A 66,482-nucleotide genomic window follows, 5' to 3' on the forward strand; every position below is an offset into this window, starting at 1 on the left:
TTGTTGCGGTGTAGGTATCACCTTTCGAACTTGTAACCGATGTCCCGCGACATATACAGAGGACGGGAGTTCTCGGCTGTCAAAAGTTAAACGAGCCACATTGCAAGGGTAACGTCTCCGCCCCCGGGCAGGAAGGACATAAGTGTCTACTTTGAGGATTGGGAGATCCTGGAGTTCCAGCTGTTCAAAAATGTCATTGCCACATGACTGGAAATTCTGTTGGACTATGGTATGGGGCAGAATGACAGTACCACTACAAGAATTGAGAGAAAGATGTTTTTCAATAGTGATAGGAGTAGTATCGATATTCGAAAGGAGAGAAAGATCATGAGCTTGGGTAGCATTCTGGACAGTGATGATGCGCGTACCGCTCTTGAGAGCATGAAATGAAATATCTCTACCAACATGACGCAGGAGCGCTTTGCCAATACTATGGTCAGAAAGGTAGGCAGAAGAAGAAGTCGGTCTTAAAGTAAAGAATTTAGTCCATTGTGTGGTCCGAAACTGAGCATGGAGAGGGAGTGCTTGACGTGTCGGTCTTTTCCGAGTAGAATGGGAAGGTAACGAAGGAGCATCATCAGGAGATCGACGTTTAGGAGTAGGACCGGAGTTGGTCCAGCGTGAAATGGGCGGGCGATTCGAAAATTGCCGTACCGTAGAGGGAGAAGCCGGAAGCATAGTCAAAGGAGAGCGGAGTTCAGACAAATCGAAGGAGTCAGTCGAAGCCCCGGTACCTGAAGCGGGTGAGGAAGCAGCACCAGCAAGAGGTACAGGGGCATCAGGAGTGTCCGAAGAGTGGTCTAAACACAAGGCAGGGTCAGAATGGGGTGCGGTATCAAGAAGGGGCCCGGGGGTAGTGGGTTCATGGATTGGGTTCTCCATGGTTAGGTTACTCCTTTGCTTTTTGTTTTTAAGAAAAAAAAAGAATAAAAAAAGGGGGGAGCGGGGAGGAATGAAAGGGCCGGAAATCTCCCTCCGCGCCCAAGAGGACCTCAGCACCGCTAGTAGTGCAGATGCAGCATGGAACCCGTGCCATACCCTACCCTTCATGCCAGTAAACCAGCAATCCGGGATAGCAACCTCACATCTGCCGAGCTACCTCGGTGGACAAAAGAGAGGGCGGCCGGATATCCGCCACAAAGCATACCTCCTTCGGCCACCACCCCCGGAATCCGAAAGGTGGCTTCCAGAGATACACCTGTCGCCCGAAAGACACCCAAAGCTACTCCGGGATACCGGAGAGGGATCGGGACATCCCCAGGCAATCCAGATTCCACGGCAAACTACGCCACCGCCAAGAACCTCAACGGAATGGGATGGACCCCGGTGTCCTTTCCCCTACCTAGGAACTAGTGCGCCTGTGGGAGAAATCCCAAAGGCCAAAAAGAGGAAGGGCAAATGGGAGGGGTGGGGAGGAGGAATGGAAAAAGGGGAGGATGGGATAGGGGAGGGGAGAATGGGGGGTAATTAGGTTCGGTCTGAGGAAGAAGACCGACAGGGCTAATTCCTCAGACCAAGAACCTCTTCACCACGCCAAGGAGCCCCCCTTGAAGAGGTCCGGATTTCACAGCAAACACCACCATCAAGGACTTCAACAGAATGGGGCGGACAGTGATGCTCTTTCCTCGACCAAGGAGTTACAATATCCAAGGGAAGATCCCCTGAGACTGAACATAGGTAAGGGAGGAATGGGGGCATTTGGGTTTGGTCCAAGGAAGAAGACTAAAAGGTCCAATTCCTTAAATCAAGATCCTCTTCACCACAGCAAGGAACTCCCTATTGAAGAAGTACAATAATTTAAATAATTGGTTCTTGTACTCTGCTGTAATTACAGCCAGTCAGCCTTCTTGATAATTTACTTCTTTAAAAAATACAGTATGTTCTTTAAATTAGTAAAAATATATATGCTAACCTTGTCTATATCTATTATTCCCAAACAATTCTGAATGGGGCAGCACATTTTCAGTTACTTGCAGTTTCTTTTGCTTCCAATAATAATAATAATGGCCACCCTGCCTTGGTGGGATGCGACCAGTTATATACTGTGTCTACAAATGTCTGAAAGTTCACTTGCATGTGCTACAGTGGTAATAAAACCAGAGTGTGTAAGTAAACAGGTTTATTGGTAAGCTACAGATTAAATGAACATGGAACAGGTCACACTGCCATACAGCGCTATGTACCTCACCTCGGTGTACAAAAGGAGTCCAAACACAAGGCATGAGCGGCTTCACGCACACAGTGGACCGCGCTTGTATCAAAGTAAGAAAATGTAGAAAAATCTTGGTGACTACCCATTCACAAAATTTCCACACAACATTAAAAAACATATTTAAATATTTTTCATGTTATTTTATAAAACATAAAAATGTATAAGGGCAACAAAAATTAAAACTAAGTCTAGGTGGCCAGTGGGGTGTTGACTCGGTGCTCCACGGGACCAACTGTGACGCCACAACCACTAAACGAGGCGAACCATCACAATTTTAACCAGCCATGGAGACGGAAACCCCACCAGTTAAGCCACAGTTACTCCATACTTACAAAAATTAGAAAATGCTTCACCAAACACGCATAAAAATCCATATAGTTACAAAAAGTTAGGTGTTGTCCATGGTGGAGAAATAACAAGAACTAAGTTAAAAACAGCAAAATTTGCTATAAAACTGGCTAGTTTCACGACGACCAGAAAATAACTATCGTCGTAATCGTAATCATCTTGCTCATTGCTGCACATGTGTCGCCTGCCAATCGGAGATATAATAACCGGGTGAGTAACCCTGGCAAGAGCTGGGGGGACTACGGGCAGGCATTATCACACCACCTAGGTAGTGCCTTCCCTATGGTCCTCTTGGCCTGCCAGTCTTGGGGAAGGCTATACATCACAATATAGCATTTTATACTTTGTTTTATATAATCACAGAACAATAGATAAATACCAATGACGAGATGGTAAATCCATTCATAAGTTAATATCTAATATTTAAATTAAAAAATGAAAGACAATCAGCGGTGAATGTTGCAGAGGTCATTAATCTTTGTCTGTGAAACAATGTGCTTCAACCCTCTAAGCTGGCAGGCCGGCAGTGGCTGTAGGATTGGGCACACTAGCAGCAGTAGCAGCTGTAATAGTAGTATTAATTGTAGTAATGATAATAGTAGCAATCATTGTGTACTATTGGGGATGCTCCACCATGTCTCTTGCCAGCTTCCGCCTACCACTGACACGAGTCGGGAGTGTATCCCTACTGACACCCCTAGTACCCAAGATTATTATGTATATATTCATATATTATATTCTTTGTATACCAGCTTCTCATATACATACATGATAATTTATTAAAATGACTACATGGGTTATCTGGGTTGTCAATAGAGAGAGACAGCCCTTTACTAGGATTCTAGTGTTCAATGCACAAAAATAATCCCAAACAAAAATAATGTTACAATATTTCTATCAGTAAACAACAAACATTGCCTCCTCCTTTATACATGCATGGGAACATAAAACATTCAATTTTGATATTACATAAGTCTTTGTCCAGGGAAGTATACAGCATAATATTATAAATTTTTTGCTTTACAGTTTGCAAATGTTGCAAAGGTTCACACCATTCTTGTACCTGAGCATATAACAACTTGTTGCTTAAGAACTGACATCAGATTTGATGAAATTCTATAAAAAGTTATAACAATTTTAATTTCTGTGCAGACAATAAAAATTGTCAGTTACTACTAATGTGTTATTAAATAAGAATATAAAAAATGGCCAATAGATGATCCACCATCGGTCATGGTGAGTCTCACTGAAGGGTGTGTTAGTTATCACACAATTTACAGGTTTTGGGCACTTTGCATCCATCATTGACTCCCACAAGTCTGTTTGTGGCAACATACAGGACACTCGCCTCTAGAATGAGGCGTCTGCGCCATCACGGTAGCTACTGTACATTGTAGACACTCTTACAAAAAGGAGATTAGCAAAAATCTCTACTATATCATAAAAAGCAGAAAAACGATGTTAAAATTGTCAAACCATTACAGCACAGCTGCAGGCCCTGGCATTCCTCAAGTACATTATTTGCAACAGCTAATCAACGAGTGTTTGATAGAGGATGGATCAACATGTAAGGAACATTATCGTATTAAAACTTTTCTATACCATCCAGGGTCTCTCTATTATTGTGCTCACAAGCAAGCGTTGCAGGTAGACTTAGCGACTCAAAATGCAAATAATACTAACCTTCCCATACCCTATAAGACTAGTGAATTCTTTAAGCTTTTCACCCCTTCAATAATCATCATCTAAGTTATGGTATTATCATCATCAATACTATTACAAAAAGTTGCAAAACATATACAACAACTTTGGTTACAAGATAACACTAAGTATAAATTAGAAAAAATTAAAAAAATATCTATAAAAGCAAAAACAATTGTAAAACATGACTACTTTTAACAATCACATACATGGAAACGGGACCTAGACAAGGGTATAGGTAAGTGATCTCCTTGTTTCACACTTTTGTTACAGTGACACTGCATGTCTTGCACATATATGAACACACAATCCTCAGCATTATAATCTATTTCAAAGACCAACTTCAAAAAGGCTAATTTGTTAGAACTTAGTACTGTTACAGTAGATATTAAAACCATCTTACATGTAGTAAAGCTAGTGGTGATTGATAGATTACAACACTCAGCATTGCGTATTAATATTTTCATGGCATACAGCAATTTCTCACCCAAACACAATTATAGGCAGGCACTAGTTATGCTTATATTAAATGAGGTGATGCCACTAAAATGGCATAAACGAGGATCTTCATTTTATAATTGTACATTTCTAAAAAAAAAAAAAAAACACTTGCAAATTCAACGAGAGCAAACTCCCATGCCTCACACCATAACACTCTATAACACTCACTCTTAAGCTCAGCTCACGTCCACCGGTTATATAATCCTGGACTAAACAGTGACTATCATTTAGGAAAAGACAGGTCCATATCAAAAGATATTTAATATTTGAAATGCTACTAGCAATAATGAATGCAACTGCTGCATTTTTGGATATTAAATTAAAATTATCATCATTCATTAAAGCTAGTGTTTTCACACTTTAAATACAAACATAATTTGATCTAAATTTTAAATGATACAAATACAAATATCTACTAGTTACCAAAATATACAATTCTGGCATTTCTGGAAAAATAAAAAATATTTATACCTTACTAATATAACATTCATTCATAGTCTTCCCTTATACCACAGGAATCAGTATTGCAATGGAACCTTTTAATAAAAACTATGAGGACAATAATAAATATATAAAATCTGGAGAATAAGAAATTAATTTCTTAATTATGCAAGGAAATGTGTAAATACAAAAGTAATAAGTAAACTACAAATAACATACTCTATGAGATGTTCCAGTTAAAGCTGATGCAAGACATGCTCGGAAGAGGTAATGTGACACAAACACTGACTCTCACCCTAGGATATACCAACTTAAAATGGCAATAAATTATTCATCTGAGAATTAAATAAGTAACTTACTGTTCACTTAACATCGTGAAGCATATCAACGCATGTGTTTTTTATACGAACTTTGAGTAAAAATCGGCTATTAGTTCCGTACCGGAAATACAAAAGCCAGCTACTGGTGCGCTTCCTCAGGCTTCGACCCAGTGCCCCTGTCACACATAAATATTAACACCATAAGACTCGTGAAAATCAGCACCAGGAGCTAATGGCCAATTGCACAATTATTGCAGCCTCTAGCAAAAAGCAGGAAAGAGGTACTTAAAGATTTCTTTTCAGCTAACAATATAAAGGACAAAAGAGTGAATAAATGATTAGGAATGGAAAAGGAGGGAATTTCTTAGTGCCTGCCTATTAATGATGTCTAAGACTTACGGAAAAGTCAGTCAACAGTGAAATTTGCTACTTGTCAGCCTACAGTTCAGAAAAGTGGGCACTGCGACATGTACTACTCACAGTGATTCAGGTGAAACCAAAAAAATAACATTAGAGTGTACTATTTTAGAATAAAATTTAAATTTGGGATGTCATACTAATTTTGGAAAGGTAGATAGATAAGCAACAGAAAACATTCCCTGGGAAGAGATGGCTGAATTCTTATACAAGATGAGAAGCTCTGACACTATGGCCTTTTCCTAGTCTTCTGCTAACACATTATTTACTAAATGTCTATTATTTTTTTAAATTACCGGCTCCCTAAATTTGTAAAAAAATATAAATTTGCTCTTTGTATAAATACCAATAATATCTCCATTATTTTCCAAGCAATAAATTAACACCCAAAAGTATCAGAATTTTATTCTAATAAGTGAGGGTGGGAGTAGAGATTTATTCATTTTTAGTAATATTTAGTAGGATGCAGGGAAGTTTTCAACATCTGAAAAATAATTCACTCATTCATGTGAAGCACATTACACAAGTTAACAGGCCAAACACTTACAACTGGTTCTAAAGAAATTCGATCAAGAGTCTGCAACAGAGAGCCAACAAGCGGAGGAACAAAGCTGCAGGTATTCTCACCACTGATTCATTTAGCATCTTGAAAGATGAATCCTAAACTGCAGTAAGGTATAAAGAGGGCTTTGAGATCCAATGCAGAGTGTTAGTTACTGAGATCGTGCGACAAACTCAAAGCCCTCTTAGCATTGGACAACAACTATTCACAGTTACACCAATAATGCTGACTAGACACCTCCAAGGAGACTACATATATATATATAAACAACTCAGTTACAAATATTATGAATCACACCAAGCCTTGAATGGGTTCTAAGACTGGTTAAATCCACCCCTGGGATTTATCTTGAGAGACTGGACAGGCCAGCACATTTTGACTGTTTGCTGCCCATGCCACATCTTTGTCCTCAGTGTGGGCTTGTCTTTACTGCTGCCACACTCACCATCTGCTCACCAACAGCCATCTCTTCCATGAAAAAACTAAGGGAGGGCAAGAAACCCTGTAAATTCTGATTGTTTAACCTAACCCAGTTCTGACTATTTTAGATTTAAGGAAAAAGATTAAAGTACATGTTTAATATTCCTACCTAATTCTGAGTGTAGCATTTCACTCATATGAAAAAAGCTTATGAATGCATTCATATTTACTATTCATAGTGAGAAAGCAATAGTATATAAAGTTTTCAGAAAGTCCCCAAGTCAAACCTCTAGAAAAGTGTGTAAAAATTTTTTTAACATATTTTCACATTTTTCTAAAATAGAAATGGACATGCCATCCGACCCCACTATTGCTCTTTTACGAGACTTCCATGGGCATTCATGTACACTACCACCTCCCCATCTTCCACCCCAGTCCCAAATTCTCATATTGAGCAGGTAGAGTCTCTTCCATAGACGGTTCAGTAAAAAAATAGTATATACAAATATCAAAAAGTTCACCTCAGCTATATACTGTACATCCATCAATTAAAAGCCAGCAAAAGACATAACATTTCAGTAATATAAAAATCATGCATTTCCATTAAGAAAGGATACACAAGAAAATGACAACAGAAAAATATAACTGCCTATGCTTTCTTTGAAATTAAAATATCATAATGATAAAAATACATGGAAATCTACACTCACTAATGACACAATGCAATCATGTATTCAAATGGGTATGAAATGGGGGATGAGTCTATGTACAGTGTTACCCTGCCTCTAAGAAACGAGGCGAACGCAAACTTATCAAATTCCGCCATAATGCAGACAAGGTCCTCGGGGAGGTGACTGAATGCCCCTAGAATCTCACCGTGATAAAATCTGGGTCAGGATATGTTGTCTCCACACTTAGCCAATGTTGTGTGCTTCTTTGGTTATTCATAAAAAAGGAGATCAAGTCAATATGACAAGCCAGTTAATTCGACAAGAGCAAACGGTCATGCTATAAATGTATAACATGCAGAACTTTTTTTGTGATCCCCCTTAATGAGACAAGGCTAACTGAGCCTTTTAATTAAAAAAAAAGAGAGACGAAGTTACTGGCTCGCCAATCTGATGACTGGCGAAGTTTTACCCACTTCACATGTAAGGATTCTCCCGCTGAGTACATGGCATTCTATATCCTCCTCCTGTGTTAAACTTCGCAAGCAGGCTATGTGTGAAACTGTAATATAGACCTCATTACAGTCTCAACTATTTAGCTACAAAGTTTTTTTAATCCCTACAAAAGTTGCAGGTCTTTTCTTACACAGTACTAGTAACAGCAAAAGACAAAAAAACTAGAACTGTTAACTTGTCACAAAAACACCCGCATATGCTAGATGATCAAACGTACTAACAAGGACAGTATCAAAATTCAAACACGCAAAAATACAAATTCTATATGGATCAAAATTATCCTAGTGCAAAAATCTGCATATCACACACGTACAGTGCTGATGGCTACTCTAGCAGGCAAGAGAAGACAAAAAAAAATACAAGTAAGTACACTAACTCTCAAATGTGAATATTTGAACTATTTTTGACCATGTACTGATTAGACTACTGTATTTTCTTATTAAAAGTCTGTCTAATTGAGTTTCATTCATGCACAGTTAATATCCAATTTGTGTTCAAGGATTTGTGTAATAATTATACTGAAAACAAGAATGGCAACACTTGTAATATGAACAACAGCCAAGTAAATACAGTGCTGTGCAAGACAAGAGTAAACAAAAGTTGTCTTTTGGTTATGAGATTTTGCTTTTTGTATATTGTGTATTATGGCATTGTAACAATTTACAGGTTAGTATTCTGCAGTATGAGAGTTTAATAAGGGAAGGGCACTGTAGCACGGTGCAAGCTGAGTACCGAGAATTGTACATTATGGAGATGGCAGCTATGTAAGTCCTGAACTGAGAATGTTGAGGGTGAGGGTTGAAGGTGAGGGTTGCACATTACAAAATAAATTAGGACTTAGGTCAAAAACTGTGCACTGCAGAGTTGAGAGAGTTGAGTGTAGAGTAGCCAGCAGCTGACACTGTGGTATGGGTTGGGGCATCCAGGCCATAGCAGTTAATACATCACAAGCCAGAATGCAAAAAATTATTTGCAGGGAAAAAAGAGAGACATTGGACATGGCTTACGGAGGTATTTAATAACCAAGATATTTTTTTTTCTATCAACTGCCTTGCCCTTGACAGCCCCAAGAGTACAGTACCTATGGATTCCTAGAGCCAAGGATATACCCTTGGCTTGCCTTTAATAAGGTGGTTAATCTGTCATTGACTATAGCCTAGACAGCAGGAGACTCTCCCTCACCCTATCACTTTCAGTATTTCTTTAAGTTTTATTCTGGTGGACAGAAATAGCGATGTGTATATACGGGTATATATGTATGTGTATATGTGTGTGTGTGAGTATATATATATATATATATTGTGTGTATGTGTTATTTATAAATACAGCATGTGTGTATATATATATATATATATATATATATATATATATATATATATATATATATATATATATATTCAAATGGCTTCAGGAAGAAATCCAAATATTCTTCCTTGAAGCCTTTTTATCCATTTATATATATATATATATATATATATATATATATATATAATATATATATATATATATAATATACATTACTGTATATATGTATATGCCAACTTTGGGATTTACATAATTGCTGACCATTAATTCCTCTCTTTCAACAAGTGTTATTTCCCTATCCTAATTACGTATCAAGAAAGCAATATGCCCTCATTTATGTATGTACAACTGTGATGTTGTTACAGTCAAGTCAGGGTTAACCTTCCCCCTCCATCAGTCTCCTGCTCACTCTTAAGTCTACAATACGAAAAGCAATACTCAACGCAGGTCTTGTTTTAATAATGCCCATTTTTTCCCTTTCTATCATTAAAAAATGGGCTCAAGTTAAATACAATCTGAAATTCAGCATTGCCCTCATAGCCGTCTACTGCAGAATGTTAGAGAGACTTGTGCGCAGTATGACGCTCCTGGTCTAAGACTTTCTAGGTCAGTGGGTATAAGACGAGCCTGACTGCTATAATGTGGCCCGCATTAACGATGGCAATGAAAAGTGTCTTGAACTGACTCGAGATTACTATTGTTCTTCTGACCCACAGAACACAGACTACTCTGCTCTCTAGGAAAACATTCCTATCAGTTATTAATATACATACAATATTAAATAGCACTGAAGCAGAAGCCGTAAACTATACTCATATTGAAAATTATAAAACACCATCCTATTACATTACAGTAATAATGCTTACATATGCACCATAGTAATCTTTGGGGTTATGTCGAACAAGAAATTTTGCAAAAATTCTGTTAGTACAATATAATAGAACAAGGCTATGACTTGTGTTGACGCTGGAAAAACTGGTCAAGTTGGGTGTATGTTTAACACATCTCACTGGTTGACAAGTAAGCCATTCAGTGGGCAAGCTTGTAAAAGATACTACAAAGATTTCTGTAACACAGAAATTGATTTCACTACGATGGGAAAACTACATCTGCATCATCAGCCCGTGTGCTTCTGCCAGTTGCTGAAAAAACTGCGAAGTAGAAAAATCTGGCCCATCTAGAAAAAGAGGTGTACAAACATCGTCCTATCACAAGTGAGCAATGCTATCCAATGGCCGTCATGTGGAAGAAAGAGCTAAGCCTTTGGGAGACAAGCATGGGGCTGACAATTACTCTACGGTACACTCTGCTTCACCCACACACAGAAACACGTCAAGCTTCTTTGAGACGCCACAATCAACATGGCAGTTTTTGCTTGTTGTTTTTTTACTTTTTTTTTATACCGTAAAGTGATGGCTTTTGCTTACAGTGTTGGATGTGAGATATAAGTATGAGGCATCCAGTGGGGTTAAAGGGGGGAGTACTGACTTTGCTTGGTGACTGCTTCAATGAGTTGCTTGAAGTTTTCTTGATATCCTTTAGTTTAGACCCACAGCAGTTGGCAGCCATGGGGGTATCCTTAGTATATGGCAAATTTCTTCTCATTACTTGTTTGTGAGGCACCATCCAGGTTCCCGGTGCCACCGCCAGGGAGATCTACAAGTATAGAATTACGTGTGATGAAGGGACATAACAGGCGGAATAGTACTATTTCTGTTGCTGTTTTGCTTCAATTGCCTAATAGGATCAGGACTTGAGGATAAAATTCTTGGAATGCGGAAAAGCATGAGGAAAAATTGTCACTGGGTCTACCATGAAACTAAAACATTGGAGCCTAGCACCACCTGAACGGTACAGTGCGGGGGCGATCAGCACCCTCTTTGACTAGCGGCTTGTGGAATTCACGTCCTGGACGAGAGTGGATCGTCTGCCAACAGTGTTCACAGTAGTATTGCAGGCAAGTAACATTGGCACAGAAGAAAGGGGCAAACTTGCCCCCACATCGTGCCCCCTGACATTCATCACACATCTGGTCATCTAGGACATATGGTTTCACCTCAACCTGAAAATGATTAACAATTTTAGTTACATGTTAAATTTGGTACAAAATAAATACACAGGGAAGTACCAGCTGATAACTGAGGAGTCTCACATCCCCAGAGAATACAAGGAACATAATTTAGGAAAAAAATATTGATAGTTGAGTACTTTTTTACTTATATTCCCTGTGTGTGTGTGTGTGTTTGTAGATGGATGGTTCAGAGAACCGACATGTTGATAAATTAGACACATGTGCAACTCTTGGGTATCTTTATTGAGGAAACGTTTTGCCACACAGTGGCTTCATCAGTCCATACGTAGGAGAAACTTGAAGAACATGAGGAGAATGAGGTAATCAGTCCCTCAACCTTGAGTCGATGTGTTCAGTCCATCAATCTGCAACTTCTTGGGATCTTAATACTTAGGAATTCTTCGCTTGCCTAATTCTTGGGCACGACCTACTTCCACATTGAACAAATGTGACACCACCTATGACTGCTGCACCTCTCCTGCCATACGGTTTATAAGCTGCTTCTCCACTCATATGCCGTATTCTACTCAAGATTGATGGACTGAACACATCGACTCAAGGTTGAGGGACTGATTACCTCATTCTCCTCATGTTCTTCAAGTTTCTCTTACGTATGGACTGATGAAGCCACTGTGTGGCGAAACGTTTCCTCAATAAAGATACCCAAGAGTTGCACGTGTGTGTGTGTGTGTGTGTGGTGTTGTGTGTGTGTGTGGTGTGTGTGTATGTGTGTGTGTGTGTGTGTGTGTGTGTGTGTGTGTGTGTGGTGTTGTGTGTGTGTGGGTGTGGGGGTTGTGGGTGTGTGTGTTTGTGTGTGTGTGTGTGTGTGTGTGTTGTGTGTGTGTGTGTTGTGTGTGTGTGTGTATGTGTATGTGTGTGTGTATGTGTGTATGTATGTGTGTGTGTGTGTGTGTGTGTGTGTGTGTGTGTGTGTGTGTGTGTTGTGTATGTATGTGTGTGTGTATGTGTGTGTATGTGTATGTGTGTGTGTGTGTTGTGTGTGTATGTATTTATATATTAATGCTACATTATTACTGATGCTATATCGTCACAGATGAACCAACACAAAAAAAAAAAAATTGCAGTAAAACACAATAAATTTTCAAGTTATCAAAAACGTTCATTATTTTCTGTACATTTAAAAAACAATACTTACCCTTTTATCAATATCACCATGTTGTAACTGTACAAATCGGGCACTGATGGCAGCAATATAACTTTGCTGGTTTGAAAACGCAACTCGGCCAGCACCTTTTGGGTATTTTAATTCCGGGTCTGTGTCAATCCCCGCGTAGCAAACTCCACCATAAAGTCGATCCATTATCATTGCAAGTTCAACTGTTGACAAGAAAGTGATTTGTTAAAATTACACAGTAATTTAAAATTTCTAGAGTGTATTATGCAACTTGTCTGTAATGGACATTCACACAAGTTAATGTGAAGTTTTGGTAATGCAATTAAGTTGTTTTAATAGATACACATATATGTCAGTGCAATACAGTTGCAAAGAGGCAATTTTAACAATGTAGAACAAGCCACATGGGGATGGAAATCTTTAGCTCTGGATCGCTCACACTCTCATGCATTGTCAGGAGCTTTGCAATTTGCAAGACAGCAACAGATAAGAGGGGAAATTCTCTGAGGCAAAGCAGAAGGTATCAGTTATAACCCATGATACTCTGGGTCATGGGTTACCACTGATACCTTCTGCCCTGCTTCAGAGAATTTCCCCTCCTATCTGTTGCTGTCTTGCAACACTGCATAGCTCCTGACAATGCACAAGAGTGCAAAAGTTTCAGTTAAACATCTCTGTCCTCATGTGGCTTGTTCTGCATGTATGTCAATATTAAAATCTACTGCTATTGTAGAAGCTTGCAGTGGGTGAGACATATCCATAATATGTGTGTTAATACTAACATATATGTCTTCCTCACATACTTGTTGGTGTTCATCACCAGTTTAGACATGCGCTATTCAGAGATGCATGTTACTGTGACATAATAACAGAAAAAAAACACAAAACAGGTGTGATTTGAACCCCATGGTAAGGGAGACATAAAACTCCCAGCCACTGTGTTAACTACTAGACCAGATGGCTACAATAAGATTCATCCAGATAGGTAAACAGCCTCTCCTCACTTAACAATAGAGTTCTGTTCCTAATACCACGTCGCTAAGCGAATTCATCACTAAACAAGAAGCATACTATAATGGTAGTGGGTTTATGTCAACTATCAGTCCGTACGCTGAGGTCAGTGGTCACGTGTGGTCATACCTGTCCTGAGCTGTCTGGGTATTAGCATGGGGTGTTACCAAGCACCATGGCTTGTTGTAGTGTTTTAGCATCTCAGGTTAAAGTGTTGAAGGAGGAGGTTCTTATTCAGGAGGAAAATAGGAGGCTGAAGTTTCACCTAGATGTGTTTGGGAGTGAATGTGAGATAGTTGGTGCTGTAAGGAGGAAATGCTTACCACCAGTGAGAGTAGCAGCCGCTTTAAGTGGCAAGTGGTTCACAGTTCAGGAAGAAGGAAGATAAGGAGGGTTAATAAAGAAGATGATAAGGTAGGAAATCGATTCTCTGTTCTCCAAGACGAGTGTACTTCAGTGGTTAGTGAGGTTAAAGGTACCTCTGACTCCCCTCTTAATCAAGGTAAGAATATTCTGATTGTGGGAGACTCTCAGGTAAGGTATATGGACCGTTTTTTTGTAAAAAGAGATAGAAAAGTCAGACAGAGTGTGTGCCTCCCAGGAGCTGGTGTTGGTGACATAGTCAGCAGGTTGGATAATATTATGTCTGGTAATGGGAACAAGCCCATTATCTGTCTTAGTGCTGGTGGAAATGACATTGGGAAGGACAGGAGACAGGAGCTACTGGATAAGTACAGGTCAGCCATAGTAGTAGTCAGGTCTAAGGGAGAGATCCCTATCATATGTAGCATCTTGCCTAGAAGGGGAGAGGGCAATGAATGGATGTCTAGGGTAATTGGTATAAATTGCTGGCTAGACAGGTACTGCAAGGAACTTGCAATCCCATTCATTGATAACTGGGACAAATTCTATGGCAAGCATGATATATATGCAAGGGATGGGGTTCATCTCTCTGAGGTTGGAATGGTTGCATTAGCCAATTTGGCTGAGGGGGTAACTGATGACTTGTCTAAGACTTTAACCCTTTCAGGGTTTCGGACGTACTAGTGCGGCTTACACACCAGGGTTTTTGACGTACTAGTACGCCTAAATTCTAGCGCCCTCAAATCTAGTGAGAGAAAGCTGGTAGGCCTACATATGAAAGAATGGGTCTATGTGGTCAGTGTGTGCAGTATAAAAAAAAATTCTGCAGCACACAGTGTGTAATGAGAAAAAAAAAATACTTTGACCGTATTTTTGTATGGTATTTATTGTTGTATTCTAGTTTTCCTGGTCTCATTTTACAGAATGGAATACATATTACAGAAATTGAGATGATTTTGACCGGTTTTACGAAGAAAAGTACCTTGAAATTGAGCTCAAAGTAGCAGAAATGTTCGATTTTTACCGAAGTTCAAAAGTAAACAAATCATGCTAAGCGTCCACTACACATTAACTGGTGAGTCTAATATTCTTTCACAAGTGCGCCAATATTATTTATATTATTTCTACACTAATGCAGTAGTCTGCATAACAGTAAATCTTCTATTTTTTTGTGAGAATAAAAATTCAAAGTGGAAAGCAAAAGAATGTAAGAGGGGCATGGGGACATGACTAATGAACAGAGGAAATGTTATTTTAGTGCCAGGAATGTCTTTCTTGTTTATTCTGGACCCTATTTGGAAATTGGCATCTTTTGAAATTTGTGTGAAATTGGCAAAATTGCTAAATTCTGACCACTGTATTGGATAGTTGAAATTGGTAAATGGGTGGTTTCTTGTACTCATTCGATAGGAAAAATGGAGTTCTAGCGAAATAGTTATGATTTTTGTCGACTAGTACACTGGAATTGGCCGAAAATAGGGTTCAAAGTGGGCAAAATTGCCGATGCGTAAACTTCGTCGAGACCTCTAACTTCGCGAGAGCATAATTCCGTAAGTTTTCCATCAAATTTCATACTTTTGGTGTCATTATGATCGGAAAAAGATTCTCTATCTTTTCATAAGGAAAAATAATTTTTTTTTTAATTTGGGCAACCCTGAGAACAAGTCTGGAAGAGGGCCTGGGAACCCTGAAAGGGTTGAACTGATAGATTATAGAGGTATGGGTGTTTGTGGGAAACAATCAGGCTGCAGTATTATTATTGGAAACAGGAGATATTACCAGGATACCTCAGGGATATGTTTAAAAGATAATATTCAAAATAAAGTTCCTAATAAAGGCAAAGCAACTGATCAACAAACAAAGAGAGATAGTAGAGGGCAACGAGTGACTAGTTCCCTTAAGGTTTACTATACAAATAGTAGGAGTCTAAGAAATAAGATAGATGAGCTAAGATTACTCGCAAGTGTAGGTAATATAGATATTATTGCCATAACTGAGACTTGGTTCAACTTAAAGGATAGAGAATTGCCTTTTGAATACATCATAAAGAGTTATAAACTATTCCACACTGATAGGGTCAACAGGAAGGGTGGTGGAGTGGCGATGTATGTCAGAGAAAATTTAAATTGTTGTGTTAGACATGATATAAGATTAGAAACATCAGACACAGAATCTGTTTGGCTACAGTTTCTCGAGGGGTATGAAATATTAATTTTGGGTGTGATATATAGGCCCTCAAATCTTGATAGAGAGTGCAGTAAGCTGCTATGGGACGAAATTCATAAGGCATCTAAATATGAAAATGTTGTGTTAATGGGGGGTTTTAACTTTAGACAAATTGATTGGAACAATTTGACACGAAATCTTGAGTCTAGTGACTTTCTTGATACAGTTCAGGATTGCTTTTGGAAACAGTTTGTGACAGAAGCAACTAGAGGAAACAATCTGCTTGACTTAGTTCTTGCCAACAAAGATTCACTAATTAATAATCTTGAGGTTAATGATGAGCTTGGGGAAAGTGATCACAAATCACTTTAGTTTCAATATATTATGGAATTACCCAGTAAACTGCAATCAAGTCTCTGTCCCAGACTTTCGATTGGCTGATTTCATGGGACTGAAAAATTACCTGGGTGAGCTAAATTGGGATGATCTGACTATGGGTCAGGTAGCTAGTGTTGGTTGCTAATATGACGTTTTTCACAGCATAGGTCTAGCTGCTCAGTCAACTTTTGTTCCGAGTAGTGAAATCAGATATAACAAAAATGATCCCAAATGGATGAACAATAGATTAAAACAGCTCATTGGTCAAAAGAGGGGGGATGGGCAGTTAAGAAATCAATATATTCAATTAAAGAGAGAAATAAATAAAGGAATAAGAAAAGCAAAAAGGGATTATGAGGCGAAAGTCGCAAGAGATTTGAAGACTAACCCAAAAGGGTTCTTTCAGGTATACAGAAGTAAGATTAGGGACAAGATAGGCCCACTTAAGAGTAACTCAGGTCAGATCACTGACAGTGATAGGGATATGTGTGAAATTTTCAATTCTTACTTCCTCTCAGTTTTTACTCAGGAAGATACTAGTGAAATTCCAGAATTAATAAATTATGTAGAAGAGGACGATAATAAACTATGCACAATTAGGGTAACTAGTGACATGGTCCTCAGACAAATAGAGAAATTAAAACCTAACAAATTCCCAGGCCCTGATGAACTGTTTGCAAGGGTTTTAAGGAATGTAAAGAGGAACTTAGCATACCTTTGGCTAATCTTTTCAACATATCACTACAAACTGGCATAGTGCCTGACAAGTGGAAAATGGTAAATGTAATACCTATTTACAAGGCAGGTGACAGGTCCTTAGCTTTGAACTATAGACCAATAAGCCTTACCTCCATAGTGGGAAAACTTATGGAATCAATAATTGCCGAGGCAATTCATAGCTATCTTGATAGGCATAAATTGATAAATGAATCTCAACAGAGTTTTACTAACTTTTTTCACTAAGGTGTTTGAGGAGGTAGATCATGGTAAGGAATATGATATTGTGTATATGGACTTCAGTAAGGCTTTCAATAGTTCCACATCAGAGACTTTTGAGGAAACTTAAGGCACACGGAATAGGAGGAGAAATTTTTTCCTGGGTAGAGGCATGGCTGACAAATAGGCAGCAAAGAGTTTGCATAAATGGGGAGAAATCAGAATGGGGGCACATCACAAGCGGTGTTCCACAGGGGTCAGTGTTGGGCCCCTTGTTGTTCACAATTTACATAAACGATATTGATGAGGGAATAAATAGTGACACAAGCAAATTTGCTAATGACACCAAAATAGGCCGTCCAATTCATTCTATTGAGGACATTAGCGCACTCCAGGATGATTTGAATAGACTGATGCAATGGTCAGAGAAGTGGCAGATGCAGTTTATTATAGACAAATGCAAGGTTCTAAATGTTGGACCTTGCCACTTATAAACTGAATAGTGTAGATCTTAATACTACTGATCGCAAAAAGGATTTAGGAATTCTGGTTAGCAGTAATCTGAAACCAAGACAACAGTGCATAAGTGTTCACAATAAAGCTAACAAAATCCTTGGCTTCATATCAAGAAGTATGAATAATAGAAGTCCTCAAGTTGTTCTTCAACTCTATATATCCTTGGTTAGGCCTCATTGAGATTATGCTGCTCAGTTCTGGTCACCATATTACAGAATGGATATAAATGCACTGGAAAACGTACAGAAATCTTCCCTATGAGGATAGACTGAGGGCTCTGAATCAGCACTCTCTACAAAGGCGTAGAATTAGGGGGGAGATGACCGAGGTGTATAAATGGAACACAGGAATAAATAAAGGGATTGTAAATAGCGTGCTGAAAATATCAAGCCAAGACAGGACTCGCAGCAATGGTTTCAAGTTGGAAAAATTCAGATTCAGGAAGGATACAGGAAAGCATTGGTTTGGTAATAGAGTTGTGGATGAGTGGAACAAACTCCCGAGTACCGTCATAGAAGCTAAGACCTTGTGTAGTTTTAAAAATAGGTTGGATAAATACATGAGTGGGTGTGAGTTGGACCTGATTAGCTTGGGCTACTAGGTCTGGTGCCATGCTCCTTCCTTAAGTGGAAGTGACCTGACTAGGTGGTCATTGTTCTAGGCTGGGGGGGTGGCATGGACCTGCTTTGCATGGGGCAGTAGGCCTGTTGCAGTGTTCCTTCTTGCACCATTTATAAAAATTTTTAGTATATGCATTTTTAAATGTTTATACAGTAGTGTACTGTATATTGTAATAAACAGAACAGAGGAAATCAGCTCTAATATACATTATTTAAGTATGCATACTGGTCAGAGAGCCGGTCGTAAGTACGAGTCGTTGGTCAACAAGTATGTCGCTAAATGAGGAGAGGCTGTATTTCTATACACCATAGGGAGGTTAGCATGGGCCCCCAATGTGACCACAAATGCAGGTTGTAATTTACAGATGAATCTCTCACCAGAGTGGCTGGCAGGAGAACAGGTAAGCACAGAGATCCTTGACTGATCTAACAGGCTGCAAACTGAGAGTACCACAAGCAAAGGAACCACAATCTCCAATCTGTAATCCTCATGATGATCAAAATCTCTGTCTTAACCCTGATTTAGTCTCAACTTTCTATTTGTCATCCAAGTCCAAACATCAAGCAAAAGAGAGCTTCAACACTTTGCAGCCTCCACATTCAAAACCCAGATGTAAAACTTTGTATCAGCATAAAAATGATAAACAATCCCAGGTCTGTGGCCTGGTAGGCAACGCTCTCGCTTCACACGCTGAGTGTCTGTGGTTCAATCCCCTGCAAGGATGGAAACATTGGCCATGTTTCCTTACACTTGTTGTCCCGTTCACCTAGCAAGCAAGTAGGTACATGGGTGTTAGTTGACTGCTGTGGGTGGCATCCTGGGGGACAAGACTGAAGACCCCCAACAGAAGTAAGACAGACAGTCCTCAATAATGCACTTACTTTCTTGGGTTATCCTGGGTGGCTAGCCCTCCATGGTTAAAAATCCAAACAAAATCCTATCTTATCGAACACTGAGGCTAAGACACTAACATAAATATTGGTCTAAAAAGAACAAAAGGGCACAATGTAGCGACTAGAACAATACACAAATAACCCACAAACAGGAGAGAGAAGCTTATGACGACATTTTGGTCCGACTTGGACCATTTACAAGTCACATTAACACATGAAGGTGAGGGAATAAGTAGAAATAGGAGAGGAGGACTGAGATAGGTAAAAAGAAAGGAAGAAGGAAGTGGAGAATTAGTAGAGGTAATGCTGGTAGTGGAAGAAGCAGAAGTAATAGGGGAAGTAGTGATAGACAAAAAGGGGAGTGAAGAGAGGCCATAGTAGTAGTAGTGTGGGTTATTTGTCTATAATACCAGTCTAAAAACAGAGCCCTGAGGAACACTAAGGGAAAAGAGACAGCTCAGATATAGAATCATTGCCTACCATAAACTAACTAAAAAGATATGACTTCAGAAGCCACAATACAGTATCCCGAAATTATCTACACAACTGTGGGCTTTCTGCATGCACAACCAAATGTCACCCACCTCTGTACAAACATTGTATCAAGTGGAAATAAATCTTTGACTTTGCCTTTGAAGTGCAGCAGCAGGCAGGTTCATTATTATCATTATAATCAAAAAGAAGCGCTAAACCTACAAGGGTCGTACAGCGACAGACAGGTTCAATGAAATTAACAGCGATGCAATTCCTAAACTGGTATTCAGTACTAGGTTCCAATTTCAATTTATTTATTTCGTCATGATACAATGTTTTTACAAAGACGAGTGACATTTAGGTGTGCATGCAGAAAGCCCCTTAGTATACAGAGCATTTCATTATAAACTTTACATAAAGTTGTCTCACTTGAGTGAATTGGCTTATATGCACACTGAGCATACACAGTAAATTACCGCTCTGCTCCAGAAAAGGAAACAATTGATTAACAATAGCATGGCACATTTAATAAATTTAGAAAGGAAATTAAGATTTGAAACAGGTTGATAATCTGACGTGTTTTCTGAATCAAGGTTTCTTGAGGAGTGAACAAAGTAAGCTTTCCCTTCGCTGATTTTGAGTGTGTGGCATTCTCAGTGACACAGGTGTGTGAGGAATATGGTGTTAAGAAGTAACAAGAAACTGACAGACTATGCTCTTAAGTTTATTGTAGATAAAAGCCAACTACTGCTTCTCAGTCATCTACAATTTCACTAGAAGAGTTTTTCAGCTCCTTTGACTCAGACTAAAAGTAATCGAGTCACTACGAGCAATAATGGTACTTTACACCCCATCTTTCTGTCACAAAAAGTGTGCGAACAAGGTATTGCCATGAGTGTCAAGTTAGATTCACTTCAATTATCCTTCTGTAAACACAACATGCTCAATAATAACCCACATTCAGACAAACTCAGAAGATGAATCTTGTCTGTATATTTCAACCCTTATTGAGGTCCTCTTTAGCATATACAGTAGGGCCCCGCTTTACGGCATTCCGCTAACACGGACATTTCAAATTATGACCATAACTATATGGCTTCCCCCCAACTGACTTTCTAATACGGTCACCATGCCCCACCCAGTTTGTTTACATTCTCTGTGAGCATGACTCTCCATTGTCTGGAATTTTCCAAAATTTCAAGTGTTTTAAAGTTATTTAATATTTTATACAGTAGACTGTCATTTAGCACGAGTTTATTTGGCATGATTTAGGTATAGCATGATTGAAGAACTGCGGCACAATTTTATGTAACACGTCGTATGATGAATTTAACACGGTTCAGTTTGCTGGAAGGAAAAAAAAATCTTCCCTTTTCCTCAAGCGGCTGCCTTGTTGTGGTTCAGCTGGGGAGACCTCCCGCAGTCCCCAGCCACCCCCCAACACCACCCCACCATCAAGCATTCGTACTTTATACGTGTCCAGTCCAACTTCTCTGCTACAAGCTTGTGATTGTGAATTGTGTTTTGATCTTTTAATTGCTATATCTTGTATCTACCAAGCAATCATGACACCCAGTAGGCATACCAGTGTTGCTCAGAGTGGCAAGAAAAGGTGTAAGCATTTAAGTCTTAGAATTAACGAAGGAAACAAAGATATTAGACAAGACATAACCTGTGGCCATAATGAAGTGTTACTTTGTACACATAAAAAAGAGGTAAACATATGTTTGTGTGACTAACTGAATGACTGACTTACTGAATCACTTGACTGACTTACTAATGACTTGAGACTTACTGAATCACTTGATTGAATGACTTAAAGTTAGACACTCCAGTACAACCATCAACTTCAGTACCAGAACCTCTACCATCCACCTCAGTAGGACCACAACATAACTCTCCACTCTCTTCACAATCATCCACAAACACCAGCACCCACAATTTAAGGTAAGAAATACTTTTATTTCTGTTATGTTTGTAGTCTTAAGCAGTAAAAACAACATGATACATCATAACAATGAACTACAATTACATTTTCACTTTTATTTTTGTAAGATGTGGAGGCCTAAAAAAAGTTGTTTGGCTTTTTTGGGGCTCTCAGGAACGTAACCCTATTTTTCTCATAAGTTCTTCAGTTCACCTAACACTGTGTTTTCAGGAATGTAACTACCGTGTTTAACTGTATATACTCTGATAATTATACTTATGTGTACCTGTACATACTGTGCTGGTGTGCAGGTCGCAGTTAAAATCACTAAGAGTGTCTTATTAGTCTTGAAGACGCCATATTAATAATGATAATAATACAGGTCCGCCATCACAAATCCGGCAATCAGACATCCGGTTCCATCAGTTACTCGGCCCTAATTTCGGCTAGCATAATTTCAAATTGCTGCATAATCCTACAGGTTTAGCGCTTCCCCTTGATTATAATAATAATAATAATAATTTCAAATTTCCAGGGTCGCCAAACCAATCAGCTGGTACTGTTTGGTTTACCTGGAGTTTACCTGGAGAGAGTTTCGGGGGTCAACGCCCCCGCGGCCCGGTCTGTGACCAGGCCTCCTGGTGGATCAGCGCCTGATCAACCAGGCTGTTGCTGCTGGCTGCACGCAAACCAACGTGGTGGTGCTACTTGCTGCATATGTCATTCCAATTTCTTTTTCTCCATTTATTGTTATAACCTGCTTACTTTTAGCCATAGCCATGGTTCCAGTGAATAAAAGAAATGCTTCTCATTGTGTAAAGCACATACACAGTACATTGTCCATAAAAGATAAGGTGGCTTTGAAGCCACTGTCAGTTGCCCTGAGCTCAGTCTCATGATGCAGGAGAATATGCTTTATTATTATGCTAATATCAACATTACAGCTTATTTTCCTATCACAATTGATCTAATATGACATAATAAACAATATAAATAACATAACATGTTAAATACTCCAGAATGAATACAGGTCTCCCTCCACATTCGCGAGGGCTAGGGGATCAAGAACCTTGCGAATGTTGAAAAATCGCAAATGTTTGGTGCACAAATATATTGTAGGGAAATATAATAATAGCATTTACTTAGCCTAACAATACTGCTTCCTTAACCTACTGAACCATAAGCAATCATAAAACACATGAAAACATCATAAAATATTGTACTAGTGCCAGGTCTTTGGTAAAGGTGAGACTATATAATTCAAGAAAAAACTCATAGCAGAGTACCAAAGTGGAGGAGGAAGAGAGAGGGGAGAATGTGCCTTCTTCAGTGATTTAGTGATTCTACGACATGTACGATACTAAAGCAGCATGAGTCGATAAAGGCTATAGCGCCAGCCAGCGATAAAGTGCAGCATTTACAGAGTAGCAAGTTAGTTAAGAGATTAATCGACAGAAAAAGGACAGCACGGACCTAACTCCTCCAATGTTGTTGGAGTTATATAGAGCTATTAACAACACCGCTGCCTCAACTGCCTCTGCTGCTGCCACTCAGTGGCTCTTATACACCCAACAACAACAACAACACAACACCACTCATGACATACAATATATTTTATTCATTCTAGAGTACATATATGTCATGTTTCTATGTTATTAATATTGTTTATTATGTCATATTAGATGAACTGTGATAGATAAATAAGCCATAGATTGATATTAGTGTCATTGAAGGACTATCTTGTCCTATCTCCAAACAAACTCTGCCGCCCCCACAATTCCTAACATATATAATGACACATTTTAAATATGATTGGGTGGCTGGGCATTCATGAATGTTCAAAGCCTGTGGAAGTGGAACTCGCGTATATGGAGAGAGACCTGTAATATCTGGCATAATACCAAGAGGTTCGGTGGAGGTATGAAGAGGATATGGGATACGTACAAGTACCATTCTCCTATCCCTGTCTTGGGGGCTTATAATAGAGAAAACTGTGATATATACTCGTGGTGCACCATAAAACTGATACAAAATAACTATTTTCTCTACACAGATTATCGTACACAGCAGCATATGTGTAGAGAACCTAGGATAACCCAAAAAAGTCAGACAAAATTACTTTTTTCTAGTACCTGGTTTGGGCTTGCCATATATGATTTTTGGTAAATAATTTTTTTTCTCAGTTGTTTCTTGGGCTATCTTATTGGAACTTGGGCAATGTATGATGGAAAGATGCTTCTTAACATACACCAAAAATGAAAGAAATCGGACCATAAATAACAGAGTTCACTTCTCAGCCATTAACTGCCCCTTAGCAGTATATTTTCGTATGGTTTTTATGGCTGTATTCTCGTTTTTTTTTTTGTCTCATTTGATAGAATGGAAGATATATTACAGAAATAGATATGATTTTGATTGGTTTCAAGACGAAAAGTACCTTGAAATTGAGCTCAAAGTAGCGGAAATGTTCGATTTTTGCCGATGTTCAATGAACTTTCTTGTTTAAGTCAAGTTGGTTAACTTTATTAAGTGTATTTTAACCTAACCACTCTGTAATCCGGCACACTACAGGTCCCAATGATGCCGGATTTGTGATGGCGGACCTGTAATAACATAATAATAATCACTTGGAGGCGCATTAATATAGGCATTTTGATTAATGCATCTATGATATTTTTTCAAAATTATATAATAAACATGCTACATAACATAAACATGATAAATGCACCCACAGTAGAATAAATTAACATAAATATGAGGTGTTTTTCCAGTTGTCTTGTCGGAGTGTAAGAAAGAATAACATTTTCTATAGTTCAATACCAAAGAAAATGTGTACACAACAGTATTGCTGGGGGTAAGTAAAGAAAATTATTGCTTTCGTATGCCTTCACTCAGAGTGTTATTCCTTCTAAAAATGGTGTGTTACATGAGAACGGGAGTGTTGCTCTTTATTTATTCTACTTTATGAATGTGGAGACAATTTGTACACAATGGAATGTGTTTGTATTATGGTAAACGATTCACAGACATGGGAATGAACACGTATCAACCAAAACCAGATGCGTTCTTCTGTTTGTTTAACACTTCGTGACTCTGTCTTCTTTCATTTACTCATTCTCTCTCTCTTGTTTATTCATTTTTATATCGTTTATTCACCTCTCACCCTACATTAAGACTACAAATGTTTTAACCCTTAAATTGTCCATATGTAGATATACGCAGACGTGCAGCAGGCTCCAGACGTAGATCTACGGTTTTTTTTACATGCTTTCAAATGGGGAAAATCAAGGTCGGAGTGCTACACACATGAACATAGATCTATGTTTGGACAGTTTAAGGGTTAAGGTAAATAATGAGTGTACTGTATATGCATTTTATTGCTCTAGGGCTCTGGTGGCCTGGTGGAGGGCTCTGGTGGCCTGGTGGTTAACGCTCTCGCTTCACACGGTGAGGGCCTGGGTTCGATTCCCAGCCAGAGTAGAAACATTGGACGTGTTTCTTTCCACCTGTTGTCTATGTTCCCCATCAGTAAAATGGGTAGCTGGGTGTTAGTCGACTGGTGTGGGTCGCATCCTGGGACACTGACCTAAGGAGGCCTGGTCACAGACCGGGCCGCGGGGGCGTTGACCCCCGAAACTCTCTGCAGGTAAACTCCAGGTCTCCAGGTAGGGAGCTTTAAATGTTGATATATATTGTGTGTGGGTGGGTTGGCCAGGAGGGCTACCATACCTCCCACACCTGACTTTCTACAAATAAATATTATTCACCTCTTACCCTACATTAAGACTACAAATATTTTAAGATAAGTAATGAGTGTACTGTAAATGCATTTTATTGCTCTAATGAGCTTTAAATGTCGATATATATTACATGGAGGGCTACCATACTTGCCACACTTGACTTCTTACAGTAAATACTACTCATCTCTCACCCTACATTAAGACCATTAAGACTACAAATATTTTAAAATAATGAGTGTACTGTGTGTATTTTACTGTTTATTGTTTTTTAATGCCTAGTTCTATTGCTAACTTAATACAGGTTGACCATCACTAATCTGGCATCATCAGGACCTGTAAGGTGCCAGATTAGTGATTTTGCTGGATTACATTGGTGATTTCACCCACTTTACACCTTATTTTTGCCCCATTCCATTGTTCCAGTCTACCAAACTCATAGCTATTTCACTAGTATTCCTGCTATTCTGTCAATTGAGTACAACAAACTGCCCATTCACCTATTTCAACTACCCAATAAAGTGGTCAGAAATCGGTAATTTGGCCAATTTCACACAAATTTCAAAAGATGGCAATTTCAAAACAGGGTCCAGAATAAACAATGCACATATTCCTAGCATTAAAATAACATTCTCTCTCTTATATTATGCTTGCTTTCCATTTTGAATATTTATTCACACAAAAAAAGATGATTTATAGTTATGCAGACTACTGCATTATTGTAATAACTGTATAAATCATGTCAACCCATTCATGACTGCGTATTAGACCAGCCAGTTGGACACATATTGGACGGTGATGTTATTTATTTACTCTTGAACATTGGTAAAAATTGAACATTTCCCCTATTTGGAGCTCAATTTTAAGGGACTTTTTGGCATGAAACCAATTAAAATTATATCTATTTCTGTATTATATCTCCCATTTTATCAAATGGGACCAAAAAAAAAAAAAATACAAACCATACGAAAATACACCACAAAATCGTTGTTTTACACCAAAAGCACAGTCGCCTTTTTTCTCATTACACACTGCGGGATTTTTTTATACAGTGCACACTTACCACACAAACCTATTCTCTCATATGAAGGCCCAAATTTACCAGTCACAGCTTATGAGTAAACTGAGATCATGGCAACCAACAGTGACTTCAAAGCCACCTTATCTTTTATGGACAATCTACAGTGCATGTGCATTACTCAATGAGAAGCACTTCTTTTATTCATTGGAACCATGGCTAGGGCTAAAAGTGAGCAGGTTATAACAATAAATGGAGATAAAGACATTGGAATGACTTATGCAGCAAGTAGTGCCACCAAACAGTAGCGGCAGGTTGGTGTGGCGACCCTGGAAATTTGAAGTTATGCTAGCCGAGATTAGTGCCGGAGTACTGATGGAACCGGATTACTGATTGCCAAATTAGTGATGGCCAACCTGTTATCTGGCATTTATATGTATTTATAAGTGGAAAAAATGGCATTCTGCTTTCCAGCGATGTCCACTTTCCGGCGGTAGCCTGGAACCTAACCTGCTGTATAAGTGGGACCCTACTGTACAAAGATGTGGGCTATTATTGAGCATTTTCAAGTGTTTATTACACTTTTATTGGTTATTCATCGACACACAGAGTACATTTTAATTTTTTTATTAACACATTAGTTGTTTCCCACCAAGGTAGGGTGCTTGAAGTCCAAGCCCCTCACACACAAAACCTCCTTTACCTCCTCCCTCCAACCTTTCCTAGGATGATCCCTACCCCACCTTCCTTCCACTACAGATTTATATGCCCTCCAAGTCATTCTATTTCATTCCATCCTCTCTAAATGTTCAAACCACCTTAACAACCCCTCTTCAGCCCTTTGGATAATACTTTCAGAAACCCCGCACCTTCTTCCAATCTCCAAGCTACGGATTCACTGCATTATATTCACACCATACATTGCTCTCAGACATGACATCTCCACTGCCTCCAGCCTTCTCCTTGTTGCAACATTCACTACCCATGCTTCATACCCATACCACTATACTCTCATATATCACCCTCTTTGCTGTCATGGATAATGTTCTTTGTCTCCACAGACTCCTCAGTGCTCCACTCACCTTTTTCCTCTCATCAGTTCTATGATTCACCTTGTCTTTCATAGACCCATCTGCTGATAAGTCCACTCCCAAATATCCGAATACATTCACTTCCTCCCTCCAATCTGATATTCAATCTTTCATTATTAATGATCTTATATAATACTGACAACTTGATGAATAAGATACATGTGCAACACTTGGGTATCTTTATTGACAAAATGCTTCATGTGTACAACAGACTTCCTCAGTCAAATACTGATGAATACAACATTTAGTAGCAGCTTTGACATGATCAGTCCATCACCCTTAGTCTTGAGTGACTGACCAAAGGTGATAGATTGATCATATCAAACTACCTCTACTGTCTCCAGTGTTGCAACTGCTTGTATCTGACTGAAGATGCCTACTGTGCAGATGAAATATTTTAACAATAAAGATACCCAAATATTGCACATGTGTCTCATTCAGCAACCTGAAGTACAATAAAAAAAAAACTCTTTTTTTTGTATTACTGCATAACTAAAAATATACTATTGTTCACTTACTTATCTCACTTTTTGTACATTTAAAAAAACTCCTACTCAATAACCTATGTCTACATGAATGGTATACAATACCGACAAAATGAAAATTAGGCACATGCAACATCTGGGTATCTTTATTATAGACATTTCACCATCCAGTGGCTTTATCAATACAGATTCTAGGACATAACTTGAAGACAGAACTATATACAAAAGATGAAGTAATCAGTCTCTCAGGGACTGATTACTTCATGTTTTGTATATAGTTCTGTCATGGTTACCTCATGGATAACGTTCTTTGCCTCCACAGACTCCTCAGTGCTCAGTATATGGAGCACTAAGTGTTGTCTTCATCAGTATTTGGAGCACTGAGGAGTCTGTGGAGATAGAGATACCCAGATGTTGCACATGTGTCTAATTTTCATCTTGTCGGTATTGTATACCGTTCATGTACAACTTGTCAGACACTGCAACATCATGGAGTCTTGGTTCGGAGGACATCTACATAACCTTCTTCAGGGCTACTGCAACTACTACTACCACTAACCCATCCCTTGGGTATGACCTACTTCCAGTGACTATGTCTTCGTCTGCTACCCGTCCCTATCCACTGATGCCTATATAAGCGCCAGACTCCTTAGCTGTGCTCCAGAATCTCTACAACTATAGTGCTCTTCACACCAACTCCATCTTTTGTATATAGTTCTACTGTCTTCAAGTTATGTCCTAGAATTTGTACTGATAAAACCACTGGATGGCAAAACATCTACAATAAAGATACCCAGATGTTGCACATGTGTCTAATTTTCAACCTATGTCTAGTTCTTAACTAGTCTGTCAGCATTAGTATTAGTACCCAAAATGCAATGCATGCTAGTGGCATTCTTTTGCTCATAACAATATTTTATTACATGTCTGTCTGCCTTGGTGGGAGACGGCCGATGTGTTAATAAAAAAAAAAACTACATTTTTTATACTGCAGAAAAGAAATAATATTGTAGTTTAACATACCAGCTTTAAAAGGCCTAAGTAAACTATATTTTGTATACTGCAGAGAAGAAATATTATTGTATAACAGCTTAAAGAGGCCTAGCTAAACTACATTTTGTATACTGCAGAAAAGAATTAACATTGCATTGTATTATATAACGTACCAGCTTTAAGAGGCCTAGATAAACTACATTTTGTATACTGCAGAGAAAAAAATATTATTGTACTGTATTATATAACGTACCAGCTTTAAGAGGCCTGGGTACACCTCCAACGAACACTGTCTTGCGAGGGTCTAAGGGAAGCGAGGCGTCAAGGACAAAATCAGCATCGGAGAGTCGCCAGGGTCGGATCTGAACCGGTTTATCTTTAATAGTCGGCGATGAAACACACAGGTACAGTTTATCATCATCCTGAATGCAGGCATCAATTAATTGTTGCACACTACTCTCATCCTGTAATAAAAATAATCTCCATTAATACACTAATAAAGAAAGTAAAGAAGACCAGAGGTATCAAGCCCCTTAGTGTAAATGTTCATAATAAATATTGACAAAGATTTGTAAGTGCTAAATCTGTTAGGGTCATACACCTACAAAATGGGAAGTATTATAATTAGGTTTGATCCAAGGAATGGGAGGATATCCAGAATTCTTTTATTATGGTTAATTACTTATTAAAAAAAAAAGTGGCAATCATAAAGTTGAGAGATCAGCCTCAATATAATTCTACACAAGTACAGGAGGGCCCCACTTATACACTACCTCATTTGGTATTCCATGTTTTTGTAGTTCATTAAATTCGGTGCTTTTACTGCCTTTCCCTGCAATAGTTGCATAAAGGACGGGTATCTGGTGCCATATTTTAAGGTAAGTGTGTTGTAGTATGTAGTCTGTACTTATTTTACTTTTGTATCTTTTTTTATGCCTATCTGTACTGAGCACGTAATATATGATATTGTAAACATGTTATCAGACATTTAGATGCATTTAATATTAAGAAAACTGCTCTTTTCCGCTCACCGGTGATTTCTGCTTAGCAGAAGTCGGGACCCTAACAGCCATAAAAACTGACCCTCCTGTACACTAAACTACATACAGTGGACCCTTGGTTATCAGCCATAATCCATTCCAGAAAGTCGGCCTAAAACTGAAATGGCTGAAAACTGAAATAATATTTCCCGTAAGAATTAATGTAAATCCAATTAATTAATCCGTTTCAGACACCCAAAAATACATTTTTTAAAGATTAACTATAGTTTTACATACACAAAACAATGAGAATTAAATAAAATGACTAATGAAATGGATAAATGAACATTTAAATCACTTTTACCTTTATTGAAGAGTCTTGTTGGTGTATGCAAAACAGCGAGGAGCAGAGAGTAAGGAGAGTTTATTGTTTGGAGACAGGACAAAATGCTTAAATATGACACTATTATCAACTCTACAGCTTATTTATCTATCACAATTCATCTGACATTATAAACAATATTAATAACAAAGAAACATGATACAGTGGACCCCCGCATAATGATCACCTCCGAATGCGACCAATTATGTAAGTGTATTTATGTAAGTGCGTTTGTACGTGTATGTTTGGGGGTCTGAAATGGACTAATCTACTTCACAATATTCCTTATGGGAACAAATTCGGTCAGTACTGGCACCTGAACATACTTCTGGAGTGAAAAAATATCGTTAACCGGGGGTCCACTGTATATACTCTAAAATGAATAACGTATGTCATTACGTATGTTGAGTGGTGGTGGTGTTGTTGTTGGGTTTATAAAGGCCACTGAGAGCATAAGGCGAACATATTAGTGGTAGTGGAGGCAGCAGCAGAGGCCACACTGCTATTCACACAGTGTACATAATTTATAAATAAGAAATATTTACACTTTAATTTATAAATAAGAAATATTTACACTTTAATTTATAAATAAGAAATATTTACACTTTATAAATAAGAAATATTTACACTTACCTTGGAGGAGATGCTGGCATTGGTTTAGGTTGGTAGAAGATACTCAGGGCAGCATATATTGTCAGTGGCCCTATTTACCTCCAAAAACATTGGAGGAGTCAGTTTCGTGTCGTCCTTTTTCTATCGCTTAATTGCTTAACTTACTTGCTACACTTTATCGCTGGCTGCCACTATAGCCTTTATTGACTCCTGCTGCTTTAGTATCGTACATATCATAGAATCGCCAAATCACTGAAGAAGGCACATTCTCTCCTATCTCTTCCTCCTTCACTCTCATACTTTAACAACTTTCTTAAATTCCATCATGTTTCTCACTTTCTTTACCGAAGGAACTTTACTAGGAACTTTCTTTGGGCCCATGGTTACTTATTTCGCAGTTGCACTCAATCAATAACCACAAAAAACAATGGATTATAGCAAAATGTTTGGATGAATGAGCAGAAGTTTTCTCACTTGCTCAGAGACACAGCCAGACTGACTAATGAACACTCGAGCAGCTGGCGGGTGGACGCATCCAACACGGCCGATAACCGGAATAAAATTTCGGCCAAAAAAATGGGCAATAACCAAGTTGGCCGATATCCAGAATGGCCGATAACTGAAGGTCCACTGTATCTTATAGTGGTCATCAATCAAGTATGTCAGCAATCTCTCAAATGATGGCCACAACATGGAGCGCCCCTGGTGCTGTAACAGCCCTCAACCGTCTAAAAATGGTTAACACACTTTTTCCAAGGTTTCATGGGGTAAATTTAGGAACATAAGAAAGAAGGAACACTGCAGCAGGCCTACTGGCCCATGCAAGGCAGGTCCAAATCACCTCCTGGCTTAAACCAATGACCCACCTAGTCAGGTCAGGTCACATCCACTTAAGGAAGGGGCACGGCATGAGACGTATTAGCACAAGCTAGTCAGGTCAAACTCACATCCACCCACACCCACTCATGTATTTATCTAACCTATTTTTAAAACTACACAATGTCTTAGCTTCTATGATGGTACTCGGGAGTTTGTTCCACTCATCCACAATTCTATTACCAAACCAGTGCTTTCCTATATCCTTCTTGAATCTTTAATTTTTTCCAACTTTAAACCATTGCTGCGAGTCCTGTCCTGCTTAGATATTTTTATTTATTTATTCCCGTTTTCCATTTATACACCTCAAACACATCACCCCCTAATTCTACGCCTTTCTAGATTCAGGACCCTCAGTCTATCCTCACAGGGAAGATTTTTGATAAATGGGATTAACTTTATCGATATAATCTTCCTTTGTACGTTTTCCAGAGCATTTATATCCATTCTGTAATACGGTGACCAGAACTGTGCAGCATAATCTAAATAAGGCCTAACAAAGGATATACAGAGTTGAAGAACAACCTGAGGACTCCTGTTATTTATGCTCCTTGATATGAAGCCAAGGATTCTGTTTGCTTTATTGCGAACACTATTCACTGTTGTCTTTATTTTATATTACTGCTAACTAGAACTCCCAAATCCTTTTTGCAATACAATACAATACAAATATTTATTTCCTTGTAAAGCTCACAATGTGTGGTTTACATGTTATAAGATTTTAAATACAAAGATGGCTACTATCCTGTCTAGGCACTTCAGGCAGACTAATACTAATTCTTACGCTATTTTGATATAGGTCATATTTCAGCCGTACATTTGACCATATTATTAGGTACTTAATTAGATACATTCTCGGTTAGGTACATACATAATTAGGTATAAAATAGTTAGGTAGTCAAATCATTTAATATTAGTACAAATGGCAGATTTAGTAATGGGATTTGATTTTTCTTGGCATGATACATTGTTTCTATTAAAGCCATACCGGAGGAGTATCTTAGCAAACTTACAATTAACTTAAGATTTAATAGGCAATAGCTATACAGTGGACCCTTGGTTTCGTGTTTAATCCGTTCCAGAGCCATCGGCCAAAACCAAAACCATTTTCCCCATAAGAAATAATGTAAATGGAATTAATCCGTTCTAGACACCCAGAAGTATCAACAAAAAAATATTTTTTACCTTAAATATACATTTACATGCACAAAAAAATGAACATTAAACATGACACTTACCTTTTTTGAAGGCTGTTGTTGATGGAAGGAAAGCAGGGAGGAAGGGAGAGGGAAGATAGATTATTGTCTGGAAGGGGAATCCCCCTCCATAAGGACTCCAGGTACCAAGTCCTTATCTGGGATCACTTCCCTCCTTTGTCTTTTACTGTCACTAGGACCAGCTTGAGAGTCACTGGACCCCTGTCACACAAAATATCTGTCCAGATAGGTCTGTTTCTGGCATTTCTTTAAGATTTGCCTAAAATGGGACATGGCATTGTCATTGTAAAAGTCACCAGCACAGATTACAACAGCTTTCTCAGGGTAATGTTGCTCTACAAATGACTGCACTTTAGTCCTCCACATTGCATAAATCTCCTTCTTCCATCTTCTTCCATCTCTCTTCCATCTCCTCTAAAGCAATTTCCTCAGCTGTGGTCTGTTGCTGTTGCAGATGAAGCTCTTGCAGCTCATCAGTGGTTAGCTCTTCATTGTGGTCCTCCACCAACTCTTCCACATCCTCCAAATTCACATCCAACCTCATGGAATTCCCCAATGCCACAAATGATTGCTCAACAGGTGTAGGGTTGACAGGGTCAGCCTCAAACCTTTCAAAATCCTTCTTTTGGACACAATCTGGCCACAATTTTCTCCACACACGATAAACAAGTGGCAAAAACAATGGATTATTATGAAATGTTTCATATGACCTGGCAGGATATGTTCACTAACCGAGAAACAACACTACACTGGCTGAGAATGCATGCGGGAGGCAGCTTTGTCTGCTCGCTGGGGACTGCACAGGTTCCATATGATCGACGAAACTAAGGTAATCGACGAAAACTAAAGCCAAAATTTACAAAAAAAAGTCGGCCAAAACCAAAATCGGCGATAACTAAGATCAACAAAAACCAAAGGTCCACTGTATTAAGAATTGTATGTTTATAGTCCTTTGGGTGGGTGTAGGTGGAAATTATGGGGGAATTACAGATAACAATAAGTCTATATTGTTTTGGATGTGTTCATGATACAAAAGAGAGAACTGGGTGGCTTTCATTTGGTTAGCTGATGATGGGGTGTGTTAGGGAGATAAGATTTTTTTAACAGTAGTTTTGATTCTAGGCCTTTTTATGTACATCAAATTTTTGTATAGGTTTAGCCGGACAAGGGGAATGTCATGGAGATTTTTGTGTCTGGTGTTGTGTCTATGGGTCCTGTTGCAACTATCAAGAAATTGTTTGAGTTCCAGGTTAAAATTAGAGTTTATGGTTATGTAAATGTAGATTACACAATAGTAGGTGTGAATGTTCTGTACAGTTTAGGTCTTTGAAGAGTGGGTGTGTGTGTTGTCTTGCATTGAATTGAGTGATAATTCTTACTGTAGCTTTCTATTGGGTTATTATTGGCTTTAGGTGAGTTGCTGCTGTTGATCCCCAGGCACAAATAGCATAGGTGAGGTAGGGATAGACGAGTGAATAGTAAAGTGTGAGCAGGACTGATTGTGGCACATAGTAATGTATCTTGGAGAGAATCCCCACTGTTTTGGATACTTTTTTTATTATTTGCTGGATATGGGTGTCGAATTTCAGGTTGCTGTCAAGGTGCAGGCCCAGGAATATGCCCTCATTATGTCTAACAATAGGAATGTTGTCAATAGTTATGTTCAGCTGGCCAGCACCTGTTCTGTTCCCAAACAGAATGTAGAAGATTTTGTCAATATTAAGTATAAGTTTATTAGCAGTCATCCAGGTCAATATTTTTATTAGTTCTTCGTTAACAATAGTGATAAGTGAGGCAAGATTAGGGTGGGAGATGACATATGTTGTATCATGTTGTGAAACAGTGGGTAGATCATTGATGTATAATAGGAAGAGCAGGGGACTAAGGACACTTCCCTGTGGTGCTCCAGTATCCAGTGGTCTTACTGATGAAGCTGTATCCTTAACAGAGATGTATTGCTGCCTGTTTGTTAGGTAGGATTTGAAATATGTAAGTGCGTGGCCTCTTATGCCATAATGCTCAAGTTTGTGGAGTAGGATGCTGTGGTTTACTGTATCAAATCCTTTCCATAGGTTGATAAAGAGTCCAAGTGGAAATTCATTTTTTTCAAGTGCAGTGTAAAGCAGGTCTTGTATTTTTACAATTGTGTTGTTTGTGCTTTATTTTCTGAAGCCAAATTGGCAGGGGTTGAGGATGCTTTGCACTGTTATAAAGGAATATAATCTCTTGTGTATAAGTTTCTCGAAGATTTTGGATAGCAATGGTAAGTTTGAAATTGGCCTGTCGTTGTTTACATCTGTGGGGTCACCACTTTTGTGCATTGGTGTAACCCTGGCTATCTTGAGTAGTGCCAGAAAGTACTGGTTTCTAGTGATTTGTTAAAGAGTAATGAAATAGCAGGTGAGAGAACATGAGCTGCTCGTTTGTACAATAATGGAGGAACTTGAGCCAGACTTCCTGATTTACTTTTAAGTGATTCAATAATCGCAGTGACTTCTGTGGGCTCGGTTGGTGCAAGATAAGTGGAGGATGGGAATTTCCCAACCTCCACTTATCTTGCACCAACTGAGCCCACAGAAGTCACTGCAATTTTAAATCACTTAAAAGTAAATCAGGAAATCTGGCTCAAGTTCCTCCATTATTGTAAGTAATCACTTGCTCGGGCATTGGTACCTGGGATTTTACTGGTGAGATTTGATCCTATAATTGAAAAAAAAAGTCATTTATCTTGTTAACTGCATCAATAGGCTGTTGTTGGGCTTCATTCGATTTAGTTAGGACAATATCCCATGTTTTTTTTAAGTTTGTGGTGCCTAGAATATGAGAGTGTGTCTTCCAGGTCTTTTTTATATCTCTTCTTGTTTCAGTGAATCTACAGAAGTAGTACAATTACTTAGCCTTTCTTATTAGGTTGGTGAGAACGGATGTGTATTGTTTGACAACAACTCTGGTTATTAAGCTCTCTCTATATTGTTTTTCATACTGATGTTTCTTGTCAATGGGTCTTAGTATGTTGCTGGTTAGCCATGGGCAACCTAGCCATTTATTCATAATCTCTTTCATTTTTATGGGACAATGTTTGTTATATAGTCTAAATAATTAGTCTGTTTAGAAATATGTCTATCCAATCATCGATACCATTAGCCTCGGAGAATTCTGTAGACCAGTCAATCATACCTAGCTCTGTTGTGAAGTTACTTATTGAGGCCTCATCATGGAGCCTAAAAGAGACCTTGTTGTATTCCAGAGGTTGTTTACCAATGTTTGTTAAGAGGAAGGTGGGGTAGTGGTCAGTAGTAATGTCTGTGATTATCCCTGATTTAAAGGGGGCTAGTATATTAGTCCATATATGGTCAATTATGGTAGCACTTATCTGGTTGGTTTTGTTATAGTTGGTATGAGTAGTGTGTTGTTCATATTGTTGATGAAATCTGTTACTGGTCGGTTGTCTGTTAAAGTCTTCGGCTAGGAGAAGGTGATGCTTGTTCATTTGGTTGTTCATGATTAGTGTCTTTAATTTAGCGCTAAAATTTTGGATGTTCGTATGAGGCATCCGGTTAATGGCACCGATCGTCATAGGAATCTTGAGTTTTTTTGTAGTAAAATTTGCAAAAATGTATTCTCCATATTCATCACTATAGCAAGTGGTGTTACAACATGATAGCTCATTGGAGTAATAGATGGCAATACCACCCCCAACTTGGTATGGTCTGCAGTTGTGGATTGCTGTGTATCCCGGTAGTTGGTATATAAATATTGTGTCCTGTTTAAGCCAGGTTTCAGTGAGAATAATACAGGAGAAGGTTGTCTTTAGGGACTCAAGGAATGCAAGGAAGTCATCATAGTGTCTACTTAGGGACCTAATATTGTAATTGAGAACTGTAATATATCTGGCATTACTTAGAACAGTGCTGGCTTGTGATGCTGTGTAATACAGGCAGTTACTTTCCATTAAATTTTGATTGGGAGTTAGATTATATGGATTTAGATCTGGATCTATTTGATCATTCAGCATTTAGGTTAAACAGTAATTATTTATATTATTTATAGTACATAGAGCTCAAATAATGATATCTGTACTAAGGGGATGGTTGGACAAGTGTGTAGTTAATGTTGGTTATGTAGTGTGTACAACATAACAGACATAATGAACTTAAGTGTGACAATGTATTAAGCTATTAATGAAGTATAGTATTTACTAAGTATAAAACTATTAACACCAAAATGGTAAAATAATGTAATACCAGACTATGACTTGTTATTGCACTAAAGCTAACTTAAGTTGTTTACAAAAGTTACTAGAAAAATAAAAATACACAGTTTGAGATTAAAGACTATATGAATTTTAGCAATGATTAGCAAGGATAAGTCTGTTGAGTATACCTGGTAAAGTGTATGGTAGAGTTATTATTGAATGAATTAAGAGTAAGATGGAGAATAGGATAGCAGATGAACAAGGAGGCTTTAGGAAAGGTAGGGGGTGTGTGAACAAGGTGTTTACAGTGAAACATATAAGTGAACAGTATTTAGATAAGGCTAAAGAGGTCTTTGTGGCATTTATGGATTTGGAAAAGGCATATGACAGGGTGGATAGGGGGCCAATGTGGCAGATGTTGCAGGTGTATGGTGTAGGAGGTAGGTTACTGAAAGCAGTGAAGAGTTTTTATGAGGATAGTGAGGCTCAAGTTAGAGTATGTAGGAAAGAGGGAAATTATTTCCCAGTAAAAGTAGGCCTCAGACAAGGATGTGTGATGTCACCGTGGTTGTTTAATATATTTATAGATGGGGTTGTAAGAGAAGTAAATGCAAGGGTCTTGGCAAGAGGCGTGGAGTTAAAAGATAAAGAATCACACATAAAGTGGGAGTTGTCACAGTTGCTCTTTTCTGATGACACTGTGCTCTTGGGAGATTCTGAAGAGAAGTTGCAGAGGTTGGTGGATGAATTTGGTAGGGTGTGCAAAAGAAGAAAATTAAAAGTGAATACAGGAAAGAGCAAGGTTGTGAGGATAACAAAAAGATTAGGTGATGAAAGATTGGATATCAGATTGGAGGGAGAGAGTATGGAGGAGGTGAATGTATTCAGATATTTGGGAGTGGACATGTCAGCGGATGGGTCTATGAAAGATGAGGTGAATCATAGAATTGATGAGGGGAAAAGGGTGAGTGGTGCACTTAGGAATCTGTGGAGACAAAGAACTTTGTCCTTGGAGGCAAAGAGGGGAATGTATGAGAGTATAGTTTCACCAACGCTCTTATATGGGTGTGAAGCATGGGTGATGAATGTTGCAGCGAGGAGAAGGCTGGAGGCAGTGGAGATGTCATGTCTGAGGGCAATGTGTGGTGTGAATATAATGCAGAGAATTCGTAGTTTGGAAGTTAGGAGGAGGTGCGGGATTACCAAAACTGTTGCCCAGAGGGCTGAGGAAGGGTTGTTGAGGTGGTTCGGACATGTAGAGAGAATGGAGCGAAAGAGTGACTTCAAGAGTGTATCAGTCTGTAGTGGAAGGAAGGCGGGGTAGGGGTCGGCCTAGGAAAGGTTGGAGGGAGGGAGTAAAGGAGGTTTTGTGTGCGAGGGGCTTGGACTTCCAGCAGGCATGTGTGAGCGTGTTTGATAGGAGTGAATGGAGACAAATGGCTTTTAATACTTGACGTGCTGTTGGAGTGTGAGCAAAGTAACATTTATGAAGGGGTTCAGGGAAACCGGCAGGCCGGACTTGAGTCCTGGAGATGGGAAGTACAGTGCCTGCACTCTGAAGGAGGGGTGTTAATGTTGCAGTTTAAAAACTGTAGTGTAAAGCACCCTTCTGGCAAGACAGTGATGGAGTGAATGATGGTGAAAGTTTTTCTTTTTCGGGCCACCCTGCCTTAGTGGGAATCGGCCAGTGTGATAAAAAAAAAAAAAAAAAAAAATGATAATAAGATGGTAATGACAGATATTAATAATCTTGTAACACAGATTTTAAAAAAGTAAAATAAAAGTAAGTTGTAATAAAAGATACTAAGAAATAGGGCAATGTTATGGTAAATTACAAATGGAATATTTGGCAACACGGATTTTAATACGTAAAGTAAAAATAAATTGTAATAAAACATACTAAGAGGATTATAAATGGTGAAATAGGGCAATGATATGGTAAATTACAAATGTATAAAATAATAGAAGTGATAAAAGGGCAATGATATGGTAAATTACAAATATATATAGTAGCAGAAGTGATAATAAAGGGTAATGATAGAGATTATATAGAGATTAAAAACAATTAAGACTATGAGGTGGAGTGGTAATTTAATACAAAAGTGAAATATAAAAGTAACAAAAGTAGTATGAGGATATTAGAATGTAGCAACTAATTTTATGGCAGTATATAACAGTTACATAGTGGTTCGTAACAGTATTTGTGGATGGTGGGTATAAACTGCACCTTATTCTGTGTCAGTTAAACCAGCCTTGTTAAGAAACTTTTTTAGTTCATTTTCCGTAGAGATTAAGTACCTCTTTCCACTGGGTTCTTTCCTAACTGCAATTTTACCGTCGCTCACAAAGCACTGATGGATTTTTTGGTTGTGGCGTAATTTTCTTAATCGATAAAGGAGGTTTTGCCTTGTTTTGGTAAGGCGCTCATTGACATATACCGAGGATTTCACAGATAAGGATGTTTTTAACAGGTTATTCCCTGACAAGTTAGTGTTGAATTTTAACAGCACTTCTTTTTCCTGCTTGGTAGCCCATCAGTTTGCACTCTTTTACTTAATCACTAGGTATGTGTAGGCAAAGGTGGTCCTTAATAAGCTGTAGAGTGGTCTTCATGCATGTCTCTTGGGTTACTGTAGATGGGAGATGGTGGCTATTACCTACAACAGCATCAGAGAGCTGTTGTTGGTCATTATGGTCTTGGAAGTTGTTGATGACGTCGGCGAGTTGGAGCTCAACTCGTGATCTTTGTTCTAAGGATATTGATGGTGTGCTCAGTTTCAGTGTGGCTGTTATTTTTACCTTCTAGGGTAGTGAATCTGTCAAGGAATTGGTTATTGGCAGCTTTAGTTGTTGTACTTTCTGGGTGAGTAAGCTGTTTTGCTGTTCTTAATTCCTGCATTTCTTGAGTTAATGTGGCAATTTGTTGGTCTTGTGCCTTGATGTATGCAACCATTTCTGGATATTGCAGCTCCAGTTTGTCGAATCCAAGGAAGGAGTTCACCTCTTTGCTTGGGGTGGCGGCCATGTTTGTTGATGTTCGGCGAGTGATGTGGGGGCTGCAGTGGGTGGTGTGGGTGGTGCCCTTTTTGCTTGGAGGAGACACTGTACTGGTAATAACTGTGTTGTTGTGAGTCCTGGCTTGATTAATGGATTTTCTTCTGTTGTGCTGACCCTTGGCCATCGACAGTGGGTTCAGGTGGCTTGCTGAGTATGGGTAGTAGGCAGATGTAGAGAGGCTTAACTTCGCTTGGCAGTGGGGCGAATGGTGGGGTGACAACAAACCTTCTTGGTAGCGTGGTTCTTTTGGGTGCATTTCGGTGGCTTAGGTAATTTCTGCAGATGAATTATGTCGTTTTGGGTCTCCACATCATTAGTGCTACGTGGGTTGACAGAATCCTCAGGTGGTTGAAAAAACAGAGGAGCAAAGACTGATGCTGCCACTGATGCTACTGTGTATACATGTGTGTGCAGTTATATATGCATATGACAACATTTTTCATGTATGCAATTATATATGCAGGCATGTATACACATGTCAATATTTCTCATGTATGCAACTGTGTGTACATGTATCCAGGTGTAAATACACATGGCTACATTATTGGCAAAAATCAATGATTTTAACTACAGACAAAAGCCACAATCAGACCTACCTGAAACAGAAGAAAAGCATACCCCTTAGGAGGGAAATAAGACTTGCTCTCGGCCTTATGCGGCCAATCCACGACTAAAGGACCGAAGCGACGAAAACTTGCAGTTATTTCCTCTGAAAAGTAAAAACATTATTGAAAACTTTTGTAAAAAAATAGCAAAGAACTCACTGAAATTCATGAGGAATTTCATGGAAATTCATGAAGACTTACTCATTTAAAAATCAACAAAGAATTCAATGAAATTCTTGAAAACCTAAGTAAAAACTGGTAAAGAATTTCACAGAAATTTAGGAACACTTACTCATTAATCAACAAAGAATTTTATAGAAATTCACAATCATTTTCTATTATCAATGTCAAGGAAAAAATCCAAATAAATCAATAGAGTAGAACTTTTTTTTTCTGATGGATCAGGACAATGGATTTTGGATTTAAGTGACAAAATCTGTAATCAGACAAAGTCCAGAAATAATGGATTAAGTGACAAATCCAGAGTTTTCAGTCACTGTTGTGGTCTGCTGGGTAAGCCAATTTCTCATTAATGAGAAAATCCTGTTAACCTTTACAGGGTCCAAACCATAGTTCTACACCATGAGCTCAGCTCACTCATGAGCTGTGAGTGGTAAATTTGGGCCTAAATATGAGAGAATACATCTATGTGGTAAGTGTGCACCACATAAAACAAATCCTGCAGCACACAGTGCATAATGAGAGAAAAAAAACTGAGACCGTAATTTTGGATTAAAACAGCGACTTTGCGGTGTTTTTTCGTATGTTTTTTCATAGTTGTATTTGCGATTTCTTGGTCTCATTTGATAGAATGGAAGATATATTACAGAAATAGAGAAGATTTTGATTTGTTTTAGTACTGAAAATGGCTTGAAACTGAGCTCAAAGTAGCAGAAATGTTAAATTTTTGCCGATGTTCAAGAGTAAACAAATCACCTCACTCATCCAATACACGTCAGCTGATGGGTCTTATGTGCGTTCACAAATGCGCTGATATAATTTATACAATTATTACAATATTGCATAAGAGTAAATCTTCCATTTTTTTATTTGAATAAAAATTCATAAAATCAAAATGGAATTCATTTGTAAAGCCTGAAAACCAAATTAATGAATAGAGGAAAGTGTTAGTTTAGTGCCAGGAATGCCTGCATTGTTTATTCTGGACCCTATTTTGAAATAGGAATACAGTGGACCCTCGAATTTAGTAGTGCCTTTTCAGTGTGCAAAACTATTTTTATTATCTATAAAATGTATTGTTTGTTAATATTTTTGGGTGTCTGGAATGGTTTAATTGGATTTACATTATTTCCTATGGGAAATATTAACAAAACATACATTTTATAGATAACAAAAATAGTTTTGCATACAGAAAAGGCACTACTAAATTCGAAGGTCCACTGTATTTTGAACTTTGTGATAAATTGGCCAAATTACCAATTTCCGATCACTTTACTGGGTAGTTGAAACAGTCGATAAAATAGAAGTAATACTAGCGAAATAGCTAAGAATTTGGTCGACTGGAATAATGTAATTGGCCTAAAATGGGAGTCAAAGTCGGCAAAATCGCCGATGTGTAAATGTCGTTGATGTATCAAAATTTGCGAGAGCGTAATTTCATCAATTTTCCATCAAATTTCATATTTTTTGTTTTATTACCTCCAGAAAAAGATTACCATTTCATAAGAAAAATAACAATTTTTTTTTTAAATTCTTGGACCCTGTGGACACGTCTCAGATTTTGGGTCTGGACCACTGGCTTTAATGGACACCCCACTCCCCCTACTGATTTGTCAAATTGAGGTTCCACTGTATTCCCAGTGAAACCTGGAAATGCAGTGAAAACCATGTGAAGCACGAGCAGATTTCTGTGGGTGCTGTGAGACGCCTGCACCAGGGATAACAGAATTTTAGTACTGTATTTATAAACACAAATATTATTAAAGAGAACAAAAAGGCACAATATCATGACTGGAACAATACACAAATAACCTGTATATAGGAGAGAGAAGCTTACGACAACATTTCGGTCCAACTTGGACCATTTACAAAGTCACACAACACAAAAGAGCCAGTATATACAGTGGACCCCTGGTTAACGATATTTTTTCACTCCAGAAGTATGTTCAGGTGCCAGTACTGACCGAATTTGTTCCCATAAGAAATATTGTGAAGTAGATTAGTCCATTTCAGACCCTCAAACATACACATACAAACGCACTTACATAAATACACTTACATAATTGGTCACATTCGGAGGTAATCGTTATGCGGGGGTCCACTGTATAGTGTGACTTTGTAAACGGTCCAAGTCAGACTAAAATACTGTCATAAGCTTCTCTCTCCTATTTGCAAAAAAATTGTATTATGAGAACAGATTATCCAACTTACGAGGTGATATAAAAAAGACCTGGAAAACCCTATCAGAAATTCTGGGAACAAAAAAGATATCACGAAATAGCGAAATAAAATTAGCAAAATCAGATGAACCCCAACTCCCACCAACAGAAACAGCAAACAGACTCAATGATTTCTTCTCCACTATAGGACAAAACCTTGCCAATAAAATCCCAAGCTCAGATACCCCACCAAATGACTACCTCACCGGCAACTACCCGAACACACTGTTCCTAGCTCCGACTAACCCATACGAAGTCTCCCTTATTATCAACGCACTAAAAAACAAGGCAGGAGATATAAATACCTTACCACCCTTTATATACAAAAAAGTGTCACAAGTGCTATCACCAATCATTGCAACACTCTTTAACAAATCCATTGAATCCTCCACCTTCCCTACAGTACTCAAAATAGCAAGGGTCACCCCGATCCACAAAGGAGGAGACCAAACAGAGTTGAATAACTATAGGCCAATATCCAACTTACACCCTCTCTCAAAAATCTTCGAAAAATTAATTCATAAACGAATCTACTCCTACCTTATCTCCCAAAACATACTCAACCCCTGCCAATTTGGATTCAGGCCTAATAAAAATACTAATGATGCTATTATACACATGCTAGAACATATATACACTGCAATAGAGAAAAAAGAAGTCCCACTGGGGATCTTCATTGACTTACGTAAAGCTTTTGATACAGTTGACCATGACTTGCTCCACGTAAAATTGTCACACTATGGTATAAGAGGGCACTCCCTCAACTACCTCAAGTCATACCTCAGCAACAGAAGCCAATATGTGTACGCAAATGGGGCAAACTCTTCTGCACAACCAATTACAGTTGGTGTCCCACAGGGAAGTGTCCTTGGCCCTCTTCTCTTTCTCCTATATATAAATGACCTACCAAATGCTTCGCAATTACTCAAACCCACACTATTTGCTGATGACACAACATACGTCTTCTCCCACCCGAGCCCAGTCACGCTAGCCAATACTGTAAATACCGAATTACAGAAAATATCTACCTGGATGAGTACTAACAAACTTACACTAAACATTGACAAAACCTACTTCATTCAGTTTGGTAACAGAGCTACAGATGTCCCTCTTAACATAATGATAAACGGATCACCTATCACAAAGCTAACAGAGGGAAAATTCTTAGGAATCCACCTAGATAATAGACTCAAATTTCATACACATATACAACAAATTTCTAAGAAAATTTCCAAGACTGTAGGCATACTATCGAAGATACGGTACTATGCTCCACAGTCAGCCCTCCTGGCCCTATATCACTCTCTTATTTACCCCTATCTCACCTATGGAATTTGTGCATGGGGCTCAACAACAAGTAACCATCTCAGACCACTAATTACCCAACAAAAGGCTGCAGTTAGAATGATAACAAATTCTCACTACAGGCAGCACACTCCACCAATATTCAATACACTCAACCTACTCACCATACAAAACATCCATACTTATTACTGCACCTATTACATACATAGAACACTTAACTCTGATATTAACCCTCCCCTCAAACATCTCCTTGCCAACCTCAACAGAACACATGACCATAACACAAGGCACAGATCACTCTTTGATATTCCTCGTGTCCATCTCACGCTATGCAAAAACTCAATGCACATAAAAGGCCCTAAAATCTGGAATTCATTACCTGTAAATATAAAAGAAACACTACCTGTTTATAAATTCAAGTCTCTTCTCAAAGATCACTTACTCACCCAAAACCAAATAAATACTGAATAACTGAACCTTATAAATTGTATATCTTAAATGTTTCTCACAATTATATCACATAAATGTTAAACCTAAAACCCAATCTAACTTTATTATTTTTTTAAATACACTACCTAACAGAATACTCCATTCTACTGAATTTACAACAATGCATGCAACCATATGACCTGTCTTTGTAATACTCACTTGTGCTTTATAGTAATCTGTTTACATTAATGTTTTTCACTGATCTCATCATTGCTTAGTTAATCTTAAGTTAATTTTAAGCCAGCCCGTAATGCTATGCATAGTATAAGTGGCTTTGGCATGCTGCTCTTATCTGTATTTTTTGTACCTCTGTATGTGTGCTCAAATTATAAATAAATAAATAAAAATAAAATAAAATTTGTATATTATTAGAGTGCCAATATTTTTTTTTAACTCTGGAATGCATGGATGAGAGACTCTGAGAGTTTCAAGAGGTTTCCTGCTGCCACAGCCCTGCCCTGGGCCAGCTGGAAGTAGATAAAATCTCAAAACTCATTAAAGGTTCTGATCTGTGCATACCGGATCACAGTGATCCAATTGAGTGTGTAGATCTTTGTTTTTAAAGTGTGGGGCTGTAATTGTATATTCTGTACATATCTATTGAGAATACAATTAATTTTTTTTTTTTTATAAAAATATAACTGTATTCTCAATAGATATGTACAGAATATACAATTACAGCCCCACACTTTAAAAACAAAGATCTACACACTCCATAGCTGTTCTCCCACATGGTGTACCTTATTAACTTTTGTCCTTCTCTCTTGACATAACTCTGGGCTAACCAGTGTTTTGACACACTTTAGTCACCCTGGGTATGGTGGCCACAACTTAAATTACAAAAACTCACCCCTGGAGCACACATGATGCCCCAAAAGATAGGAGAAGGACCCAGAGATCCTGCCAGGTTGAAGGTCAGCCACAGAGAGAGAGAGTTAGTGAGAGGGAGAGAGAGAGAAGCCTACCTAAGCTCCTCCCACCAAAACAAAAGACTGTTGCCAAGCACAATTCTCCAGTTACCACAATTCTACCACCCTTAATTTTACTTTTACAATAAGAAATACAACTTTATAAACTACTTATTTAAATTGTGTGTTTATGTGTCTATAGTATAACCTATTATATTGAGAAAAATAGGCTTGACCCAGCTGCCTCTCAGTCATAAGGTTGATCAGTCCTTCTGACATTTAGAGCAAAGTCCCCATCAATTCAATATAATTAGGTATTCCAGAGTAACTGTTACTTATAAATACATGTTGGGTCCTACAGCCCCATAACAGGTGGGTCTTTGGTAAAGAGGACTAAGACACTCTAAAACAAATATATGTTCTCCTTGACTTATGATGGGGCTATGTTTCAATGAGCCCATTGTAAGTTGACAATACTGCAAGTTGAAATATGATATGATAAATAAATAAATAACTACTGTCACTGAATGAGTAAATACATGTAAACAAATAATTATTGTAACTAAATACCAGTATTGAAAAGTAAATAAACAAATGCAATGTAGTTTATCCCGTGCAGAGGCGTCGCTAGGGTTGGTGTCACCCGGGGCAGAATCTTTGGTGTCACCCAGGGCAAAATCTTTGGTGTCACCCAGGGTGGAATCTTTGGTGTCACCCCATGAAATCCAAGGGCGGGGGGATACGGGTAGTAAACTCCAATTACATCACTGCTGCATGCCTAGTGACTAATGTTTAGCAATGAGAATGTTTAAATGATAAAATAAATAATCATAGTAATATTGAGGAAACAAACTCAAATACCACTTTGAGTACAGCAACAGATCCTACATTTATTCATCTTCAACAATGGAAAAAAAAAAACTTGAAAAATAAAGAAAAACACTAGTTCCGATTTAACCTTGAGTACATGTAACATCTCAAAGAATCTGATATTTCATTTCCTTGCCTTCAATCCTGCAAAATTATCTATCACATACACATATAACCCGCACATAAAAGAGAGAAGCTTAGGACGACGTTTCGGTCCGACTTGGACCATTGACAAAGTCACACTAACCAGAAGTGGAGCAGGATGGCTATATATAGACAGGAAGAAGAAGAAGAAGAAGAAGAAGAGGAGGAGGAGGAGGAGGAGGAGGAGGAGGAGGAGGAGGAGGAGGAGGAGGAGGAGGAGCTGGAGCTGCTGGAGCTGCTGGAGCTGCTGGAGCTGCTGGAGCTGCTGGAGCTGCTGGAGCAGCAGCAGCAGCAGCTGCAGCTGCTGGTGGTGGTGGTGGTGGTGGTGGTGGTGGTGGTGGTGGTGGTGGTGGTGGTGGTGGTGGTGGTGGTGGTGGTGGTGGTGGTGGTGGTGGTGGTGGTGGTGGTGGTGGTGGTGGTGGTGGTGGTGGTGGTGGTGGTGGTGGTGGTGGTGGTGGTGGTGGTGGTGGTGGTGGTGATGGTGGTGGTGGTGGTGGTGGTGGTGGTGGTGGTGGTGGTGGTGGTGGTGGTGGTGATGGTGGTGGTGGTGGTGGTGGTGGTGGTGGTGGTGGTGGTGGTGGTGGTGGTGGTGGTGGTGATGGTGGTGGTGGTGGTGGTGGTGATGGTGATGGTTGTGGGGGTGATGGTAGTGGTGGTGATGGTGGTGGTGATGGTGGTGTTGGTGGTGGTGGTGGTGGTGGTGGTGGTGGTGGTGGTGGTTGTGGTGGTGATGGTGATGGTGGTGGTGGTGGTGATGGTGGTGGTGATGGTGGTGGTGGTGGTGGTGGTGGTGGTGGTGGTGGTGGTGGTGGTGGTGGTGGTGGTGGTGGTGGTAGTAGTAGTAGTAGTAGTAGTAGTAGTACAAGAATGGTATATAATACCGACAAGATGAAATTAAGACACATGCGCAACACCCGGGCATCCCTATCATAGACGTTTCACCATCCAGCCAGCCACTGGAGCATTATAAAATGCTCCAAACTTCAGAACACCCGTGACTTAACCTGACTCCTCATTTTTTCTTTTTCTTTTTCTTCTCCCTCTTCCCCTTCCCCTTTCCTCTTTCCTTTTCTCCTCTGGGTTGTCTTTCTCTCTTCTGTCTCGTGTTTCTGTTCCTTCTTCATTTATTTCACCACTTCCCCTTTCACACACTTCTGTGCGCTTGCTCTCCCTCAGTGGGCACCTAGCTCTCTTGCAGTGCTCCCCTTCCTTTGTATTTGACTGGCTCGTCCTCCTTATTTCCCACTTCTACCACTACCACTACTACTACCTCTTCTTCTACTACTACTACCTCTTCTTCTACTACAACTACTGATGAAATTAAGACACAGGTGCGGCGTCTGGTTGTCTTTGTTGTGGACGTTTCGCCATCCAGTGGCTGGCTGGATGGTGAAACGTCTATGATAGGGATGCCCGGGTGTTGCGCATGTGTCTTAATTTCATCTTGTCGGTATTATATACCATTCTTGTACTACTACTACTACCACCACCTCTTCCTGCCTATATATAGCCGTCCTGCTCCAATTCTGGTTAGTGTGACTTTGTCAATGGTCCAAGTCGGACCGAAACGTCGTCGTAAGCTTCTCTCTTTTATGTGCGGGTTATTTGTGTATCGTTCCAGTCACGGTATTGTGCCTTTTTTGTTATTTATCTATCACATCAAAAAAAATGATTTTTCCTATATAGGCCTATTTGTACTCTGTAATCCTATAATAGGCTATATAGAAACGAAGGATTTTTCTCTTAGGTTGCTGCAGCATGGTTTTGGTCATTAGTGTTACCTTCTTTAGAGGCTCTACGGTGCCACCCCTAAACAGTGTCACCCAGGGCGCCCCCCCCCCTTACAATGCCCCTGGTCCCGTGGCCTGGTAGACAATGCTCTTGCCTCACACACTAAGTACCCATGGTTCAATCCCCAGCCACGTGGTAACATTGGGCATGTTTCCTTATACCTGCTGTCCCTGTTCACTTAGCAAGCAAGTAGGTACCTGGGTGTTAGCCGACTGGTGTGGGTGGCATCCTGGGGGACAAGACTGAAGGAACCCAATGGAAATAAGACAGACAGTCCTTGATGACGGGTGGCTAACCCTCTGGAATAAAAATCTGAACAAAATCTTATCTTATTGTACAGTACTGAATGTGCACTGCTATGGCGCCATCGTAAAGCTGTAATATCGTAAGTCAAACGATTGTAAAGTGAAGATCATCTGTAGATTCCTCAGTTGCCTCTCCCACAACTGTCATCAACATCTATGATGGGGATCTCACTCGAGTGCCTGTATGAAGCACTCAAGTGCTACACCCACTACCTCCCTTCACTTGAGTGCCTGTATAAAGCTCTCAAGCAATGCACCCACTACCTCCCCTCACTTGAGTGCCTGTATGAAACACTCAAGCAATGCACCCACTACCTCCCTTCACTTGAGTGCCTGTATGAAGCACTTGAGTGCACTGCACCCACTAACCCCCCCCCCCCACACTTCAATATGAGACTGAAATCAAAACATAACCACTTGCTAAAGAATTTTACACCCGATTCCTGAAATCATACAGAAATATACCTAATTGGGTGAATCTTATTAGAGCCACCTGGCCAAGTGGTTAGATTTTAGATTTTGCCACCAAAGTGGCTAGTTTATTGTGTACCTCACATCCATCCTGTGGACGGTAGTGCAAAAGCATAGGGATACACAAAAGGCCTAGGAAATAGGCCTCAAAAGGGTTAACAGGTGTACATTTGGATTTATATTTACATATCTACAGTTCACTTATCTGTTACAAGCAAATTTAGGAAATTTGCTTAGTATATCTGGTATCTTATTTTCATTAATAAGAGATCTTGACATGTCACATAGGTTATTATACTATCTATATTCCTCAATAAGCACATAGTGTTCAAGATAGTGACCATAGGGCTGGCCACACACTCTGCATTTAGTTTGATCATCATTTGTGTGTCTGCCAAACTGCCAGAAGTACTTGTAACCAAGCCTAAGCCTGGCCACTACAACATCAGTCAGTGTTCACATTGCAAGTTGCTCCATACACATACAGTGGACCCTCGTTTTTCGTAATTATTCCATTCCAGGAAGTGTGACTATTTTCGAAATTAACGATTTTTTAATCCATTTTCCCCATAAGAAACAATGTAAATACAATTAATCCGTTCCAGACACCCAGAAGTATCAAAACAAAAAATTTTTTTTACATGAAATATAGATGTAGTACATGCACAATACAATGGGACATGATGAATAAAACATTAACAGCATAACACTTACCTTTATTGGTGAGTCTTCTTAGTGTATGGAAGACTGGAGGAGGGGAGAGATTGGATTAATTTACTGTTTGGAAGGGGAATCCCCTTCCATCAACACCTCAGGTACCAAGTCCTTTTCTGGGGTTACTTCTCTTCTCTGTTTCTTAATGCCACTAGAACCAGTTTGAGAGTCACTGGAGTCCTGTCTCGCAAAAAGAGTGTCCAGAGAGCTCTGTTTCTGGTGTTTCTTTAAAACTTCCCTAAAATGGGCCAAGACTTTGTCACTGTACAAGTTGCCGATATGGCTTGCAACAGCCTTGTCAGGGTGATGTTTCTTCATAAATCTTTCCATCCTACCCCACATTTCAAAAATCTCCCTAATTTCTGAAGAAGGCAACTTCATCCATCTCTCTTCCTCCTCCTCTGCAGCAATATTCTGAGCTGCGATCTGTTGCCGTTCCAGCTGAAGCTCTTGCAGCTCCTCAGTGGTTAGCTCTTCATTGTGGTCCACCACCAACTCTTCCACATCCTCCAAACTCACATCCAACCCCATGGAGCTCCCCAATGCCACAATAGGTTCTACAACTGCCATAGGCTCATCAAGGTCAGCCCCAAACCCTTCAAAATCTCTCTTGTGGACACAATCTGGCCACAGTTTTCTCCAAGCAGAGTTCAAAGTCCTAGTAGTCACTCCCTCCCAAGCCTTATTTATAAAGCTTATGCAATGGAGGATACTGAAGTGATCTTTCCAAAACTCTCTTAGGGTCAAGTGAGTGTCTGAGGTCACATTAAAGCACCTTTCAAACATTGCTTTGGTGTAGAGTTTTTTAAAGTTTGAAATGATCTGCTGGTCCATGGGCTGTTTCGTCACAATTGAACACTTGTTCAGGTTTCAGTCCTTCAGCCTCTATGTACTCATTGAATTCCTGCACATATTTTTCAGCCGCTTTTTGGTCCGAACTGGCAGCCTCACAATGCCTTATCACACTGTGTATGCCAGTACGCTTCTTAAATCTCTCAAACCAGCCTTTGCTGGCCTTAAATTCACTCACATCACCACTAGTTGCAGGCAATTTCTTTACCAAATCGTCATGCAACTGCCTACCCTTTTCACAAATAAGCAACATCATAAGACTATCTCCTGCTGATTTTTTCTCGTTTATCCACACCAATAATAACTTCTCAACATCTTCAAGTACTGATGATCTCATTTTTGTCAGCATATTTACCCCCTTTGCAACAACAGCATCCTTGATTTCCTTTTTCTTGGCTATGATGGAAGATATGGTTGCACGGGATTTGTTATACATCCTGGCCAGTTCGCCCACATGTACGCCACTTTCATATTGTTCAATGATGTTTTTCTTAAATTCATTCATATTTCTCATCTTCTTTACCAAAGGCTTGGCACTAGGAGCTTTCTTTGGAGCCATGGTAGCTTATTTAGCACTTGCAAGCACTAAAATCAATGGAATATTACGAAATATTTCGTATGAACACGTGAGGGGACCATCGCTCACTGGTAAACAATGGCACACTGGCTGGGAAGGCAGGCCCAGGCGGCTCAGAGCGTGAGTACACGTCCCGGACAAAGGACGATTAGCGAGTTAATGGACCATTTGCGAACCAATGTTTAGACGAAATAACGGGACTATTTCCGAAATGGACGACTTTCAGGCCAGACAATTATTGAGGGACCACTGTAATGTCAACCCATTCCTGACTGAATATTGGAATGCCTATTTGGACAGGTATTGGATGGTGACATCATATGTTTACTCTTGAACATGGCAAAGAATCAAACATTTATGCTACTGCTAATAATAATAATAATAATAATAATAATAATAATAATAATACGATAGCATTGAAGGAAATTGTAAAAAAATACGAGGGTTGAAGCAGTGGTGGAAGAAGTGGTTGAGGCATCGTCAGTCAGTGTGGCTTTGTTTATGCTGGAGTGAGTATTAGTCTCCACACTCTTCCAAACATTTCACAATAATTCATTGTGTTTGGTGCTTGTAGATTGAGTGTGACTGGAGTGGTAGAGGCAGCGGTTGAGGCAGTGGTTGAGGCAGTAGTATTTAATAAGATATATGTTATTAATAAGATTAATACATCTTTCTTTCTTTCAACACACCGGCTGTATCCCACCGAGGCGGGGTGGCCCAAAAGGAAAAACGAAAGTTTCTCCTTTTGCATTTAGTAATATATACAGGAGAAGAGGTTACTAGCCCCTTGCTCCCGGCATTTTAGTCGCCTCTTACAACACGCATGGCTTACGGAGGAAGAATTCTGTTCCACTTCCCCATGGAGGTAAGAGGAAATAAACAAGAACAAGAACTAGAAAGAAAATAGAAGAAAACCCAAAGGGGTGTGTGTATATATATGCTTGTACATGTATGTGTAGTGTGACCTAAGTGTAAGTAGAAGTAGCAAGACATACCTGAAATCTTGCATGTGTATGAGACACAAAAAAAAGACACCAACAATCCTACCATCGTGTAAAACAGTTACAGGCTTCAGTTTTACATTCACTTGGCAGGACGGTAGTACCTCCCTGGGCGGTTGCTGTCTACCAACCTACTACCTAGAAGATTAATACATGTTATTATTAATAACATGTATTATTATTATTATTAATAACATGTATTATTATCATTATTAATAACATGTTATTAAAAACCACTCCCTCAACCACTGCCTCAACTGCCGCCTCAACCACTGCCTCAACCGCTGCCTCTACCACTGCCTCTACCACTCCAGTCACACTCAATCTACAAGCACCAAACACAATGAATTATTGTGAAATGTTTGGAAGAGTGTGGAGACTAATACTCACTCCAGCATAAACAAAGCCACACTGACTGATGATGCCTCAACCACTTCTTCCACCACTGCTTCAACCCTCGTATTTTTGTACTATTTCCTTCTTCAATTCTATATTAATAATAATAACAATAATAATCATACGAAATTGTACAAAAATATGAGGGTTGAAGCAGTGGTGGAAGAAGTGGTTGAGGCATCGTCAGTCAGTGTGGTTTTGTTTATGCTGGAGTGAGCATTAGTCTCCACACTCTTCCAAACATTTCACAATAATTCATTGTGTTTGGTGCTTGTAGATTGAGTGTGACTGCTACATAATTAACCCTGGGCCCAATGAAACTTGCTAGTGCCAGCCCTTTGGTAAAGAAATTGAGAAACACGATATAATTGAAAAAAGAAATTGTACCAAAATACGAGCAGTGCGCCGCAGTGGTTGAGGCACTGGTGGAGGCAGTGGTATTTAATAACATACATGTTATTGAACCATAACATGTATGTATTTAGTACAATATTTTACATTTTCATGTAATGTATGATTGTTCATGGTTCAACAAGTTAAGGAAGCAGTATTATATTTTAGTTCCCTACAATATACTGGGGCACCAAACATTCGCGATTTTTCAACATTCGCAAGGCTCTTGATCCCTTAACCCTCGCGAATGTTGAGGGAGACCTGTATATACAGAAAACAATGACAAATAAATATAAAGCACTAATAAAATGAATAAATGAACATTTAACATCACACCTTTATTGACTTACCTTAATTGACTTGACTTGTTGGTGTATGACAGACACGTAGGAGGCAAGTGGAAGGTAAGTTTATTATGCTTCAATATGATGCTAATATCATCTCTATGGCTTATTTATCCATCACAAATCATCTAATATGACATTATAAACAATATTAATAACATAGAAACATGATATATACTCTAGAATGAATAAAATATGTCATAATGTATGAGAGGAGTAAATGGTGTAATTGTTGTTGTTGGGTTTATAAGGGCCACTGAGAGAAGTCGTAGTGGTGGAGGTGGAGGCTTCTGCCACCACCACTATCACACTTTAACAATGTAATTTATAAATAAGAAATATTTACATTTTAATTTATAAATAAGCATGTTTATTCAGGTATACACAAATACAGTTGCACAGATTATCATACATAGCAGTATCTGTGTAAAGTACCTAGGATAACCCAAAAAAGTCAGAGTGACTTACGTATTTCCACTGGGGTCCTCTTATATTTACACTTATATTTACTTTTGTACTTACACTTTTATATTTACACTTACCTTGGAGATGTTAGTTTGATTAGTTAGTTTAATGGAGGAGATGTTGGCAGAGGTTTAGGGTAGTGGAAGATAGCAGGCCGGCGTATGTTCAGCTGATATACACACATCCAACAACATTGGAGAGTTACTTTCGTGTCTTTTTCTATAGCTTACTCGCTTAACTTACTTGCTACACTGTTAATTCTACACTTTATTGCTGGCTGGTACTATAGCCTTTATCGATACCTGCTGCTTTAGTATCGTACATATTGGAGAATCACTGAATCACTGCAGAAGGCACATTCTCCCCTCTCTCTTCCTCCTCCACTTTGGTACTTTGCTACGAGTTTTTTCTTGAATTTTATTGTGTTTCTTTCCTTCTTTATCACAGGGCTGGCACTAGAAACTTTCTTTGGGCCCATGGTGGCTCATATAGCAGTTACAAGCACTAAAATCAATGGAATACAAAATATATCGCAGGTACACATGGAATCAGCTGCAACGGCTTGTAAACAATGGCAGACTGGCTATATACGGAGTCTTGGAGTGGCCAGGTCTGCTCAGGCTGCGTGGACACATTCGGGACAAAAGCCCTTAGCCGAGCTTTTTGGCATTGGCCAAGCCAATATGTTGACGCCAAAGAGAGCTGTTAGCCGATTTTGGCGTTAGCTGATGCAGCCTTTAGTCGAGGGTCCATTGTATATTTTTAAACGTTTATACAGTAGCGTACTGTATACTGTAATAAACAGAATACCTGTTGGAGAGCTGGTCATAAGTCTGAGCAGTCAGTAAACGAGTAAGTCACTAAGTGAGGAGAGGCTGCACAGCTTCTCCTCACTTAACGATGAAGTTGTGTTCCTAAGAGTAGGTCGGTAAATGAATTCGTCACTAAGTGAGGAGCATACTATAATGGTAATGGGTTTGTGTCAACCATCTTTGATATTGTTTTAATGTCACCTTTGCACCATTTACAACATTTCTGGAATATTTTTAAATGTTTATACAGCAGTGCACTGTACAGTGCTAGTCATGGCATTATGCCACCCCTCCCCCACACACGTACCAAAACACAAACACATACCATGAAAGATTATAATATATATATTTTCACACTTACTGAGGTCTTAATACTTGGTGCTGTGTCCTTTATGCTCAATCACATCCCTCAGCCATGGAGGAAGACTCTCACACAAATTCTTGTGGATTTGGGGAGGTATATTATTCCATGCCTCATGCAGAGCAGCCTCCGGCTGTGGGATGGAACTGATATCCTTGCCCAGTAAACTTTGTTTCACTATTGACCAGAGGTTCTCAATAGGGTTTAGGTCTGGGGAACTGCCTAGCCAGTCATTAAAGAACCTCACAGTCCTTAAGCCACTGAACTACAGATTTGGTGGTATGACACGGTGTGCCATCCTGCACAAAAACTGTAGCCCCATACTTGTCAAATGCCTCAGGTAAATTGTCACACAATAACTCCAGGTAATTATACTGGTTCATATGCTGGTTTTTAGGAAGCACAATGAGTTCACCAACACTGAGCACTGAAACACCCCCAAACCATGAGCGAGTCTGGGTGTTTGGTGGTCCCACAGGTGTAGCATGGGTCTACTCTAGTGGGTCACTACCTCTGGGCCGGTACACGTCCCCCATGGTTACAGGTGACAGTGAAGGTTGCTTCATCACTCCAAAGTACTTCAGACCACTGTTGAGGATTCCAGTGAAGATATTTCTTTGCATAATCCAGCATACGTTTCTTCTGTGGTTTAGAAAGGATCAGTTTCTTAACCTGGCGGTGACTACTGTAGTCCAGTTCTGACACATGTCTGTTAACAGTTCTTACAGACACCACTGAGAGAAGGTGTGGGTTCTTTTCTTTCAATTCTCTAGCAGTTATCTTGGGTGTACTCTCTGCGTTTTTGAACGCAGTTAAGATATGAACAGACGTCTTCTTTGAGGGGCCAGGCCGAGGTTTGGCAGATGGTAGCTCAACACTGTCACCAGCCTTGAAATGCTGCACCCAGTTCCTCACTAAACACTCACACACACCAACATTCACCATTATTTCTTTCGTCTGGTGCCCAGCTTTGTGAAGCCCTATGATTTGAGCTATAGTTTCAGGTGTTAAAGACTTCCTTTTACCCATGATCAAACATGTATAGCCCCAAAACCAAAGGGAACACCAGACAAAAGATGGGGTGGATGAGAGACAACAGTGTAACACTTCCTCTCACCACAGCAGCCATGTGAGCACTAAGAAGTCACTGTGGAGTGTGGCAGCAGGCTGTGATGCCATGCTAACGGCTGTTACCTGGTATAATGAACTGACAAAAAAAAATCCCCTGTATGGCAGGCTTTTGATTTTCATCACGGCATTATGCTGGGGCGCTCATCTGGCATAATGCCATGACTAGCACTGTATATCGTGATAAACAAAATAGAGGAAATCAGCTCTTATATACATTATTTAGGTATGAATACTGATCAGAGAACCCGTCATAAGTCCGAGTCTTTGGTAAACAAGTACATCACTAAGTGAAGAGAAGCTGTATGTAGTCAGTTACAGTAATTATCTGTTTATTTACTTATTCAGTGACTAATTCTTTATATACTTATTTAATATATCAATAATATTAGACTTACAATATTTTCGACTTATAATGAGTTCGCTGGAACGTAACCCCATTGTAAGTCAAGGAGCACTTGTATACACTAATATTGTAAGTCAAGGAGCACTTGTATACACTAATATTCTACATATTTCTAAAATATCAAATGAAAATTTATACCGTATTAGGCAAATTTACGCCAAAATAATGCATCTCTGGTCAAAATCTTTTAATTTAAGCAGCTGTAATAAAATCAGCACTTCTGCAAGAGTACACAATGCCAATAACTTGAATACTAACCTTCATCTATATCAGGCGGGAGTCCACCAACGAAAACTTTACGAGAAAAGCGCTCTCCATTCTCCGAGCCTTGAGAGCGAGGGGACGACCGCGAGGGCGAGGGTAGGGGAATGGGGGCACCCAGATTATCCACCAGGTGGCCCTCATCCAGTAATACACCGCTTTCATCCATTCCCAGGAAACCACCTTTACCTGCCAAAATGCATCAGTGTAGGTCACTGCTAACAAGATAATAATAACAGCAGTGCCACAATATCTGTAGTAATGGTCACTGTTAACAAGATAATAATAACAGCAGTGCCACAATATCTGTAGTAATGGTCACTGTTAACATGATAATAATAACAGCAGTGCCACAATATCTGTAGTAATGGTCACTATTAACAAGATAATGATAGCAGCAGTGCCACAATATCTAGTAATGGTCACTGTTAACAAGATAATAATAACAGCAGTGCCACAATATCTGTAGTAATGGTCACTATTAACAAGATAATGATAACAGCAGTGCCACAATATCTGTAGTAATGGTCACTATTAACAAGATAATGATAACAGCAGTGCCACAATATCTGTAGTAATGGTCACTATTAACAAGATAATAATAACAGCAGTGCCACAATATCTGTAGTAATGGTCACTGTTAACAAGATAATGATAACAGCAGTGCCACAATATCTGTAGTAATGGTCACTGTTAACAAGATAATAATAACAGCAGTGCCACAATATCTTTAGTGACATACAGTACCTATTAAAATAATTGTCACCAGAATTTCAGTTAAATCACAAAAAAATACATGCATTATTCTTCTAGATATGATTATTATTATTATTATTATTATTATTATTATTATTATTATTATTATTATTATTACCATTTTAATGGGGAATGAGTAAACCTTTTTTGGGGACATACATCACCTGGAGAAGGAATTGCAATTAGTTTTGATCCAAGGAAGTGGAGGGTAGCACCAATTCCTTGGATCAAGAGCTCTTCACCAGAGCATGAGGAGGTGCCCCCCCCCTCCTCCTGTGAAGGCTAAACTTCCACATAAGCAAAGCAAATGCAACAAATATATAAAAGATAACCAGCTGCAATGTTTCCATGGCAACAACCTAACTAATTTAAGCTCAAAAAATGTGGATAGACATTCTTGCTGCAGCTGTTATGATCTACCCCCCCCCCACCCCGCCCCACCCAAAAATTTTTTTTTTTTAAATTAAGATTTTTTTTTGGAAGAAAAAAAATATACATATACAGAAAACTCTCTCATAAAGCTCCGCTGTAGTGCGATGTTCTGTTACTGTGGCTGAAAAAGTACAGTACTATATCCAAAATTGATTAGTATGTGGAAATGCTATTCAATTCTGGATGTATTTTTTTCAATCTTGTTTACAGAAAAAACATCAGCCTATATGGAGGTTCACTGAGTTTACTGGTACTGCATTAAGAGTAAGGAAAAGCATGTACATAACCCAAATGGATACCAACGTGTAATGAACACTTGTCAGTGATCAATAATAACCCACATGGAAACAAACCTCACAAGATTAATTGATCTGTATATTTCAATCCTCTTCTGGGATCCTCTTCAACTGAAAAGGATGCCAGAAGGAAGTTGAAATACAGGCAGGCCCTGCTTTACAGCACTTCACTTTACAGTGTTTCACTTAGAGTGCTTCACTTTACAGCACTTCACTTTGCACTGATTCACTATACAGCATTTCACTTTACAATGCTTCACTTTATACAGCACTTCAATTTACAGCACTTCACTTTACAGTGATTCACTTTACAGCACTTCACTTTACAGTGATTCACTTTACAGCACTTCACTTTGCACTGATTCACTATACAGCATTTCACTTTACAATGCTTCACTTTACAGCACTTCAATTTACAGTGCTTCACTTTATACAGCACTTCAATTTACAGTGCTTCACTTTACAGCACTTCATTTTACAGTGCTTTGCTTTACAGCATTGCACTAACACAGTGGTTTTCAATTATCAGCATTCTTCATTTATTCAGACTTCCTACAATAAATATGTTCACCACTCGCTATAAGCCAAGAATGAAAATATTTTAAGGTAAGTAATGTGTGCACTGTATATCCATTTTTCAGGCCTAGTTCTATTATTCACTTAATATATGATAGTGTAAACATGTTAGAAGGCTTTTATATGCATTTGAAAGTGATAAAAGGCTATGATCCACTTTACAGCTATTTGTACTATAAAGCAGTAGCCCAGAACTTAACCTGCCGTATAAGCAGGGCCCTTCTGTAGCATGGAACCTAACCTGGTGTTTAAGTGGGGCCCTCCTGTAGAGCCCAGAACTTAACCTGCTGTATAAGCAGGGCCCTTCTGTAGCGTGGAACCTAACCTGGTGTTTAAGTGGGGCCCTCCTGTAGAGCCCAGAACTTAACCTGCTGTATAAGCAGGGCCCTTCTGTAGCGTGGAACCTAACCTGGTGTTTAAGTGGGGCCCTCCTGTAGCTCAGATTATTATAATCATGCAGGAGCACTAAACCCATAAGATTATACAGCACCTGTGCCTGTAGCCCAAAGCCTAACCTGCTGTATAAGCAGGGCCTTCCTATAGCCCAGAACCTAACCTGCTGTATAAGTGGGGCCCTCCTGTAGAGCCCAGAACCTAACCTGCTGTATAAGTAGGGCCCTCCTAGCCCAGAACCTAACCTGCTGTATAAGCAGGGCCCTCCTAGCCCAGAACCTAACCTGCTGTATAAGCAGGGCCCTCCTAGCCCAGAACCTAACCTGCTGTATAAGCAGGGCCCTCCTAGCCCAGAACCTAACCTGCTGTATAAGCAGGGCCCTCCTAGCCCAGACCCTAACCTGCTGTATAAGCAGGGCCCTCCTAGCCCAGGACCTAACCTGCTGTATAAGCAGGACCCTCCTCTAGCCCGGAACATAAGAACATAAGAAAGGAGGAACACTGCAGGAGGCCTGTTGGCCCATACTAGGCAGGTCCTTTACAATTCATCCCACTAACAAAACATTTGCCCAACCCAATTTTCAATGCCACCCAAGAAATAAGCTCTGATGTGAAAGTCCCACTCAAATCCAACCCCTCCCACTCATGTACTTATCCAACCTAGATTTGAAACTACCCAAAGTCCCAGCCTCAATAACCCAACTAGGTAGACTGTTCCACTCATCAACTACCCTATTTCCAAACCAATACTTTCCTGTGTCCTTTCTAAATCTAAACTTATCTAATTTAAATCCATTACTGCGGGTTCTCTCTTGGAGAGACATCCTCAAGACCTTATTAATATCCCCTTTATTAATACCTATCTTCCACTTATACACTTCGATCAGGTCTCCCCTCATTCTTCGTCTAACAAGTGAATGTAACTTAAGAGTCTTCAATCTTTCTTCATAAGGAAGATTTCTAATGCTATGTATTAATTTAGTCATCCTACGCTGAATGTTTTCTAACGAATTTATGTCCATTCTGTAATATGGAGACCAGAATTGAGCTGCATAATCTAGGTGAGGCCTTACTAATGATGTATAAAGCTGCAGTATGACCTCTGGACTTCTGTTGCTTACACTTCTTGATATAAATCCCAGTAATCTATTTGCCTTATTACGTACGCTTAGGCATTGCTGTCTTGGTTTAAGGTTGCTGCTTACCATAACCCCCAAGTCCTTTTCGCAATCTGTATGGCTAAGTTCTACATTATTTAACTTATAAGTGCTAGGGTTATGGACACTCCCGAGCTTCAGAACCTTGCATTTATCTACATTGAACTGCATCTGCCACTTTTCTGACCAAGAGTAGAGTTTGTCTAAATCCTCCTGAAGTTCCCTAACATCTACGTTTGAATCAATTATCCTACCTATCTTCGTGTCATCGGCGAATTTGCTAATATCACTAGTAATTCCTTCATCAAGATCATTGATATATATTATAAACAACAACGGGCCCAAGACTGATCCCTGTGGAACGCCACTTGTTACTGATCCCCACTCGGATTTAACCCCATTTATGGACACTCTCTGCTTCCTGTCTGTGAGCCATGATTCGATCCACGAGAGCACCCTTCCCCCAATGCCATGAGCTGCCACTTTCTTTAACAGTCTATGGTGCGGCACTCTATCAAAAGCCTTACTAAAATCTAAGTAAATAATATCAAATTCTTTATTGTGGTCAACAGCCTCAAAAGCTTTACTGAAGAAAGTTAATAAATTAGTTAGACAAGACCGGCCTCTTGTGAATCCATGCTGAGTATCCTTAATCAAGCTATGCTTATCAAGATGGCTTCTTATAATCTCAGCTATAATTGACTCTAGTAATTTGCCTACAATTGAGGTCAGGCTTATTGGGCGGTAATTTGATGGTAACGACTTGTCCCCTGTTTTAAAAATAGGAATTACATTAGCCATCTTCCACATATCAGACACTACACCTGTTTGAAGAGATAAATTAAAAATATTAGTTAATGGTTCACAGACTTCCATTTTGCATTCCTTAAGAACCCTTGAAAAAACCTCATCAGGACCCGGTGACTTATTTTGCTTCAGTCGGTCTATCTGCTTCACAACCATTTCACTAGTGACTGTGACGTTACATAATTTATCTTCTTCTGATCCACTATAAAAATTAATTACCTGCTGTATAAGCGGGGTCCTTCTGTACAGCAGTAGCTCAGGACCTAACCTGCTGTATAAGCAGGGCCCTCCTGTACAGCAGTAGCCCAGTTTTAATATATCATGGAATTCCCCTAATAATGGCAATCAAGTCTCCGTCCCTGACTTTCGCTTGGCTGATTTCATAGGACTGAAAAATTACTTAGGTGGGCTGAACTGGAATGACCTGACTAAGGGTCAGGTAGGTGGTGATGGTTGCCGATATGATGCTTTCCAGGGCATAGTTCTAGCTGCTCAGTCAAATTATGTTCCAAATAGGGAAATCAGATCAAACAAAAATGATCCTAAATGGATGAACAATAGATTAAAATATCTGATTGGTCAAAAGAGAGGCATATATAGGCAAATCAAAAGAGGAGAGGGGCAATTGAGAAATCGATATATTCAGTTAAAGAGAGAAATAAAAAAGGGAATTAGAAAAGCAAAAAGAGATTATGAGGTTAAAGTTGCAAGAGAATCGAAGACTAACCCAAAAGGATTCTTTCAGGTATACAGAAGTAAGATCAGGGACAAGATAGGCCCACTCAAAAGTTCCTCGGGTCAGCTCACTGACAGTGATAAGGAAATGTGTAGAATTTTTAACACATACTTCCTCTCAGTTTTTACACAGGAGGATACCAGCGATATTCCAGTAATGATAAATTATGTAGAACAGGACGATAATAAACTGTGTACTATTAGGGTCACAAGTGACATGGTCCTTAGGCAAATAGATAAATTAAAACCTAACAAATCCCCAGGCCCTGATGAACTGTATGCAAGGGTTCTAAAGGAATGTAAAGAGGAGCTTAGCACACCTTTGGCTAATCTTTTCAACATATCACTACAAACTGGCATGGTGCCAGATAAGTGGAAAATGGCAAATGTGATACCTATTTTCAAAACAGGTGACAGGTCCTTAGCTTCGAACTATAGACCAATAAGCCTAACCTCCATAGTGGGAAAATTTATGGAATCAATAATTGCCGAGGCAGTTCGTAGCCACCTTGAAAAGCATAAATTAATCAACGAATCTCAGCATGGTTTTACAAAGGGGCGTTCCTGCCTTACGAATTTATTAACTTTTTTCACTAAGGTATTTGAGGAGGTAGATCATGGTAATGAATATGATATTGTGTATATGGACTTCAGTAAGGCTTTTGACAGGGTCCCACATCAGAGACTATTGAGGAAAATTAAAGCACATGGAATAGGAGGAGAAATTTTTTTCCTGGATAGAGGCATGGTTGACAAATAGGCAGCAGAGAGTTTGCATAAATGGGGAGAAATCAGAGTGGGGAAGTGTCACGAGCGGTGTTCCACAGGGGTCAGTGTTGGGCCCCCTGCTGTTCACAATCTACATAAACGACATAGATGAGGGCATAAAGAGCGACATCGGCAAGTTTGCCGATGACACCAAAATAGGCCGTCGAATTCATTCTGACGAGGACATTCGAGCACTCCAGGAAGATTTGAATAGACTGATGCAGTGGTCGGAGAAGTGGCAGATGCAGTTTAATATAGACAAATGCAAAGTTCTAAATGTTGGACAGGACAATAATCATGCCACATATAAACTAAATAATGTAGATCTTAATATTACGGATTGCGAAAAAGATTTAGGAGTTCTGGTTAGCAGTAATCTGAAACCAAGACAACAGTGCATAAGTGTTCGCAATAAAGCTAATAGAATCCTTGGCTTCATATCAAGAAGCATAAATAATAGGAGTCCTCAGGTTGTTCTTCAACTCTATACATCCTTGGTTAGGCCTCATTTAGATTATGCTGCACAGTTTTGGTCACCTTATTACAGAATGGATATAAATTCTCTGGAAAATGTACAAAGGAGGATGACAAAGTTGATCCCATGTATCAGAAACCTTCCCTATGAGGATAGACTAAGGGCCCTGAATCTGCACTCTCTAGAAAGACGTAGAATTAGGGGGGATATGATTGAGGTGTATAAATGGAAGACAGGAATAAATAAAGGGGATGTAAATAGTGTGCTGAAAATATCTAGCCTAGACAGGACTCGCAGCAATGGTTTTAAGTTGGAAAAATTCAGATTCAGGAAGGATATAGGAAAGTACTGGTTTGGTAATAGAGTTGTGGATGAGTGGAACAAACTCCCAAGTACCGTTATAGAGGCCAGAACGTTGTGTAGCTTTAAAAATAGGTTGGATAAATACATGAGTGGATGTGGGTGGGTGTGAGTTAGACCTGATAGCTTGTGCTACCAGGTCGGTTGCCGTGTTCCTCCCTTAAGTCAATGTGACCTGACCTGACTAGGTTGGGTGCATTGGCTTAAGCCGGTAGGAGACTTGGACCTGCCTCGCATGGGCCAGTAGGCCTTCTGCAGTGTTCCTTCGTTCTTATGTTCTTATGTTCTTATAAGCGGGGCCCTTCTGTAAAGCAGTAGCCCAGGACCTAACCTGCTGTATAAGCAGGGCATTTCTCTAGCCCAGAACCTGAATATCAAAATGATATACAATACCGACAGGCTGGTAGATAAGACACAGGCAACAGTTAGGCAACTTTATTCTGAAACGTTTCGCCTACACAGTAGGCTTCTTCAGCCGAATACAGAAAGTAGGCAGGAACAGTAGAGATGTGAAGACGATGTAATCAGTCCATCACCCTTGAAGTCGTAGATTTGAGGTTGTCAGTCCCTCAGCCTGGAGAAGTTGTAGATTTGAGGTTGTCAGTCCCTCAGGCTGAGCCTTCATATATAGTATGTCACTGATGTTAGCCATGGTCTTTATAAGTTGTGTCATGTACTTGTAGAAATAAAGATTATTATTAGAACTACATATTGCTATAACTATGACCATAATTTTTAAAGGGGTGGAGGGCAAGAAGGGCACAGCTTCCTTCCCTTCTTGAAGGCAAGAAGGGCACAGCTCCCTTCCTTCCCTTCTTGAAGGCAAGAAGGGCACAAATCCCTTCCTTCCCTTCTTGAAGGTGAGAAGGGCACAGCTCCCTTCCCTCCTTGAAGGCAAGAAGGGCACAGCTCCCTTCCCTCCTTGAAGGCAAGAAGGGCACAGCAGCCTTCCCTTCTTGAAGGCAAGAAGGGCACAGCTGCCTTCCCTTCTTGAAGGCAAGAAGGGCACAGCTCCCTTCTTTCCCTTCTTGAAGGCAGGAAGGGCACAGCTTCCTTCCTTTCTTGAAGGCAAGAAGGGCACAATTCCCTTCCTTCCCTTCTTGAAGGCTGTGCTCGCCTGGCAGGTAATCTTCGATGTGAGAATTGGTGTAAGAAGTTTTTTAGTTTATTAATCAGGTTTAAAGCCTATCGGCTACACGAAGGAAGGGGGGGGGGGTCAACACGGCTGCATGTCGCCACTTTATCACCAGTCAAGAACACTTTAAGTGGGGATTAAAGTGGACTCTACGTGTATATATACTGAGAGATATACACCTCTCAGAGTATGAGTATATTCTGTGAAGCTCTCTGTTTCCATAACCTGTAAAGCTCTCTGTTTCCATAACCTGTAAAGCTGTTTCTATAACCTGTAAAGCTCTCTGTTTCCATAACCTGTAAAGCTCTCTCTTCCTCCCTCTCATTTACATATCATTACAGATGATACAGGCAGGTGATGAAGACATAAGAGTATTTGGAAACTTAGTTCAAACATTTCGCCCGTTATACAAGCGAAACTTTGTCCAGATATTGCCTTTGTGTCCAGACACGACTCGTCAGCTTGGCCATACAGTCTGCTGCTACTGTGTATTATTGTTCGGCTTATGTACGGAAGACGCCCGATATTAACAACCTCCAAGACTGATGTAATTAACAAGATACCGGGGAGCCCCGCTTTACGCCGGGGAGCCCCGCTTTACGCCGGGGAGCCCCGCTTTATGCCGGGGAGCCCCGCTTTACGCCGGGGAGCCCCGCTTTACGCCGGGGAGCCCCGCTTTACGCCGGGGAGCCCCGCTTTATGCCGGGGAGCCCCGCTTTATGCCGGGGAGCCCCGCTTTACGCCGGGGAGCCCCGCTTTATGCCAGGGAGCCCCGCTTTATGCCGGGGAGCCCCGCTTTATGCCGGGGAGCCTCGCTTTATGCCGGGGAGCCCCGCTTTACACCGGGGCGGAGGGACTGATTACCTCAACTTTCGTATATACAGTGGACCCCCGCATAACGATTACCTCCAAATGCGTCCAATTATGTAAGTGTATTTATGTAAGTGCGTTTGTTCGTGTATGTTTGGGGGTCTGAAAGGAATAATCTACTTCACAATATTCCTTATGGGAATAAATTCGGTCAGTACTGGCACCTGAACATACTTATGG

The 66,482-nt window shown here is 39.5% G+C and overlaps 1 protein-coding gene across 1 annotated transcript; it reads right to left on the reverse strand.

Annotated features, from left to right (window-relative positions):
* Window positions 1-9,591: 9,591 nt before the first annotated feature.
* orb2 lies at window positions 9,592-57,725 on the reverse strand (the record flags this gene model as incomplete). Its single annotated transcript, XM_053780912.2, is given in 6 exon segments — window positions 9,592-11,067; window positions 11,256-11,473; window positions 12,639-12,820; window positions 29,480-29,690; window positions 41,142-41,254; window positions 57,540-57,725. Coding segments are annotated over 6 exon segments (962 nt in total), but the record flags the coding sequence as incomplete, so codon positions are not given.
* Between the last annotated feature and the right edge of the window lie 8,757 nt (window positions 57,726-66,482).

Source organism: Cherax quadricarinatus, chromosome 75, assembly GCF_038502225.1.
Source record: "Cherax quadricarinatus isolate ZL_2023a chromosome 75, ASM3850222v1, whole genome shotgun sequence".
NCBI lineage: Eukaryota > Metazoa > Arthropoda > Malacostraca > Decapoda > Parastacidae > Cherax > Cherax quadricarinatus.